Below are 72,089 nucleotides of genomic sequence, written 5' to 3'. Positions count from 1 at the left end.
GACAGGTGTTGACCTGTCATGCAACCGGAAGATCTAGACCTTCTCCGTGTCATTATTCGACTGTGATAAACAGAGCTGGTCATTTCCTGTATTGACCAGGGCAGCTTGATGACAAGAAGAGACTCTGCTGCAATCAGTCTGGCATCTTCGATTGGAAGTTTTATTTCATAATATGTCATTTGAGAATGAATTAAATCTGTAGTTATTTAGTATGCTTAATGAGTCTAAGCATGTGTAATTGACTTTATTATCCTGTGCTGAATTTTGCTTTTGAAAAGTAGTCCTCAAATTTATCTAGAAGATGTAATGAACTTGATGGCTTTTGGTTTAATACTAAAGCAAATATTTCCAGAAATTTCTTGCTTAATAGACTTGAAGAGAAGTTTTAACCTCTGTGTCTGGAGAATTTCAACCCCACTCAACGTGAAGACTGACTCACAGAGATTTATTTCTTCTTTATATTTGTATATTTGTATACAAATTTTTACATCTATACATTTTGTACATTCATATGTTTCCTTTTCAATTGTCAAAAATATGTTTGAATTTTAGATCATAGTTAAAATTTGGGACATCAGTTACTCATTTGGTTAATTGTATGAAGTCACTCTAAGATAGGACCTTCTTAAGTCATCTTTATCAACGCTACTAGTGATGTAGTGTTCCACAACCATTAGGTTTGTTTTAGCCTCCTAATAAAAATGTCTAGTGTGAAAGTATGAAAAATTAAAAACCTTTAAGAGCGGTGTTTAAAGTCACATGTCCTTAATATTATGACTTAATATCATTTATTAAAATAAAGAAACTGTGTGTGTGTGTGTGTGTGTGTGTGTGTGTGTGTGTACATATGTGTATATAAATTCATGGTGAAACTTTGGTGAATTCTGGAATCCATGTTTCCTGCAATAGTCACAATTTATAGGAAGAAGTTCCCTATGCTTAAAAGGGGTGGTATCTTTCATCTGTATACCAAGCTTGTGTCTCACCCCATATGTGAAACATAGTTTTACTATTGTAGGTAATAATCACATTTCTTTGTACCTGCATACTCTGCAACACTGATGTGGCTGGCACAGGGTCCAAGTCAATAAGAATATTTAGAACAAAATTAGATGGATTCAAGTTATGGCAGTGTCTGACACCAAGATCCAAGTTTTCCATATATATATATATATATATATGGAAAGATTATATATATATATATATATATAATCTTTCTCTTTGTGTACCTTACATTTTCAAAGCTGTTTCTTCTTACAATTATTTTTTTGTAGAACTTCCGAAATGTTATTTATTTTCCATGTAAGTTTTAATTTCTCAAATGATTTCTATCTGCCTCTACACACCAACCCCTCTAGTCATTTTAAATTCACATTAAGGGAAGTTGTGCTTCAGCAGATGAATGGATAAAGAAATCATGGCATATATACACAATGGAATATATCTCAGCCTTAAAGAAGAACGAAATGATGGCATTTGTTGGTAAATGGATGGAGTTGGAGAAGATGATGCTCAGGGAAATAAGGCAATCCCCCAAAAGCAAAGACTGAATGTTTTCTTTGATATACGGATGCTTATTCATAATAAGGGGGAGGTAGTGAAGAATAGACTTACTTTAAATTAGATGAGGGGAGTGAAGTGAAGGGAGGGGAGGGGATATAGGGTTAGAAACATTAGCAGAATGAATCAAACATTATTACTCTACGTACATATGTGACTACACAACTGGTGTAATTCTACATCATGCACAACCTGAAGAATGAGAAATTATACTCCATTTATGTGCCATATGTCAAAGGGCATTCCTCTGTCATGTGTAACTAATTAGAACAAATAAAAAAAGAGATGTTATACTTCCTCATGACCTAGAAAATATACAGTTATATAAGATAAATATTTAAAAAGTGGTTGAGTAGAACACCCTTGGACTGAGAGTTCCTATGACCTCCTTTGTCTTTCTTCATTAGAATTCTTTCAAGAGCAACACAGTCCTCTCCAAAACACTGTTTTTTTTTGTTTTGTTTTGTTTTGTTTTGTTTTTTACCAGATTTCACTGCTGTCAGGCATCAACACAAGCAAGTGCATTGATCAAACACAGCACAGAGGCCCTTCTGTTTCCCACAGTCTGAGATGCAGCATGGTACCAGGGCTTTCAGACATGGCTGGGTTTTACTGTGAAGCTCTGTTGGGACCTGGCTAGCTGTTCAGGGTAAAATGTGATTTTTCCTCAGAAGTCTTGATTGATCCTTCTTTAACTCTCCAGCCCCAATGTGTCACTAGTCATGTCATAATTATTTATCTGTTTATTTGTCTTTCTCCCTAGATTCAGAGCTCACAGTGGGGAGGTCAGGGCGACAGAGCTGGAAGTGCCTGATAGAACACTGGGCAGTGATTCAGACCCTCCACCCTGTAGAGGCATGCAAACAAGTAGAGTTCACCCACTTACCATTTCCTCGTCAAAGCTCAGGCACAGCATGGCTCCTGTACCCAGGTCACAGGGACCTTCTGGATCAATCCAGCCTCCTCAGCTACTCTGATACCTGGGCCGTGATGTCGTCATACCTGCCTTCTAAGGGCCCTGGAAGGTCTTCATGAGATCATTCTCACGACAGGGCCTCAAGAAGCTATTCACAGAAACAAAATCCACCATGTTCATAGTCCTTTGCACATTCAAGGGGGGACATGACACCCCAGGGTAAAGAATTTGGGGGCCAATCTAGAATGTCACTACTCCAAGGTGGTTGGGATAATTTTAACCTAAATTTTTAAAAAGTGGGACATATACCAAAAGCAAATACAAATAGTTTTGTAAAATTTAAGAGTATTTCATCAAAATAATTGACCCAAACACTGAAGTATAATTTAAAAGCTAAAAAATGTAGTGAAACCTACAACATTGATCTTCAATTTAACATGTAAAATATAAATTTTAAAGAATAATGGAAATCAATGAATTTGTCTATCAACATATTGACCATTAGAGAGATAACTATCTTAGGCGGATTTACATTTTGATAATTTGTACCTTGGTAAATTGCTCATCTTCTTGTATTTCTCATGGAAATCTGTTCAACATGGCAGTGAGAGAAGTAGCAGCTACAGCACCTGGCTTCCAGAGTATTTGTATATTTAAGGAGGAAAATAATATGCTTCCTTGTAAAATACAATGATTGTAAGGACGTGTAAATATATGTAATTTCACATTTGATTCTTTGATACACTTCAACATATTTCTTTTCAAAACAAACTATATTTTTAGTTGGGATTTCTATCAGATATAAACTTATAATTATCTGCTTATTTATTTATGTTTGTTTCTGAATTGTCATACCCTTGACTATCGTTCATGAATTAACACTGAGAAATTCTTTGGTGAATACCCGGACTATTTGATTTGAGAAGCAGCAAATGATCCTGTTTTTCAGACGTTTTTCTGATGCAACATGCATCAGAATACAGTGTGCGCTACTTTGAAATAGCTCCTAAAGAGGGAGCATTCGGAGTGTGCTGTGTGGAAAGGGCAGTATCCTAGGTTAACCTCTCAAGCCTCCTGTGATCTAGGAATCCCACCCAGAAACTCTGCCACACATCCGCAACCGTGTCGGTCCCGTGTTGCGAGGAACACTCAACAGTCCCTGGAGGTGCCCCCAGGTGTCACATGTTGATCCCAGGCATAGATTGACACCTGACCCCCAAACCACTAACCATCTTGCCAAGTGGTATTAGAAGTTCTGAAAAAAGTGCTAAAAGGTTGATGAAGAAATAGAAGAGTGAGGTCCCACAGGTGGAGGCTTATTGAGGATAGTGGCACGAATCTGAAAGCCTAACTTTTGGGGGGGAGAAATTAGTCAACTTAAAATTTCGAAGAGTCGCACGCACCTCATCCGCTCACTGGTGGCAACATCCCTGTTGCCCAATAGTCTTGCTGCTTTTCAGCTGGGCACGGCTCTCCTCTCCGCGGCTCTGCTTGACTTTTTCTTCTCACTATTGTGATCCACCTAACCTGCAATCTTTGTGATTATTATTTTGCATAGCAGCAGATCAGATGGGTGAGAAAAAACAGACAAAAGTGCCGGAATGGTGAAAAGCGACTATTAGAGTGCACAGCCCTTTGAGGAAAAATAGGAATATCCTACTTAGAGACAGCTATCCTCATTTTTTTTTCCAGCATTCAAATTTTAAGGGAAGGCAATAATTTAAGTAAATATAATTGAACTTTTATTTATTTTGTGGGATTTTTTTGGTTGCTAAGTACAATAGCAACAATACCAACAAAAATGTGTATTTTTGTTTAGTTTCTTCCACTTTCTAATAAATTCATGAATCATAATGGAAAGTTAATGGGCTACAGAGCTGATTTTGGTACTAGACTTAAGGTTTTGGCTTTGGAAATATTAATATCAATATTGCTATTATTTTCCTTGGGAAAGTAGAGATAAGTTGGGGTGACTGAATGAAATAATATCTATAGAATCATTGTCCTGTGCCTGACTTTTAGTAGGAATTCCATGAATGATTATCATCCCTTAAATTGCTTTGTAGGTAATTTTATGGTGTCGTAGTTAGCATTTAACTAATTCAACCCTAGGGTCCCCTAGTTATTACACATTCTAAGCACAAATCTTTATTCTCAATTTGCAGATGAGTTTGTGCAGGAGCTGTATTCTTTTATATATTTTTATTAACAAACTTCTGGAAGATATTGATGACCGACCTTGCAAAGGTGTTAAAAGTACCTCTGGAAATGTCTAATTTATTCCTAAGGAGCGGTGCATTTGCTCAAAGAACCTGCTTGAACAAATGACTTCATTAAATCGCCAAGTGTTTCTAAAACGAATGATATTAAAGAGGCGATGCACAGGATATTAATTACAGCACTTCATTCCAGGCCACGAGAGGGAAAAATAAAATGGAACTGAATGTAGATAATGCTAAGCCTGTTTTAATGCACTACTTACTAGATATTTGAGAAAAATCTTAACTCATAAGAAATATCATCCTTCATGCTCATATGAAGACATGAGGCCATTGAAAAATATATACTTGCTTGTGACATTTTTGGGCAAGTGAAACTTGACCTCGAGACACAGCAATGAAGAAACCTAGCTTAAGAAGTCTATAGCTGGAGAAATAGCCTGTTTTTTTCTGCATTATTTATTGGAGCATTAGAGTTGTATATAATGATGGAGTTTGTTGTTACATAGTCATGCATGCACACATTATAACAGCATAATTTGTGGCATTCTGTACGATGAAATCCAGATAAACATATAGGCATGCTTATATAGACAGTCAAGCCCAGTATGTCATTGTTACATATTTTCAAATTCAAGTAATTTTTTTTGAGATTACCTTTAATTGTCAGAAACAGAAAATCTGGACTATAAATGCATTTGATTTTTTTCACACCATATATTTCTTTAAGAACACAAACTAGATTTTCACAGAAGTTACGTTTTAGTCTTGTTACTTTACCTTTTTTAATTTAACTTTTTACTTTGAGATAATTGCAGATTCACCCACAGTTGTAATAAATAACACATAGAAATTCTGTATACCCTTGACCCATGTTTCCCCAATGGTGATATCTTAGAAAACTAGTGCAGGGTCAGAGCTAGGATCTTGACATTGATAATGTGGAGACACAGGACTCGCAGTTGCTCTGTAATACCAAGCCCCTCCTGCTCCCCTTGTCCTGGCCAGACTCCCCACAGGCAGCCATGAAGCTGTTCTCTATTCTGTAATGTTGTCATCAAAAGAATATTTCAACAGAAATTTTTAGCGGGTGAACTTTGGGGTTGACTATTTCCATTACTAATGATGTGGAGATTCGCGTGGACTTAGGGTGCTGTAGTCTTTAGTGCAGACTAGTATTCCAGGCCTAGGGCACACCAGGCTGTTGAACCATAGACACATGCTGCTTGTCAGACATGCAAGGATTTCATCCCTGAGAGCTTTCTGGGCTCTGCCTAGATGTGGGCTACTGTTTATGAATCTGCTATGAACAGTCATGGTGCAGGTCTCTTACTTTCCTTTTTTTCATTTATTATTATTATTTTATTTTTACAGTGTGATAATATGATACGTTTATATAGCATGTAATGAACAAATCAGGTAGTTAGCAAAATCTATCTCCTTAAATACCTTTATTTATTAATACATAGTAACTGCACATTTATGAGATACAAGGTGGTATTTCGGTACCAGTATGCAGCAGGTACTGACCAAATCATGATAATTCATGTGTCCATCTCCTCATCATTGCTTTGTTTGAAATCTTTGAGCTCCTCTCTTCCAGTTCTTCTTAAAATATATCACAGGTTACAGTTGCCCATCTGTGGTATAGAACACCGAGCTTGTTATGTCCGTTCCTAATTTTGTTTCGGTACCCACTGTTCGAGACCCTTCTTTCCCACACATTTCCTGCCTTTAACAGTCACTGAGGAAAATGGTTTTGTTGTTCACCAGCTCCTTGCACCCAGCTCCAGACCTGGCACAGGGTCATCATGTCTGTGGAGTAAAATCCTGAAGGAGTATGTTGGTTTACGTTGTGGACAAGGTATGTCTAGAAGAGTTCATGCATTTCAGGATGATATATTTCAAACCATTACTGGAAGTCAGAGTGTTTTTAAATGTGATATGATAAATGTTGGAATAACATATGGATGTAATTGAGATGATAAGATATGTGTGTAAATATCTGTATGTGTGTGAAACATTTGTACTTCTTTCCCATTCTTTCCAATCTCTACCCTAAAGTCAGTATTAAGCGCAAACATTAGAAGTGTCGGTGTTGTGGTCATCACCATCAACATCACCAGTTTTGGGCGGAGGACAAAAGTCCTGTTCAGGTAGCCGGATTTTGGAATATTGTAGACAAATTATAGAGACTGACGTACATGGCTCAGGATGCCCTCCCCAGTGAAGTCACTATTTAGTGGTATTTTAATTTACAATTCAGTGTGTTACTTAAAATACCAAATAAGAAAAATGCAGAATAGGTCAATGTGCATTTAGTATATACCTTTACTGATTTGAAGAACTATATTAGGTAAGCGCAGGATGGTGTGAAGCCCAGGTCAAGACAGAGATGTGAGCATAAGAACTGGAATCTGAAGGCCCAGAGCCCCAGTGGGAATGCCTCCGGGCGATGCTTTCCTGACACATATCTTCTCAGGTGGAAATTTAGGCATCACCCAAGAAACACATTTTATTTACCACTGTATAGCGTAAGGTTAGTTATTTGCAACATAAAATGCTCTCTTTGATGAGGTATTCAATAGCTATTTTTAAATCATCACTTATGTATATGTGTGCATGTGTGTGCATCACATATGTGCATATGTACGGGTGTGCATGGTATTTCACTCTCTAAAAGCAAATGTACTCTTTCTTTGTCAAGTTTTGCCAGGCGCAGTGGCACAGGCCTGTAATCCCTGCAACTTGGGACTGAGGAAGCGGAGGGCCCTGAGTTCAACGCCAGCCTCAGCAGATTAGCAAGGCACTTAGCAACTAAGCCCTACCCTGTCTCTAAATAAAATATTAGAGAAAGGGCCAGGGAGGTGGCTCAGAGGTCAGCACCCCTGGGGTTAATCCTTGATACAAAAAAAAAAAAAAAAAAAAAATCTGGAGTCTCTGGCAAGGCCGTTTTTTGTTGAGTTTTATTTAGGTTTCCCTCCCTACATTCAAGAACTAGTAATGCAACAAGATTATATGGAAATACCCTTGTAATAAAATAGGTACTGATGAGGGTCTATATGGGACATTATCTTAAACGGGAAACTCTACCTTTCTCATTGGCTATGACAGAGCCAGGCTGTCAGCCAACTCCCATGGACTTGATCTGGTGCGACTGGCAACCACAGCAATACCCAACACTGGGGCAGCCACAGTGAGTAAGGGTGGACCGTGTGCTGGAGACTTGGCACCACAGTAGATCTTAGGTATGCTCACCACAAAAATAATCACACACATAAAGAGAGCCCAGCTAATTGTGATGATGGGTTAATTAGCTCAAATGTGGCAACCCTTTCAGTGTGTAGTGAAATCATCACCTCATGTGTGCACCTTCAGTATGTGACCTCTTGTCAGTCGTATGTCAATAAAGGTACATAAAAATGAACGCTCATGCTGAGCCTTCCCGAGCTGTTCTGATTAGGACAGAAGCCCCAGCGCATGTGGGGACCCGCCCTGGAGTTCCCTGAAGTAGGAAGTGAGGGGAGCGAGGAGATGAGCTTCTGCAGCTTCCTCAGTCTTCAGTCAGTGTTCTTCAGAGATGGAAAAGAGTTTGCCTGAAGAAAGGCTGGGGTAGGGTAGACGGACTCCACAGGTGGCTGCAGGGTTCAGGAGAGCTGAAGCAGGGCCAGTCTCTCTTTATCTGATAGTAATTTTCAAGTCCTAATCTGACACACATGTGGTGTTTTTATTATGAAACCACTTCATCTTATAATCAAATATCGTGCAATACATAAAAGCTAAAAATAAAAAAGTAAATGGGTAATGAAGGGGTGGGTTGGGGGAGAAGAGAATGGGGAGTGAAGGTTAGGTGGGTTAGGAGAGCAGGAACATGTGAGGGCAGAAGGAAGAAAAGAGGAGGAAGAGAGCAAGGAGGAAGGGAGGAAGAGAGGTAGGTGGCATTTCATTCCCACAGCGGTAGTGACTGTTGTTTTCAGTTGTTCATTTGTTCCCACCCCGACTTACGTTCCTTTGCGATACTGAGCCCTTCCCCACTGTTTCTGCTGATCTGCAAATTCCTGAGTTTCAGCCTTTCCCCAGGTGTTTTCTGTTTGTTTGTAACGAGGACATGTCTTGGTGTAGAAAGATGGAGGTTTTTGGTGGAGGATGTGGAAGAAGAGGCTCAAGTGGAGGTGGGCAACCATGTCATGGGTATCCCCACACATCACTCAGTAACAGGAAGAGACACAGAACCTAGTTACATGATGAGTGTGGGCCCTGGGCATCTGAGCCAGAAAAGAAAAACAGGAGGAAAAGATAAAATCCTGTGCCTGTGCATGGTCTTTTCTGCATTTTTTTAATTCCTCAGTTTCTTCGAGGTAAAACCAGGGTAAGCCGTTCCCTGAAGACTCCCTGGGTAAATTCCGTGACAGCTGTCAGGGAGAAATGTCATTTTGAAAAATCCTGGAACTTCACTTGTGAGCATACTTTGTAATGATTCCAACTTGTACTTGGGGCTATAGAAATTTCAAGGTTCTAGCATAAATATCCAGCACTCATTTCCTCTTCCTTCAGCCGTCAGCTTCCACTCGTCACCCATCTTTAAGGGTTTGCTAACTCAGATTTGTATAGTACTTAACTGATTTCAAGTCGACTTCAGAAATAAAATTTCATTTCATTTCAAACAACCCATCAGATGTCAAAATTAATATCCCAGTTTCAGAGACAAAGGAGCTGAAACTGAGGAGATTAAGTGCTCCTCCCCGGGTTACCTGGACAGCAGCAGGCAGAAATGAGGCTGCAATCAGCTTTTCTGACGCCTCCACTAGTGAAATGGGAGCTAGTTCTGCTTTGGTTTGCTTTTCCTTCTGTAAGATCTGCGTTCACAGGGGGCTCGCGTGCTCTGTCTAGCTTCTTCTCTCCCTGGCTCTGGGTGGACTGCATCTTCCTGGGTTTACGAGTCCTATCATAGTGGACTCTCTGTGCCGTAAGAGACAAGAGGCTTTCTCCACCTTTTCTCTTTCCATACACAAGGTTCAACTTTTAAAGCAGCTTAAGTTGGAAGATGACTTCCATGAACAGAACCTGGTAACCAAGCACTGTGCAGTGTCCTTACCTGAAATCACTTCCAAGTGTCCTGAGAGATTTAGAAAGCCCATGCTCCCTGGAATCAGCACCCATTTGATTAGATATTCGCCTTTGGGGTCATGCACTCATGCATTCATCTGCACATTTACTTGCACAAATGGATTTCTTGAACTGCCACCCCTTGTACAAAGCTCCATTTCTAACCTAGCTAATGCATGCTGTCCTGGCACCCTGGGTTTCAACATTAACCACCAAAGGGCAAGAATTTTTTTCGAGGATAAAATTAAGACTGAAGAATGAAATGTTTAAAAACTCAAAGATAAGAAAAATATTCATTGTGTAACCCTTAACAAGATGTGGACTATGGGAAACTAAGCTTGCAAGGAATGGTGGAATTTATTCCAATTTGTAAGATGTTCCTGCATCATCCCTGTGGTCAGGGCTTTTAAGTGATGAATGAATCTGACTTTTATATGCCTGGATGGTTAGGCTGTTTTTGTTAAATGATTCATTAAACTCTGTAAATCCAGAAAGAGGAGCTGTTAGAGGAGGTGCAGGGTTTCACGAAGCTTGCTCGTTAGGCTCTTTCTTCACATAATGAGCAGAGTTTCAAACTTTTGACTGCACTGCCACCAGCAATCAAATACTTTCCTGAGATAAGCGTGCTGCAGCTTCCTATTTCCAGAATACATCGCTGTGGATGGAGAAAGCTGGCAGGGACCACATCAGCACAGGCTCCGTCATCTCAGATGAATATGCATTGACCAAAAAATATTGTTCCTCACCCTATTTTGGCAGTCTCACTGCTTTCTAAGACTCCTAGAGTTGTTTACAATTCATTCTGAAAAGTGAGTGTCAAAATCTTTGAAAATATGCATGTTTGAGATTATTTAAAAAAAAAAAACCCTAAATGAAGAATGGTTTCTACTCAGAGAAGGAGGAAGTGCCTGCAAACTGAGCATATGTGCCTGATGCATTTCTGCTTCCCATTAATCCGCATTCCTGTGAATTATAGGACTTGGCATAGAAGTTACATTTTGGAAATTTCATTTCTGTATTATCATTCAGCATACATTTACAAAATACTAAGGGCAACATGCAGCAACTAACGAGTCATGCGATTACAAAAGATAATTGGGCTCCACTGGCTCTTGGTAGGTTGGAATTTTATAATGTCTCTACCTCTAATTTAATCTAAAATTCCAGTGATATTATGGAACAGTTGTAAGTCTGAGTTTTCCTATTGACTGAACAGGCAAATTGACCACTAACATATTCTATATTTATTTCCATGGGTAATTTATTTGCTTTAATCAATGTATTATAATCTTTATGACATCTTCAGTAATATTGCTAACTCAAATATGTTGTTAATGTTTGTTACACTGGACCCACACCACCTTTTAGAGATGCATATGATCTTTTACTATGGCCTGTTTAAAATGTTATAGAAAAAACTTTTCTTACTTTGGGAGTTTTTTTGTTGTTGTTAGTTTCATGGTTAGAATCTCTACCTACATCCTATTATGAGAATTTGAGCTTTATGTGTTAGTTCTTAGATATAACCCAAAGCATGTTTCCTCATGTAACCATTTAATTTCTGTGATTTACCTTCTTAATTGAGATGTTCTGTACTGATGCAGGAACTTGTGACTAATGCTAGAAAACTTGATAATATTACCCACTTTTTCTCATATTTTAAATATTAACATTAATGCTGAACTCTCTAACTTTAGCTTCCCATTCATTTTGAAATATCTGAAGAACTAGCCAGATATGGTGGTGCACACCTGTAATCCTAGCAGCTCAGGAGGCTAAGAAAGGAGTATTGTGAGTTCAAAGCCAGCCTCAGCAAAAGTGAGGCACTAAACAATTCAGTGAGACCCTGTCTGTAAATAAAATAAAAAAAAAAATAGGACTGGGGATGGGGCTCAGTGGTTGAGTGCCCCTGAACTCAATCCACGGTATCCCCACAAAAAGAAATATCTGAAGAACTAAAGATGAAAGTCTTTGTTAATTTTCAGAATAGACTCCAATGTAAATAACTTAGTAGTATTTCTGATTTCTTCTATTTTGATAAATTTGGAGGTTTCCTCATTTGCTAAGTATTTTTTATTGATCTCTATCTCTTTACTCCCCAACCCCAGCCTTTTCTATGGGGTTTATGTCTTACCTTAAGTGTTTGGGAAGAAGTTGGGGACCTTCTCCATCTTCTTTACTAATGGTGAGGTGAAGATGTCATATAGTCCTTGCTTGTCACCTCTAAGACTTTTTTCAATGCATGCTGACCCCATAGGCTATTGTGTGATTGCTGACAGCAACCGGTCTGGAACATTAACGAAAGTAATACAGAGGCAGACACTCAGACTTCAAGATCCTTTGGAGAAGTGATGAAGGAAGCTGCATCTTTCTAGTCTAGACTTTGGTTTGAACATCCTGAGTTGGTTAAGAAATTACATTTAGGGAGAGTCACGGAAGCTTTTTGATATATAAGGTACCTTTTACTACTTTCTTATGAAAGGTTTGAGAAAAAAAGCCTCTTCAGAATTAATGAACAATTCCTTTCACTTTCATGAACCTATTTAGTATCACATGACAAGTAACTCCCAGCCAAATAAAGCAATTTAGACATATATTTTCCATTCCTTTTGAAAAATCCTAACTTTTCATGATTGGAAAATATTCATCTCAAGCCAATTAAAATAGCTAAAGAAAAGAGCACAAAATTAGCCACCGCCTATTAGAAAAACACAATTGAAACCCACAATAGATGTCAGTACACAACTATCAAAATTGACAAAATAAAAATAGTGAGAACATTCAATTCTGGAAAGGACAGGGAGAAACTGGATCATTCCTGCATTGCTAGTGGCAATTGAAAGGGTGCAGCTGCTTTGGAATATCTAATAAGTTTCTTATGAAATTAAATGTACACTTATCATATGACCCAGCAATTACATTTGGGAAATTATCCTAAGGACATGAAAATTTATATTCACACAAAAACCTATATACACATGTCTATGTGGCTTTATCATAATAACTAAAAACTGGATATGACCTAGATACCTTTCCATAGACAAGTGTTTTCACAAACTTAGTCTGGTACCTTCAGACTATGGCCTGCTATCCAGCAACACAAAGGAGAGAACACTGATAATCCAACAATGTGGATGAATCTCCAGGGAATTATTCTGAATAATAATAATAATAATAATAATAAAAATCTCCAATGTATAAACTTCATTTATGCAATTGAACATTTAAAAAATTACATTAGAGGATGGAAAATCTACTGGTAGTTGCTAAATATTAGGGGCAAGTCTGAGGTCAATGTCAATGGGAGGGAGGTGGTGTGTGCCTAGAAAAGGAAAATGCCAGGGATTTCCGTGACAATGGAAACATGATGACTGCATAAATTGCAATATCCCATTTGTGAGATTGCATATAGTTTTATGAGATATTTCAATTGGGGGAACATGGGGAAAGTATACATAGGGATCACTCTGTACTAGTTTTTACAAGTACATCTCAATCTACAGATAATTTTTATTAATTAACTTTAAAATATGTGATAAGTAGAACAAGAGAAGCCAGGAATATATTTCTGTGCAAAACACCCTGGTTTAAAGAATATTGCTGATAGATTAAACTTTCAAAAATACTATGGGTCAAACCTGTGTAAGTTGGACTAAACACATATAAAGACTAATTCTGTTCTATTAATTCTCCTCCTTCCAACCACTCACCCTCCAAAACAGAGAGCAGTGATCTCATTTTTAACTATTTTGTCTATAGAGTTGCATATGCACATTAGAAGGCTGAGTCTTTTCAACACTGGGCAACTGTTCCAGTGGATGCACCTGTCTTCTGAATCCTATCACACAACCTTGAATAACTACAAGATGGAGAGAATACTTATAGTTCTCCACTGGACACTGGGCATATTCTATAGGTCTCCTCAGCCCAGATGGTTTTAGTTCCCTAATTTTTGTACCTTCTTTGTGGTCATTTGCCCCTTCTCGTCTTAAAGGCTGTCTTCATCTTTGTTTCACAAGGGATAGTCCATTGGGGCAGCTTTGTCACCATGTTTAGCAATGGATAATTCTTGGAGTAGACTTAGCTCAGAGGGTTACCGACCATGCTGTAAACAAAGCTCCCTTTGCAAAATTAATTTCTAGGGTTGAAAAAAAAAAGTTTAAATCCTTCTGAAACTCTTTGATGTCTTTGTTCCTACAGTGAAAAACAATGAATTCAACAAGTTTCCGGCTGTGATTTTCTCCCTTAGCATTACTGGATATGCCATAGATGCTCATTAAATGTGTGTGTGTGTGTGTCTGTGTGTGTGTGTGTGTGTGTGTGTATGTGTGTGTATGAAGCATAATCTGTCATGTCTCTCTGCACAGTTATATTGTAACTCAATTTCTAAAACAATAGCTTTCCTGCTATGGGTCTTCTCAGGAAATTTGTATCCCATGAATTTCAACAGCATTCCCTTAGTTGCAGAGGAAGTTATAGAGCCCATGTGTAATAAAACATTTCTATTCACTTGTATCTTATTCCTGATCAACTCTAATGCCAATTATTAATAAACCATATTTTGTGATTGAAACCATACTCTAGGTCACTAAAATCCACAATCTTTATCAAAGTTTATTTACTAAACCAGAACCATCATATACATTGTCAGAAGGTAATCCTGTATACGTTGTATTCCCTGTTTGCACCATAGATCTTTTATTATTTTATTCATATGCATGTATTATAGTCAATCTTCCTTTTCAAATCACCCTGAAAAGCATGTCTCTAATTTTCAAGGAAGGATATGCTCACCAGTATTCTCTGTCATATATATTGACCATGTGGCCATGTTCAGACGTTTTTCTTAGAGCCATCATAGGTATAAAGGTGGCCAGCACCACAATCTTTCCATAACATGACAGACCCACCTGTCAACAACAGATACACATGCCTATGTACTTGAGCACATGCACAACACACCTCTGGCCTTCACACTTGACCCAGAGGAATGTGGGGCTTTGGGGAATTGTTATTCAAATGCTGTACAGCTGGGTGGGGGCTTCATAGAGATGAAAACTAATCACAACTCTGGTGCCATCACTCAGACCCTTATCTAGACAAGCCCCTTTTCTTTGCTGAGTCTTCCATTTTCAGAAAATGAGCCTCCATATACCTTTGTAAAGAATCTTCTTTGCTTGTCTTTCTAGGAAAGAAGGTTTTTTAAATACCACCACCAGAGTATGTTCAAAACTTGTGTTAATTATCCCCTCCTGTTGGATAAACTTGTAATGCCCTTTAGAGTTAGCAGAGTGATGTGCTGTGTTAGGTAGAAATGATCAAGCCAGCTTTCAATGTCCTCTGATTCTATGCCAACTGTATTCTTTAAAACTCTTTTGCTTTTGGTAGTTGAGTAGATTCAGATGTGGTGAATCTAATGATGAGAGGTGAGCTCAGCTCAAACCCAGGTGGGCGTACTCTACACCTGGACTGAGATGATAGCAGTCTGACAGGTGATTGCATCATAGACATGATGCTTTTGCCACGAAGCCTGCTCCTTTACATTCCTCTTGATGAGTAGGAAGCATATGGTTACGTGAATAGCTAAGTACCTTAGCTATTCACGTAACCATAAGCGATGTCGGCATTGAGTTCAGAAATCATTTGCTGAGGCTGCAGACTCTCGGGACTGTATGCATCTTTCCCATAAACTCAGGATCTGAAAGTGGTTTTTTGGTCTACTTCTCGGTACACACACTTTCCCTGATGGGGAACTGAACTCGTTTGGATTATAAGTTTTGGTGAGCTAGTGCAAATTTTGCTAAAATGCAAAAATACATATTACTTTTCTTCAGGGACAGTAGAGCATGAATATTCAAGCATCACTGGTTTAGACCCAAAGAGAACAATCTAAGAATATTACTGATTTCTTCAAGTTGCTAGATTCTTGGGAACTAGAAGGAAATGTCATTAGCTTTGAGCACTTGTGTGGGGCCATGGCTAAGTCCAGTAGTTCAGTGGACATTGCATGTGAACCAGGCTTGTGGAAATGTTTCCATCTCTGACTGATAATGTGACATCAGAGGAACATACCTGATATTTTGAAATTGATGTGTGAAATTATGTGTGAAAAAACCACACATTTTGTCTTGATGGCCATTAATGATCTCATTGATTTAAGGAGAAGACAAATCCACTTTAAACTTACTTACAATTAACTGAGACTGATACTGGGTGAGGAAGAGGCTTGAAAAGATCTTTAAGAATATTACATTTATATGATATTCTGAAATAATAAATATCACTAGGATAAAATGATTACTTCTAAAGGTGATTTTTCTGAAATAGAAAAATAATTTCTCATTTCTTTAGAGAAATGGGAATTCATTTTGATCGTCTGTATTATCATAGCTGAAAATATTGTTAAATCTTTGGGAATAGTCAACATTTTACAAACTTGAATGACATGGTCATTTGTACTCTTCATATGCCTGCATCTCCAGTGTTAGAGTTTGGGAAATCATATCTACATTTTACTTGATGTGCATAAAACTCAACCTGAAATGATCCTTATAGTGTAACTATGTTGACATTCTGCACCTTCTTTTGAACATATATGTTCTTCATTAACTTGAGGAAACCTGTTTTGCTTTGCCAATTACATAACAGAGCATTTCACATTTGACTTATCTCTCCTCATTATCACTGGGCACGAAATTAATTATATTCTTTGTAAAAATTTGATATGTAATTGTTATGAGTATATCATGACACTTTTTGATTATGAGTACCTCATTGTCTGAGTCACTTAGAGGAATAGAAGGCATCAGAAGGAAAAGATCACCAGTCTGTGCAAGGTGCGTAGTGGGGCCTCTCACCTGTATCACAGTGAAAATAAGCATGTTTTGCATCTTAAATGTTCTAGATGAGTGAACAACATTTCTGAAATTCTATTTTTGCTGTGTTGAATCTCATATTCAATGAGTTCTGACGTAATAGATGTATCCATTAATTAGAAAATTTCTCAAACACTGATATTTATCTGAAAAGTAGTTTTATGCCTGAAAGGGAAAAACAAAACAAAACAAAATAGTTTTAGTTGTACCTTGCAACAATAAACTTGATAGTTGAGAAAACATAGGAAGCCATTTAGAAGGGAAACTCCTTTTAACTCTGGGTCTGCCAGGGAAGAGTAGGTTGTCTGGTTGGGCTGGCGGGAATTAGACATCTTACTGAGCTCTGCTGCTAAGTGCAAGTGTGCGAGACGTCCCAGCCTCGAGCTCATAGAGGTCCAGACCCACCAACAGACCTCCCCAGTGCCTCCCCAGGGCTCCCCAGCTTGGAGCTTTGGCCTACATTTGACACATATGGGTTTTTAGGTCTGATGTTACTCCACTCACTACCAATCACACTGTTTATAGTTACATTCTGGCTTGATATTTTTCAGGGAGTTATTCCCCTTCAACCCACAGTTGCCCATGTTTAAAGTAATAGACTTACTAAAAGTTATGTTTTTCATCAGCAAAAGCCTGAGAATATATATAATACCTTCTACCATAACACAGAGTAGAAATATCAAGCCAGTCGAGGATATTCAAGGCCAGTGGCAACAAGGATACTTTTCCAGATTGGATAATAGTGAAGAAACGTAGCGTTGTCTTATTTTAACAGAGTTCACAAGTCAGTGTTGACTCTAAGTGTTTGGTTGATGGAGAACTAATTTAGGGGCCTAATTTTTGAGTAAATTAAATATGAAGCAATACACATAAGTCTATACTGTAAAAGGAGCATCTCTGATTCACATAACAGTGGTACATTCCTGCCTGACTTTTCCCAGGTATTGAGTTCCCAAGAAAATAATTTCTAAGACACCCCAGGATTATATTAATAAATGTAATTAACAAAATTAATCATGAGCTCCCTTGTTAGTGTGAGAATCCAGCAATCTTCTCCCCCTGTTACCAAGTTCCTGATTTTGTGTGGTTTGACCCAGTTTACAATTGCTTAGACTGGCGATTCATGCCACTTTCGCTTTCCATTTACCCCTCTAACTTTCACAATGCTCATGCTAAACTCTCCTAGGGACTTCTCACTCATCCCCAGACCATCGTAGGAGGCACTTGAAGTCACATCCTTTTCCATCCTATTTTCCTGAAGTCCTTTCTTTTTGTCCACTGAGGTCTCATCCTGATTCCTTCCATCTAAGTTGAGCTTTCTTCCAGCATTTTATGGGGACATTTTCTATTTATCCTATCCCTGGTGCATCTTCTGGGCTACATCATTAGATTTTCCTTCTCTGCTCTGAGGTGACAGAGGAAAGTGGCAACTTGGCATTAATAAGCATGCCCCATGTCTAGTGATAGCATCATGTGAGGATCCCTGGATGATACTGAAGTTGACAATGAGAAGGCTCTTTGCAACCTAGATGAAGATCTGTGAGGACTCCACATCACTGTCACTGAGAATCAGTTATGGTAGTAGTTTACGTTTAGCACATACGTGTTCTCTGTGTATGTCCATTATGATTCAAGTAGCCATTTTTGCCAACTGTATACATTTCAATCAGAAATGCATCATCAGTAATTCTCCATCCTTTTAATATCTTTGTAATGGACTGTGTAAGCAACCTTGTCACGTCTTGATAAAAGTAAGCCTATAACCGGATGGGCCCAGAAAGCAATTGCAGTAAAGTAGCCATCTGGCTTCTGCACCTGAAATTAAGTTGGCAGACTTTGGCACTGGTTTCTCTATTGCCACATAAAACTTTTTCATCAGGTCTCATTATCCTGCAGGAGATGACACTGTTGACCTTTATTTTTTTTAAAGTCTCTATAAAATTGTGGATTTTGTAAAATCACTGATTCTTCTATGTCACTGCCCATTTCTTTCTCCATGTATCTTATTATTCTGATTCTACTTTAATTTTTTTTATGTTCTACAGGCTTCTCTATTCATGGATCTTTTTTAGATAGTTATGTTTTCAGTTGAAAATGCCTTTTCAAGTAGCCTGAGCCAGTATAGAATTTACTGCTACTGTACAGAGTAGCACAGGAGTGGCTGGACTTCACTGTGGTATTGAAATGTGTCAGCAAGATTCAGTCTTGCCCTCTCCTATTCTCCACCATGTATACGCTTCCTTTTCATAGAAAGTGCTAATGAGAAGCAGAGGCAGAACAAACCTGTGAGTTTCCAAATGCAAAACCAGTTGAAAATTCACTGATCTCTCTCTGAGAAGCCCTAGTGCTACATCTTTAGTAACACTGGCCTCTGATGGTTCAAATTCCTCTCCAGAGCAGCTGTACAATGGGGAATCCATTAACTAGTGTAGATCGGTGTTTGGCAATGAGCATTTGGGGTAGGAAAATTCTTCATGGAGATATGTTTGGGCATTAGATGGAGTTCCATATCCCTTAATAGAGATCAGCAAACACTCTCAGAAAGGAGAACTACTGGTTGAGACAAATAAGGGCCCATATCTCAAGAGGTGGACTCTATCTGACTTATGTCAGGGGACATCAGGCTCAGAGTGCAGGGGGATTTCTCGTAGGGAATTTATGTTTACTATTTAACATGAAAATATGAACAGTGATTGCACTGAATGGATGTGCTTTAGGCTTTTCTGTTTCCTGTAACCTCCTCTTAGGGATTGTCATCCTTAAGATCGTAACACTCCATGGCAGGCTGACAGCGGGGCTCATCTGCTGACAGAGCAGCTAGGGTGTAGAACATGACCTCCTCTGGTACCTCAATCCCTGTGGGGACTAGCCCAAAGCTTACCATTTTTTCTTCCTCCTCACAAATTTGTTCTGCCATTTTATCTTCATTTCCCCAGGCTTTTCCATAGGTACAGCACACTGCGTACTCTGAACATCATTTAGACGCCAGGTCATGTTGCTCGTGTCTCCTCAGTATAGTTACAACCCATCTTTTTTGGCTTACTTATCTATTATTGTAATTCCTTGAGTAATAAAAGCATGGAAATGATTATTTTTAAAAAGATTTGTCTGAATTCTACTGGCATCTCCCTACTCATCCAGGATATAATTGACAAAATATTCTTTTGAGAATCAAATATAATTAATTCAAATGCTTTGATTATTCCTCTTCAGTGAAGGGTTGACAAACTACAGACTGTGGATTAAATCTATCCCACTGTCTATTTTTTTGTGAATGAAGTTTTGTTTGAACACAGATGCACACATTCATTTGCACATTAACTATGACTTCTTTCATGGGTCCAGAGAAGAGTTGAATATGCATGTACCTTTTACAGAGAAAGCATATTGACACTTGCCCTACAGAATAAAATCCGAGTTCGTCAGCCCGCATATGAAGTCCTCTAACATATTGCTTATTACTCTGTCCTCAGCCATACCTACATTGAAAGCTACCTTCCCCTGCTTTTCAATACCAGATGCTGTGAGTTTGCTGCATACAGCATGCTGGCCACAATTTCTTTATGTAGCCCTGCTGTCTCCTCCATTTGATCTGAAGCACATTTCCAATCAGGTGCAACTATAATTGCATTTTATTTCTAAAAGTTCATTTCAGACAGAGCTTCTTTGAGGAAGTTTTCTGTGATCGCAGGTGGATAAAAGTAATAATTTCATTCCTGTTTCACTTCTCTACATTAAACTTTATTCTAAAAATTATAATTTATTAATCCATTTTTTCAAGATTCTGTAACACTTTTAGAACAGGACTATGCATTATTAATGTCATTATTCTAGTCTGCCAAAGCATGCTCATTCACATTGTAGGGTCCCAATAAATATTTCGTGAATAAGTAACTACATCATTTTTAACTCCCAAACATCATCTTACTCAATGATGGTTTTACATAACCTAATTTTGTTTGCATATAACTCATTATACACAGAATGTTCCCTTTGGAGTTCCTTATGGCATATGCTATTAATAAAAATAAATGCAGTTATACTATCCACATTGATTTCCACTTAATATGAAGACATCGGTTTGGTGGGAGGTGGGTAAGGTGTCATTGCTAATGCTGAGGAGTTGCTCTCCCTCATCCTTCCACATTCCACACCCATTCTCCTGGGAAGCTGATGCTATTTCAGATATGTTCAGTTTGAATGTAATTAGAATTCCTGCAGAAGTTTTCTCAGTAACACAAATTCCATGTATTGCACTTGAATAAAATAAGAGATAATTCTCGTGGTTTGTCACTATAATAGTGGCAATAACACTTGCAACCATAGTAAAATATTTTGAAGTACTATAATTTCTATGATTACTTAATTATGAACTGGCAAATTCTACAGTCATCGAGTGACTCTTTTATAGCCCTTTCCTATGACTCCCAGGCTTCTTATCACTCCCTCCAGAGATTCAGAAAGTGCCATTTACTTCACTGAGCCTTTTTTGACAAACTCGAGAATGGCTCTACAACTTCACCTCTGCCACCCTGGTTACTTCACAGTCAGCCTCGTCATCCAGTAACTGGAACCTTGTGCGTGTGGATGGTATCCTTGTGGGGATCAGACATTGGGGGGCCTGGTGTTTCTGCTGCACGTAGCTCAGTGTTACTCTTCCTCCTTCTACTGCGTTGACCCAGTTGGACAAATGGCCTCTGACTTCATTGCTTTCTCAGGTATGTGGTTTGAAGACAAGAAGCTTGCCCTAACTCTCAGCTTGTTTAAAGGTGACCTGTTTAATTTTCTTCATCCTTTGGGCAGGAGCACTCCTAACTGCCAGCTTTTCTCTGGGGTACTGGCTTATATGTGCAGACACCTTTAGAATAGGCCCCATAGCTTTTGAGCATCAACATTAAAACTTCTTAGCACTATGACTTTCCTGCCTTTGGTCTTTCATTTTAAAAGTATTGCTGAGATCATCATTGAGCTTCCAAGGCCAGTTGACATAATGTCATATATAACTTGGGAGCATCCCCCTCTAATTCCACTGGTGTAGACTAATGCATGGCTAAAACTGAGTTTAAAACCTCTCAAACTAGATCACAGTATCTTCTGATCTGAACTCTTTGGAGTGTCTCATAATACTTTTACAGGTAAGCTTGATATTTGTCAAAGAATGTATATGAAGACACTGAAAAGAAATGGAAGAAATTAAAAAGATGGGTAACATCCAGTTTTTACTCAGAAAATATATTCCTCTTAATGGAAAGATAATTAAGGAAATTATTACACATATTATAAAGTAATTATAATTGGGTGCTAAATAGGACTATATGTTAAATACATGATTTTATACAATTATTTATCTCTCACTGGATTTGGAGAATATTTACCATAGCCACTTGTCTTGTAAATATATGTATGAGTATTAATAGAAAATCATGTTCTAAATATGTATTTTATAAGTAGTATATAAATATGAATATGGTATTAAAAATTTGTATTATCAGGACATTTGTATAATGGAGATGGACTAATTTAGTATGTTTTAAGTGTGGAAAATGAATTTAGAGAAATAGAGTCACACTGAAAACATATAGTAATAGATGCTTTGGGTAGAAGGAGGATATATTTTTTTATCTACAGTAAATTTTTATTCCATAGCAGCAAAGTAGGTCAGTAACTCCTTTAACTTTTCTGGCTTGTGAATTTAGCATGGAGTTTAGATTTGTATTATGAACATACTTCCTAGTTCCTAGAAAAATTTGTACTAAAAAAGTTCTGAGAAGAAAAATAAGCTAAGGGAATATTCGAACAAAAATTATCTCTTCTAATTCAAGAAACATTATGTATTTGTGCGTGTTTTAATTTAAAAATATCATTCATATGTGTGTATGTGTTTTTAAAATAAGGCTGAATATTCTGCAGAACGCTGAAACTGGGTGTCTTCTCTAACCAAGTGTGGAAAGTCTTTCTGCTTGTTGCTTTTCCAGCTTTCCCCAAGTGGCACAAATGAACTGTCATTCCTTCCAGGAACAGAACTGTGGCTGCTCTGAGGGGAGCCTGGGTGAGTGGGCATATTGCTATCTGGAAACCCACTACTGGCAAATCTGCTTGGAAGTGTGCTGCCTCCTCAAGTGTTTGCAGGGGAGTGTCAAGCATTTCTCTTTGCAGCTGCTGATTCCCATCTCTGCTGTTTCTTGAGTTCCATGGAAAGGCAAAAACGAAGATAGGATCTCAATGAGGTGGTGGAAGAAGGTGGGGCAGTGGGTCAAGTGAGTTTGCTTTTTTGCAGTGGGGGACTCTGAACTCTACCACAGCCACCTCTGTCAGGCTTGACTCTTGGGGACTTTGTTCCTTCCAAGTGCCACTCTGAAATCTGAGCACACAGTTCTACCTGAGGAGCCAGTTCTATTCTTACACTACCTCTGCACTTACACTTCACTTTTCAAGTACAGCAATACTGCCTTCAGTTTAGTGCACACAGCTATTCATATTGAATCACAGTAACACACAAAAACCAGTTGGTCAAATCCTTCAAATAAACAGACTTCCATTTTCTTTAAGCACTTTTTTAGGAAATAGATGTTTTCATTTGTATTAAAGTCTATAATTGTTTCAGATGTTGTGTGGAGGTTTATAGCCCCGGATAGCCATGTAGTTTGGGTATGCAGTGTGATCCCTTAGGATGCCAGTTATGGCTATGAATTTTATCATTTTTATATTTATAATTAACACTTTAGAAAGGTGCCACGTAGTGTCTCCCTGTGTCCACTGTGTAATCTTTAAATGAGGGTAAGCATAGCTCTCTGTCAAAATCCTTTCTTCTAGCTTTTTTTGAAATACTCAGTAAATTATTATTCTCTATAACTACTTATATTCTAGAAATACCTTTATTCTACATAGGTATGTACCATTCCTATAGATTTTAAATATATCTTTTTATTTCTGGTGGGTTTGTATGTGCTGAAACACACCATGGCCCTTCCATTGGCTGGGTCATCCCTATTGCCAGTGAAAGTGATCAACATTTTCATTGGTGGGCATTGCTCACATAGATACTGAGGGAACAGTGCCTACTGTGCAGAACTTTTGTCTCAATTCTTAGAGTGTTTTAAACAGTCTCCTTATGATCATCCTTCACTCATTGTCTGTAGAAATCTGGAAAGATTTACAATGTTGACGTAAGAATATTATTCTAAGAATGTGGCTACAACAAAGTGAGTGTGAGACCAAATCTTTTAAGGATGGAGTTAACATTACCCTCTCTTCAAACATTTCCACCACTAACAGTTTAGTGTCATCTTTAATTTTCAGTCTTTCTGCAAATTTACTAAGCATTCACCACGCATTAGACACTGCCTACCTAGATTAACAGTGTCTAGATTAATGGTGAAAAGATGCAAACATTCCTTGCCTCAGGCAGAATGTGGAACTGAAACACGGGAGAAAATGCTTGAAGATTGGAGGGAAAGTACATTTTTCCTTATACTCATCAGTCACATCCCCTAAACATTTAAACTGCTGTGTCAAAATATAATGATGCACATCTGACTAGGTAAAGAGCTGGTGTTATTAAAACAGAGACATGGAGGTACCTAATCACAATGAGGGAACACAGTATTATTTAGTGATAGGGGATACTAGCAATGTAAAATTGAATAAACTTATTTCATTCAAATGCAACTTCAAAATTAAAAGCATAGTTTGGAAAATGATCTCAGTTATAAATACTTTTTAGAAAATTTCAACTACAAACTAGCAATTTGGTTTTAAAGCCTGTCTCACTCAACCTAAATAGGAAATATGAATAACCAAGTAAATTCAAATGAGCATTATTAAAGTCCAAAAATCTCTTTAATATAGTGAAGAAAATTAAGTGACACTTTAAGTAGTTGATGCTATTTGAAAAGAATCTGAGGATAAAAGTTCTTCTTCCACTTAGGTAATAATATGGATGCTAGGTAGGCAGTTTAATTCATATAATGACTAATAAGCATATTGCTTTACAAATACATATTTGTATATTTCTTGGGAGCTGGAGGAAGCAGCACTGTGAAAATTGGTCCCTATTGGAATAAGCAGTTTCTATTCTGGATCTTTCATGAAATGGCTATCCTATGGAAAAACAAAAGCTTTGTTGGAATGATTTATCATGTAGAATATAAAGCATTAAAGTTGGAAAGAAAATCAGGGCAGCTAATTTAATTCTAATTTTTTTGCACATGTTGCTATGTAAATTACTTAATATCTTTGGATCCCAGAAGGTTAGAAGGCTGAAATACAGAACAGGATAAGAGAGTTTCATGGGTGGTTTGAGCCATAGTTGGCTATCTATATATAAATCAGAATAACCTCAATAAGAAGTCAGGAGTGAATCCAGGCATGGTGGCATGTGCCTGTAATTCCAGTGACTTGGGAGGCTGAGACAGGAAGATCTCAAGTTCAAAGACAGCCTCAACAACTTGGCAAGGCCCTGTCTCAAAATAAAAAAATAAAAAGGGCTGGGGATGTGGCTCAGTGTTTAAGCGTCCCTGGATTCAATTCCCAGTGGGGAGAAAAAAAAGAGTTTATGAAGTCAGAAGCAGAAGAGCAAAGAACTGATGAAAGAGGTGGATATAGGTCAGCAGTCTTTTAACAGAACTAAAGCAGATGTAAAAGATCAGGCCAAAAGTCAGACAAGGTAGGTGAGGATGTGGGAAGGAAACAAATGAGAAATTGGAACAAGTGCAATGATTAATTGGATGGAACCAAATACTTTGCCTGTGATGATTGTATCTGGCATTATGATCCAAAAAATATCCATCATAGCTTCTATCAAAATAAATCTGTCCCTACATATCATGAAACCTGAAACTTCATCATTTAACATTTCCTGTTTGGTTTCTGATATGTTTAGTCCTTCCAATGTCCCTTAATAAAATAGGAGCAGAAGTACTCCAGGGAGAGCAAGCTCCTGCTGGGAAGAGGTGCGGAGGAAGCAGAAGGAAGCATCTGAGATTCAGGAACAATCAGAGAGTCATAGAGGACGAATTCCTCATCTGTGCTGCCTGGGGCAACATTTAGCACTCTGTGTCCTGTGCCCTTAATAGGACCACCCCTCAGTGGCCTGGGTCTCCTTTCCAAGTTGCTGACCTTACCTGGGTTCTGTGACCCCTCACTTGACCTGCACTCTCCCCTTCCCAACATCTGGGTTCACATTTCCACTTTGTGAGTTCCCTGAAAATCATCATCTTCTCACACAGCGGAAGAAGGAGAGTGCCCCAACCCTCCCACTCCCTCTGGTGAGCCATTGCTGAGCTGTGAACAGGAGGGTCTGTCAATCCTGGTAACTAAAGAAACAAAAAGGCTAATATTCTACGGGTGAAGTGCTGTATAAAACAATGCACTCTGATCACGGTGACGCCAATACAGAATGTGTTACTTTCATTTTACCACTTTTGTTGAATAGTTTTACCATTTCAGGGGAATAAAACGTCTGCCAATCAAAATGTAAGATAATTAATTGGCCATCCCTGGAATTTGTTCAAAGGCATGTCCAGGTTTTGCAAGGCCTGAAGCTTATACAATCTGGGCAATAATCTTTTAAAATGCATATAACATTACTGGAACTAAATTAGGTACAAGTCCCTGGAAGGTGCCCATGCAATTGGAAGGGCCTGCAGCTTAATCTTCATTAGCTTCACAGTAAATCTGCCTCTGCACATAATATAATTGCTTCTCACTTGTTAGCAAGCAAGGAGGGAATGGTAGTATCCTATCACTGTCTGGTCCTGAAGCAGCAAGGAGAGTCTCATGTTGGCTGCTGCTCTGGGTTCTCTGATTGCTTTCACAGACTCTGAGGCTGAGGACATGATCACTAAAATATCATCTAAAGAGCAGAAGAGGTCTAGGGAGCAACAAATTTCAACTCTTTACTGTTAAACTCGACACTCTGCAGTCTCTGCATTGTAGGGTTTTTTCAGTGTTAAAGGTTCACTTCTATTGGCATAAAGCATGGGCTAAATCTGCCTTCCTGCACTTCCAGATAGAATCCTTTTGTGTCGACCTGTGTTCTCATACTAACTATTTCAAACACATTCTATATGTTGCCACATAGTTTTTCCAACTATTAATTATTTAAGGATCTGTTATGGATTGAATGGTGTCTCCCCCAAATATGTTGAAGTCCTAATGACAAGAATCTCAGAATATGAACGTATTTTGAAATAGATTGCTGCAGATATGATTAGTTAAGATGAAGTCATACTTGACAAGTGTGGGTGGGGTCCCTAATCCAAGATGATTGGCAGCCTCTTAGGGAGAGGAGAAAGGTATAGAAACATAGAACACAAGGGGAAGCCTTCGTCTGAGACCAGAAGTAGATACTGGTGCTGGGGCTGTGAGCCAGGGGACAGCAAGAATGGACACCAAGGGTGGCCAACACCCTTGCAGGATGTAGGATGTTGAGGAGGAGGATGCTCTCCTTCAGATTTCAGAGGGAGCATGGCCTTGCCAGCTTATCTTTTAATTCACTCAGATTGTAGTACTCTGTCAGTGGAGAAAAAACTAATAAGACATGTAATTCCAGTCATGGGGCTAAGTGCTGGGTTACAGGGAAGAATGAGATGGTATACGCAATGCCCTCCCACAGGTGATCTCTTAAGGAATGCAGACTCTGAACAGTATCCATATCTATCTAGGTAACAAGTGAAATACAGGTAGGAATCAGTTCTTAAGATCTGAGTTTCTAATACGTGTCTTTCTTTCTTTCTTTCTTTCTTTCTTTTTTTTTTTTTTTTTGCGGTGCTGAGAATGGAACCCAGGGCCTGGAACATCCTAGCATACTAGGCAAGTGCTCTGCCAACCCAGCTAGATCCCCAGGCGCCCAAGTTTCTCTCTAATATCTGAGTACGATATCCAACATGCACATCTTACTCTGGGTATTACAGTTTTGTACATTCGAAACCCTTTTGTAAGCTCAATAGAACACTAAGAAAAGAAATAGCTGGGCGGCAGAGCCGTAGAGGAGAAATGGACAAGCCAGGTGTTCGTGGAGGCAGATGACGGCAGCCAGCCAGTACTCACTGAGAAAAAGAGAAGGAGGGAGGGAGAGAGGGAGGGAAGGAAGAAAGAAAAATAGAGGAAATGTGTTGGAAAGCTGAAGTGGCTCTAACACCCTGTGTGGTGAGTGGGTGGAAAATCCTAGAGCTGTATATGACACACCACAGGACTGCATGGCTGGAGCAAAAGAAGGCCTTTTATATGGCAGGTGTGGAATGTTTGTTTAAACAAACCGCCATAACTTTGGATTCTCTATTTGCATTTGAATTGTCTTATTCACTTGCTGCTGGATTTCAATCGAGTTAATACTGTGAACCTCAGTGCATTATGTTCCAAGCTGAGAAAAAGATGACTCTCTTTGTTTTACATAAACATATGCTTGTGTGTTGTAAATATCATATATATGTAATATATCATACCTTGAGAGTTAAATATATACAAAATATTTATGTGTCCGTCAAGAGACCTACAAGTCCTCGCCATTTAATGTCATTGTGGGATTGTGACATGTGACATGAATGCTTTTTATAACAAATTGTTTCCTAATACTCTTTTCCATTTTTCCTCTTCATTAGAATTCCACAGTCTTAATGAAATTATTCATGTAGATATATGCTCCCCGCTTTATTTTATTATTTCTTTACTACTATACCCCCCATGCCAAGAATGTTACCTGATTATCTCATGTTTTTGAGGGTGGAGAGGGAGGTAATATGTTTAATATTCACTTAAAAGTATTTGTGTGTCTACAGATATGTTAAGTAATATTGAAGAGTTTGCTTTTTACTTACAGATGCTTTATTTTCTTTAATGCCAAGGAAAGAGAGCAAAACAAATAGAAAAATGAAGCCCTTAGAAAGAGAGATGAGGCAGTAAACAGAAGAGAAGTTAAAGAGAATAACTACAATGTGTGAGAAAAAAAAAGAGACTGCATGTGTATCACAGGAACAGATGCTAAGAAAAAAATTAGCAAGCACTGCAGAGATAATCATTGACATGAAAAGTCAAAAAAAATTTAAAAAATTCCAAAAAAATTGAACTACTGAATAACAATGTTGAAAATGTAGTTGGAGTATTATAAATTGATAAGAAATAGTAAATCAAATTACTGAATCAGATGTAGAAGCACTATATTGAATTAATAGAAATTTCAGGAGGGTCATTTAAAGAGTTTCTGAAATGACGGGAAGAAAGGGAGGGAGTGAAGAAAGAGAAAGAGGGAAGAAAGGAAGGGAGGGAGGAAGGCCCAGAACTAATGATACATCCAGGCTAAGTGATGCTCTTGGAGTGCCCAGCAAAATGAACTTCAAGGAACTTGACAACTATTCATCTTTTTGCTCAAGAAAAGTAGCACCCTATATATGTGTGTGTGTGTGTGTGTGTGTGTGTGTGTGTGTGTGCATAAAAGTAGCACCCTATAAATAGCACCCTAATGAGATGTGATGCCTTAATGGGAAGTACTGAATAAAAAGGGGAGATGGGTATTTTTTCATCCCTTCTTGTATTGGTGTCTTATTTGATGGTTACTGTTGCTTTGCCATTGGGGCATAATAATTATAGAGAATAGTGATTCGTTTTAATAATGATACAGAATCAAGTCTGTTTTATTGTTAAACCAGTGGATCAACAGAGGTAGGACTTGCATACACCACAGGGGGACAGGGTATTCCTCACGGAAGGAGCACATGCACATTAGCAGAATCCCTGCCTGTTATGCTCTTGTTTCATCCATATTAATTGGGTTTAATGACACTGAGATATGAGAAGAGAATGCAATTTTAAAGTCTTTAAATTACATAATTATGTACATTAGGTTTTGTTTGTTCACTTATCAGATAATTGGCAAAATAAAAATTCCAGACATCTGCCAATTTAAATTGCAAATATATTATAAGTAGAAATCAACATTTAAATTTTTCTATAGTCTAGGTTTTATATTACTTATAGAAGATGCACATAAATATTAAGTCATTAAATATCATCTAATAATATCTATCAGAAGCTATTATAAATTTATTATAACCAAAACTGAACATTGTAATAAAATAAATTATTAAGATAGCTATCTGGTAAAATATTTTAAAACAAGAATGTGTTTAACCTGACCATGGGCATGCTAAACTATTTCTTTACCACTGGTGATGACTCAGACTAGATGTTCTATTTTTTTAATAAAAAAGACCAGAAATGAGAAGTTTTCCTTCTTGACCTTAACTACAGGAGAATGCGTTTTAAGGCAAGCAGTTTGATTCAGACTCTAAAATGGAGATTTCGCTTAGATATTTAATCAATAAATACTTCATTGTGAAAGATACAATGCTAATTTTAATGTATTGGTTTTCAGTTTTAACAAACTGTGGTGCTTAATTACAAACCTAGCACCATATATACTTCACCTTATCTTCTTATTAGTTAGCCAATAAAATGACTCAATTTAAGAAGGGAACAGCAGGATATAACTCAAGATTGATGTGACAATTAGCCAAATGCATACTTAAGTTAGGTAACTGTATTACTTAATTCACATTTCTGGGTATTGCCAAAAACAGATGGGTCCATTTGTTTGCCTCTGAGCTCATCAATGGAATTCTATTAAATTAAATGACTTTGAAAAGGAGAATCTATAAAGTAACAGCAAATCTTCTGGACACATAATGGAAGGAACTGTAGAAATAATGTTTATATAAGAGCTACTGTAAAATACTTCAATACAGAATCAATTCATTGTAGAAAATAGTTCTGTTGGGATAACTTTGTTTTACTGAAGTCTTAAATGTTTATTAAATAAATTCATTCCTTTTTCTCAAGCATCAAGTGATGTAGTTAATTATCATTAGTCCACTTTGTGAATCAATGAGGATAGTTAGTTTAGAAGACTTTAGTAACCAGGTTAATGTGCTCGCACAGAGGATGCATGACTTAGCATCTCTTTCACACGTGCTTTCCACTTTGCCCTTCTTTCCAAGGTAAGCCCCGATGGGACCACCTGGTCCTCTGGGGTGCAGTGCCCCACCAGAGCTTTCTGTCTACCAAGATGAACACTGAGTTCTCAGAGTGTTTTTTCTAGTTACATTGGCGTAACAAATACTAGACTCAACTTGTTATATTAAACATTTATAAAAATTAAGAAATCATGTGAAATAATTTACAGTTTAAATATGAGACACCAGGCAGTGCTTGGCCAGGATTCCTGAGGAAAGAGAAAACGACGGAGGCTACTTCTGCAAGCACTCTGGATTTCCTCCATGGACATGCCCTCTGGGTTTTGAATCTGAGAGCAGAGTTTACACAACGGCAGTTAGTTTGCTGGGTGGAAATCTAAAGAGACATGAAGTTGTAGACCAGAGTTTTGGAAATGGGACAGCACATAGAAACATATCTTCAGAATATGAAATTTCAGAATTTGAAAGGTTCCATCTGAGTTACAAGTAAAGACAACAGCAGAAAGTTCATACACTGAACAATGAAAAATATACAAATATTAAAATGTATTACAATGCCTACATGCAAAGGCAGGAAAAAATTCCCACTTACAATAGCTTCTGAAAAATGAAACAGGAATAAATTTAACCAAGTAGGTGAAAAATCCATCCACTGAAAACTATAAACATTGATGAGAGAAACTGAGGAGGTCACAAATAAACTGAAAAATATCCCACGTACATGGATTGGAAGAACTAATGTTGTTAAAATGTCTGTACCACCCAGGGCCATCTACAGATTCATGCAATCCCGATTAAATTGCCAATGGCATTCTTCATAGAAATAGGAAAAAAATTCATATGGAATCACAAAATATCTTAAAGATCCCAAGTAATCTTCAGCAAACAGAACAAATACATTGAAATACTACAGTAAAAATAGCATAAAAACAACACACTTACCAATGGATCATGACAGAGAGCTCAATTATAAATTCCCATGTTTATAGTCAACTTATTTTCAACAAAGTTGCCAAGAACATCCAATGAGGAGATGATAGTCTGTTCAATAAATTATGTCTGGAAACTGGATATCTTCATGCAGAAGAAGAAAGTTAAGTGCTTATCTCGCATCCTATATAAAAATCAACTTAAAGTGGATAAAGGCCTTAAATTTAAGAGCTGAAGCTGTGAAACTGCTAGAGCAAAACAGAGATATGCTTCATGATGTTGGAGATGACTTTTTGGATATGAATGGAAACCGCAGGCTACAAAGTAAAAGTGGACCAAGGGGATTACAACCCACTGAAAGGCTTCTGCAGGCCCAAGGGGCAGCCCACAGACAGCTGCAGAATGGGAGAAAATATCTAAAACCATATGTTTGATAAGGAATTAACATACAGGATATACAAGGAATTCAAACAACTCAAGAAGATAACTGAATTTAAGAATGGGCAGATTACCTGAACAGACATTTGTCAAAAAAAGACATAAAATGGTCATAGGTATGTGAAAAATATTCATCATCACTAATTATCACAGAAGTGCACATGAAAACCACAATTTAGAATGTCTATTGACAGAGAGACAGATGAAAACAGGTGTTGGTGAACACTGGAGAGGCGCCCTGTCGTTGGCCTGTGGGTGGGCACCACCATGATGGAAAGCACCAGGGTGTTTCCTAAAAGAGTTAGAAGTAGAATGGCTCTCAGCACTGGGGTGAGTTCTGAGTGTGAGTTTCCATTTAAAATAAATGGAAATATATTAAAATTTATAATTTAAAAGTCAACATTTAGAACTGAAGACCTTAAAATATAAATGAGAGACTGAACACATTTTTACAAAGTCAAAAGAAGTGAGAAAGAGAACCAACTCTCTGTCAATAGAAGCAATTCTGAACATACAGCAGAAATACAGCAAAGGTGTTCTCCGTCTACAAGCTCAGGTCACGTGTGCAGGAAACTGACCTGTGTGTGGGTCACAGATATTTGGGTATCTACGTGTTTATTGTTTGCTTGTTATCATTTTTGCTCATTTGTTTATTTTTATTCCAATAAGTGAGAAGATACGGGGTGAGACATGTTCCTGATGATAATGACTTAGGATGTTTTTAAATGATGATTAAAAAAATGAATCTTCAGATAAAGAAGCATCATGACAATGTAGGCAGAACACTTTAAAAATCCTACCCAGAGAGACATAGTTAAATATATATATTCCAAAGTCAAAGAAAAGCAACAAAAAGAGCAAGAGAGGGGAAAATAAACTACTCACAAAAAAAAAAAAAAAAAAAAAATGATCAGCGGTGCCAGTGGTTTCTAATCAACCATAATGAAATAATTAGATAATATTTTCAAAGCATTTTCTTAAAATATATAACTTGACCTAGGATTCTATAGGCAACAAAATTATTTTTTAAGGTACAGTATTAAAAAAAATTAACATTTTCAGTCAAGCATGTATTAGTTATGTCAGTTTTATATGATTTACGTTGTCACTTAGACAAAATAAATGATTCCTTCCTCAAAACCCTCATATATTACAATTGTTATCTCAACTGTTATCAAAGAAAATCATAGTCTGCTTTCACAGTTTTGTTTAGAAAACTTCACATGAGCTTCTGGAAGTGTTTCCTCCAACAGTACCTTTTGCTTCTATCCTATTTGCATTTCTGTCACTAGAACCAAGATATAGAAGAAGCTCCCTTTATCCCCCACATTCCAACCAAAGCATATTTACCACCTGCTTTCTTTGGATAGTCCCCCAAACCTCAGCAAATAACACTGATTTAAAGTCTTATTGGAAATACATACAGCTACTCAGCATGAAGGCCTAGAACCAAGCAGCATCGGATTGACTGGCAAGAGCCCCAGTTTGCCAGAGCAGAATGTCAAGGAAAGAAGCAAGGGTGCTCTGGAAACCATGCCCAAGCCTCCCCACCTTGAGGAACCTGCAGCCCATACCCGCTGGACATGTAGTCAGTAGGCAATGTTCATTATGCACACAGTTGGCAAGAGCAGTGTATCAGATACTGAGGACACAAACCTAAGAATCTGCTTCAACAGATGGGCAAGGACGAGGGAAGGTCTAAGAGCCTGAAAGTGGTAGGTTTTATCACCTTCCCCTGGAGACTTATGCCATCCTGTCTTAAGTTCTGTCTGGTCAGAGTATGTTGGAAATTCAGGTGCTAAATCCATTGGCTCTCATCTTTGGATCACATCAGAGTTGAAATGTCCTCATATTTTGCATCCAACAGAAACAGCAAATTACAATCAATAGGCAGAGTAAAATAGCTGTCTGTAAAATGTCCAAGTCATGCAAATCATTTGGAAAGAGCAAACACACCCCATGTTTCCTAGCTTCTACCTCCATGAAAGTACCTGTACCCATGGGTAACTCAGCAGTGGTTGGAAATATCTCACTATATTTCTAAGTCTCTGTAACTGGGAAGAAAGCTAATCAGTTACATTCAGACTACAACAATCAAGTCATAATTTGTCATTCATCTTGATGATTGGATTAGAAGTTTGGAATCAAGACAGAATGCTGTTTAATCCAATCTGGGAACAGGGCAAATTTGTTTTTAAAAAAATCCCACTTAAAAATGTACCCATGGAAAATGCTTAGGTGGGATTGTCCTTTTAGAGAAGCATGCATTTATACATGTATGTGTGTGTGCAAGGGTGTAGGTTTTGTACATTAAGTATAATCTCACATTTTTTTTAGTTCTTTTAGAGAAATTTAGTCAGATGTATATCTTTTTTTTAAATACATATTTTTTAATTGTAAATGGACACAATGTATTTATTTATTTTTATGTGCTAATTGAGCATGCTACCACTGAGCCACAATAGTCCCCAGATTGTATCTCTTGAAGAAATGCAGCAGGAGCTAGACAACCAGTTGTACTGGCATATGGTTTGGTGATGTGCAGAACACCTTGATAGGTCCAGGAAGTGGTTTGGCTCCCCTGACACCTTGCAAATGAACATTGCATCCAACAATGCGTTGCGTTTTGGTAATTCTAGTGTTCCTCCTAAAATCCTTAATTATTACATACAACAAACCTGCAAAGTGGGAACACATAGTCCCTAAACAAAAAGCAGACATAAAATAAATCATTCCAGGTGTTAACAATATTTTTGTTTTGCATACTTTTACATCTGTATTTATAATTTGGTGCTGTAATTTGAAATGCTTTCCCCTTCTTAAATTAGATTTAGCACATTTCATATGCATAAAATTGAGAAATAATTGTAATTCTATAATCATATCTGATTATTGCTAAAATGGTAGTTTTCTCATTTTTGTCGATCTGGGGGAGCAAGAGAGATGAATTTGATTTCGCACACAGTTCATGATTCTTATGATCAGATTTATATTTCCTCTTGATTTCACTGTATTTTTCTGTCATTAACACTTACCATAGTAAATGCAAGTGTAGAATTTAAAGTCCATTTTTTTTTTCCCATTTGGTGTGAGTTATAAAATAGGTATGCCTTCAGATCTCAAATCACTGTCACCTCTCTGCCTCAATTATACTTTTGTGGTTGGTACTATGTATATTCCCTCAAATTATGTCTTCCTTTGGGAAAACAAGTTATCAAGAAATTTCTCCTGTATTTTAAAAGTAGAAGGAAAAGGTGCGCTCTAGACTGGCTCATTAACTGCACTGTCATCATTAGTTGTACTTCATCTATATCACAAGTGTGCGCCCATCATGTTGACTGCAACATCCCGCTTTGAAACAACATTAAGCCTACTTATCAAAATAGGGCTTTCACAGCCGTTCTTCCTCTGAAACGTGGAGCTCAACGAAATTCCTCCTGGCAGCCTCGCATGTGGGTGAGGGATCAGCCATCAAGACTAACTGACAAATTGACGGGCGGACATCAAGGCAGAGGAGGATGGCACTTGCTCTTTTAGGGCCACACAGACTCTTCTGTGCTAATATCAGACAAATTTAGTTGTGTCCCAAATCAGCAACTAGGATTTGCAGTAAAAAGCAGTTAGGAGAGAGATGGATATAGAATGCGGCATATTTATGTGGCACCTTCAGGGTACTAAGGACCTGGCAGGTTCACCAGCCCTGTCTCAGCCTGACACTGGCAAGGACAGGCGTCGACATGCCACACGCTTCACAAATTCGGGTCACGGAGGATGCAGCACTGAGCAGCGGTGAACCTTGTGGAATCTGCCTTGTAGCAAGTGATGTTCAGACCGACACCCTGTGCCATCGTGACACTAGTCTGCCAATCCTGCAATCTTGGGGGAATTTACAGGAAAAAAGAAAGAATATTCAAATATTCACTATCAGTTTAGTTTTGTTCAAATTCACCAAACTCCTCTTACCAAAGAAGCACAAGAAGAAGAAAAAGTTCTTCATTTTATATAAGCTGACTTGCTTTTAAAGCTAAGCATTTATTTTCCTAATATATCATAAATGATATTCAAATTTCAGATAAACAACACTGAGAAATAGAGTTTTCATTATGTTGTTTAATTACTTTGATAATTTTATTTTATTAGTTTAATAATTTTCCTTAAATTAAAAAAAAGAAAAAAACCCACTTGGGTTTAGTTAGAATTTGAAACATGTTAAATGGGTAACTAATTAAAGAAACAGTTTCACAAGAATAACAATGGAACCTCCCTTTTGGATATGGTTTGGGTGTGCTCCCAAGGGTTTGTGTGTTGAAAGTTAATCCTCATTGTGAGGTAGGTATAAGATACTGGAAACTTCATTGACTGTCTTGTGGGCAGAGATTTGGATTCAAGCCATCAGAGTGTAGTTTCCTTGATTGAATCTTGGCAGCAGTATAAGGAAAGGAAGAGAGACCAGAGGACATACACCCATGCATGCTCCCTGTCTCTTGCTGCCTGATACCCTATACTGTCTCAGAACTCTGCCAGCAAGACAACCATCACCAGTTTCCACCTCCCAACCTCAGACCTCCAGAATTATGAGGGAAAATAAACTTTATTTTCTTATAATTTTTCCCAGCCTCTGGCATTTAATTATAGTAATGCAAAACAAACTGATGCAAAACCATTATTCACCTACTAATTCTGTAGCTCATTTCAAAAAAATCATGTTATAAATGATGATTGTGTGTGTGTGTGTGTGTGTGTGTGTGTGTGTATGAATGTAGGTTTTAATTGCACCAAACATGTAAATAAATATGAACTATAAAATTTAGTTCAAATGTGAAATAGCATCTAACAACTTAATTTAGTCATTATAATTTTTGCCTTAAATTTAGAGAAAGCATTTAAACCAATTAATAAATATTTAAACTAATTAATATTTTAACCAATTAAATAAGTTAAAATAAAAGCTGACTTATTTCTAAACATACACACTTATTTTTCAGAAAAGCTTACATAAAAACAGAAAGTAAGAACAATTTGTAATCTATCCACATAAAGATTAACAAGGCTGATTTACAACATATATTGATAGAGATAATGAAGTAGCTAGCTATGTACATTGGCTTCTATTTTTAACTAAAAATGTATCATGTTGTATATGCTATTAGTAACCAGGTATTTATTATAATATTTTGAATATTTAATAGAACATTTGATAATTATACATTCTCCTAAATGTTTCATTCCTTAATATTAGCTGGATCAATGAGACACTTTGTTACAACTAATATTTTACAAATAGTAAAAATGTCAAAGGAATATATATATATATATATATATATATATATATATATATATATTTGTGAAAAATAACAGATATCAGGTATCAGTTGCCAAAACAAAACAAATAAGGTTTAAAATGTGCATTTTCATGCTCAGCACTCAGAGGCCTTCTAAATTCCAATTTTATCTGAAATATATAGGGGTTCCGTGTTTGGGATTGGGGTCCCTGAAGACTTCATGGCTGTGGCATGCTTGGTACCTGGGTCAGTTTCTGTGCAAAGGCCTAGGATGCCCGGTTGCTATGGCAATGCCTTCCATGCTAGAGTCTTATCAGCTTCCACCTTAATCTTAGGCACATAACTCCTGGCAATAAAGGAACTTGCTTGCTTGAAAGCTACAATGTTTCACCAAGCTCCAGTGCTCCTGGAGCTGCCCACCTAACAGTAACTTCAGACAGTGGACTTTCTTGAGAGCTTCACAAAGCTCCTGATATTGCATATTGTAACTGTGAAATGAAACTGCAGAACAAGCAACCTTCCTGATACTCTAAACAATAGTGTGGTTATGGTACTAATGACCTAATGTAACCTATTGGTATAAATAAACGTGGCTGCTTGGACAAAGAGCCACTCTGCTACCTCCCCTGCCTCTGTACCTTGTCTCTGTCTCCTCTTTATTATTATTATTCCTTACAACTGGTGACCAACATTGGGGCACAAGAAGAGTTCTCACCCCAAAAGGCCTCCCAGTCCAGAGAGAGAGTTTGGAACAACAAAATCTGCCTTAATAGAGACCCTTCCGTTCGTTGACAGGTAACAGGAGAAGGGAGTAGCTTACTTATGCCTGGAACAGGCTTTTGATGTGTATCTCTTTCATTGGCTAACCAGTAGGCTATGGGTAATTCTCTATCACTGGCGCTCAATGACGTCATCAGGCAGAGCTTTCGCTCCTACTTAGCAAGGCTGGACATACTGTAAATAATGTTGTTCTTGCTGCCCTGCTGACAGAGATAAGCTCTTGTTGTCCTTTTAATCCAGAAATTTAAAAGACTGAGAAAAAAACGGGTGAAACACTACAGGATAAGCCATGAACTTCTATTCCTGTGCTTCAAACTTGGTTTCTTTGTAAAGATGCAATTGAGAAAACCTGTATTTACCAACCTGCATGCTCTTCTCCTTATGTGCCTGGCTATGTGGCTCTTTAAATCCCCCACCACCCCCTGCAGCAGCAGCACAGCCCTGGAACAACACTCTGCCAGGAGCTGTCCCGGAGCCTCCCACACGTGACTCCTCTAACTAATTCACTGCCATTGCCTCAGTGGCCAGATATGGCAGCTGCCCTACCCCCAGCTAGATCCCAGTTCACTGAGTGTTTGGGACAAGCTGTGGAGGAAGGGGACTCTCATGGCTTACTTGTCTGTCCCATTGAGATAAAGTCTGCTAACCAACCGAAATATGAACAGTCGCCTTTTCCACCTCCCCTGTCTCTACACCCCTCTGTCTCATTATTGTTATCTCTTACATATATGGAGCTCACTCCCAATGAGCACCACGTACCAATGCAAAACTGACATGGTGAAGAAAGACTTTATACCAATTCATTTTTTAAATTGGTATCATTATTGTTCTATTTAGAAAATCAGTAATTATCTCTGATTATTAGTTCAATATTTATAAATCCTTTTCACCATTTGGAATTATATGTCATACCTGCATTTTACTATGTTGCATGCCTTATTGATCATTTTCTCTAAATAGAGTTCTCATTTAGGGAAAAGTAAAGATCCTTTTTGACGACCTTATTACAAAAATTCTGGAATTTATTACTAACAAATATTTCCACATATAAACAAGGGAAAGTTTAGAACTCAATGTTAGGCAAATTACTAGCATAATATGAAAATATTAGTACTGGCTATGGATTTTCCAAAGCCAAAAAAGAACACGATTCCTGATAATGGCATTACTCTCCATGTGGGGCAAACAATCAATGAAGCACACCCACACCTACTTATATTTATGGAAGATGACAAACAGATAGCTTTTATGATTAATGGAGTTAATACGGAGACAACTGACAAAGAGGTGACAGGCAGCATCAGACTTGAGCACATCAACTTAGGGTAAGATATAACTTTAAAATGCTGGTTAGTTAAAATACAACCTCACCTCTGATGATAACAGGTGGCTAATACATAGGGAAGTGTTTATGAGCACTGGACAGGCAGGGTGGTTCCAGTCAGCATATAACTCACCTACAGTCTACAGAAGGCTTTAAGTCACGGCCATGCAAGGGAAGTCACTGTCGATAGAAGCCTACACCATCTATGCTGAAATCCATGAGGGAGAGAAAAATGTAAGATTTTTCAAAGACGTAAGACTGAAAATATTTCATATTCATGAACCATCATGGAAAGATGTACTAAAGCATGTGCTTCTAGAATACAGAGAATTGAAAACAAACAAGAGTAGACTGACAAAGGTTAAAATAGACTGGTAATTTAGCTACACTTACTAAAGGTAATAAATATTGCCTAATTTAAATTCAATGGTAAAAAACACAACATCTGAGAAACCATGATGAATAAGACAGGGTAATAGTCCAATGGGTACTTAAAGTATTCTTAGGTATTTTTTCATTTGAGGAAAACAGAGAGATATGAAAAACTTCAGACTTAGAAAAGCATTTTAACAGTTAAATAGGAAGAAAGAAGGTTATAAAATTGGGCTTCCATGTATTTATTAATCTGTAAAAACATGTGAGTATACACGCACACCTATGAGGGAATTAATGAGTTCTTCCAATCTGGGTGGTGGGCACATGTTTTCATTTAATCAATTTTTGTATTTTTTCTGTTAACTTAATAAAATGTTGTCAAACATTTTTAGAATAAATAAAAGGAAGTATCAAAAACAGTGAAAATACATTGCCAGTGTTCTGTCTTTTATAGTACTTGTTTTTCCTTATTTCGGTTTGCATTGTTTTTCAAGAAAAGGTAATGCAGGGAATCATAACTCAAGAATGGGGAACAGTGGAGTTAGAAGAGGTGGTGGATTTGCATACCAGATAAGGTGGTCCTTAGCCACAACAGGAGGTTCCTTAGCAAAGGGAATATTCAGAAGGCTGTTGATGAAGGTTGGTAGCCGCTTTTTCATTGCTGTTCAATGAATCCAAATTTCACCATTGGAAATAATAATCTGTAGAGAGATTCCATGATAGAGACTTAAAAGTCATCTTCAAAGAATTGGGAACTGAGAAACCTATAATTAGACTAGATTTTAATTGAAATGTAACCTACATGGTAAAATATAGTTTATTATTTTTATGTGTATTCATGCCTACCTGGCATTAGTTATTCATATTTTAACTGTCACAACCTCCTGTCCATAAAATTTTTAATAATTTTCTTATTTGCATATTGTCAGAGAATAGGAGATCTATAAATGCAGAGTGTGGAAAGTATTAAAACCATATCAGGGAAATAAATGTGAAACCATAAGTATAATTATTTGGCTTTATGTTTATGTGCTATTCTAAGTTTTATGTATTATACTAAATATATATGTATATGTGAATATATTCAGTCATTTGAAAAGGTCATTTCTGAGTGGGTCATGGGCAGGTGCCTTCATTATTGCAAAACCTGTGGGTTTAGTCATCATTAAGGCAGCAGCTGCATTGGGGACATGATGGGCAGGACATGACAGCACTTGTTTTCCGAATTCTTTGTCTCAGGAGAATGTTGTGAAAAGTGCATGGAATGAGCTATATGCTGGTTGGAACCACCCTGCCTGTCCAGTGCTCATAAACACTTCCCTACGTATTAGCCACCTGTTATCGTACAGAGGTGATATTGTATTTTAAAGTTATATCTTCACCTAAGTAAATGAGCTCATTGGCATTTGGGGTAAAGCTCTACTCCTATCAGCTTTTTCATTTTATATTGATAATAATCACATAATTTATCAATACTGCAAAGTAAATTTTAAGGCAAAAGATAACAGTGCCTTTAAACTTATTCCTTTGATTTAGAAAGTGTGCCTCTGACCCTGCTGCAGATTTGGCTGAGGTACTGGAGAGTGTCAGCAAACACACCGACCTGTCCACGGAAGCCTTACAGTCAGGCAGGTCCTCCATGTCTCTCCATGTTGCCCACGAGGGGCTGTGGTAACTCTGGAGCATGTTTACATGCTGGGTAAAGCAGTGAAAAGGCCAGTACTGTTGGGTAGACTCTTTGTCTCTCCCCAGGATCTTGTTAAAATGCCATCCAGATGATCACCGCTTTCTGGCCAGTCCCCCTCACATGTGTTTATCAGAAAACACCTCCATCTAGGAAATCCAGGGTAAACTGAGATCCGGGGTCCTTTGGCCAGAAAAGAAAACTTGATCATTGTTTGGATTCAGACTTATTAAAGTTCTAATATGCTTGTAGTAAGCACTGGATGGAATCAGTCAAGGACAAGTCCAGTAAGGCTTCAGGCTCAGGAGCGTCAGCTCTGCACCCTCGCCTTGCAGACCTGTGGAGGGCATTCAGCAAGGATGCTGAGCTTGGCTTCTTAGGAGGGCTGCACATTGGGTGCCTCTCAGTGCTGTCTTGGCAAGACAGCATTGGATTTCTCATGAAAATTCCCTGCCAGAGAAGCAGCTTTTAATTAAGAATATAAATAATGACAGCCCTCAGGAGGCTGTGGAAATAATCTCCAGTGTCAGAATATTAATGTTTTACTGTTTGTTTCTCTCCCCAACTGCCCCCTTACATCTTAATTCCTATGTTGTAAGCTAAACTAATGAAACTTCCCTTGCCTTCAAGATCTGATGTTCCAAATTAAACCAAATGTTTATTTCAAGAAATTTTCATGACCTGAGACTCCATATTAAAGCCTAGAGAACATTTTAGCTTCCCTACGACCATGTCTAGTCTTAATCCATAATGGAAAGCACCCCTGCATTGTTCTCAGGACGGAGTCAGCAGGGCAACCTGGGAAGGGGCTTCAGATGCTGCTGCTGGTACGGATTCTCTGCATCTGCGCCCTGATGTAGAGGTACCCAAGAAGAGACGGCTGGGTGAGACCAGACTCCCAGCTTCGAGGACTATGGCTAGGGTTATGGATGATTGACAGGACCTCAAGCGAGGTAGGGGATACAGTTTTCCAGGGTCACCACAACCAGACAGCCTGAGCACAACCCAGTTTCATCTTCTTGGAATTCGAGGGCTGTAAGTCTGAGATCAAACCATCAGTAGGGCTGGTTTCTTCTGAGGCCTCCCTCATGGGTTTGTACCAGACCATCTTCTTGGACTTCTCATGGTGTCCTTGCTGTGACCTTGTCCTAAGTTCCTACTCTTATAAGGGACACCAGTTATATTGAACATCCTTTAATTAATTTTCTCTCCAAATATAGTCATGCTTTGAGGTACTTGGGGATTAAGATGTCAGAAGCTAAATTTTCTGGGGCCACAGCAGTATGATGAGTGAAGTTTACTCTAGATTAGCTTTGTTGACCAGGCCAGGTCTGGAAAGATCTCTGAATCTGTTTTGTTACCTAACTATCCATCCTACATGAGTTAAAAGGCAAACATCTTCTGCACTTTAAGGAGCAAGCTGCCATGTTGTGAATGGCGTGGGAAGGGGCCACACGCAGTGGGTGGCTGTGAGGAGGTGACTGTCCACACTAGCAGTCAGCAGGTGTCATGTGTCCTCTGGAGAGGAGTTCTGCCCACACCCAGTGCATTAGGAAGTGGACCTCAGGAAGAGCCTGTAGCCTGGCCAACATGCAGATGGCAGCCTGTGGACATCACCGGGCCACCTGTTGCTGTGCCAGGCTCCCACCTAAGTGTGAGGTGACAGATGTGTCTTGTTGGGAGCTGCTAAATTTTGTAGTAATCTGTCACACAGAAACAGGAAACTAACGTATTAAAAAAATGTAGAAACACAGAAGGTATCCCAGAGCACAGAAAGTCCAAAGTTGGTGTGTTTTATTTGCTTTTGTACGAGCCCCTTGTTGTTCTAGAAAACACTGGGGTCTTCTAGCCAGGAGTTAATCAGAATTCAAAAAATTGGTACAAATTGAATTACCAATTGAGAATCTTTAGTGTGCCCCTTTTGTCGACATATTTTATCAATTTTGTGTTGATTTCATTATCTTCAAAGCATCCAACCTTGGTAAATTATAAAAGCAGACTCATTCTCCTATTTCTCCCCTCTCTGTCCTCCCCTTCTCCTCTCTCTGTCTCTGTCTTTTACACGTGTACATACACATACATATACAAATACACACATTATCTAGCCCCCAAGGTAGGCAGAACCTTATATGAAAGCAATAGAATGAAATGCTTATTCACACTAAAATACATAATGTCCTGAAAGCCCTATTAAATGGTGATCTAGATTTGGTGCCTAACTACTTCAATCAAAGGAGCAATCAAGCCATTAGTTGACTAGCTTATTTCCAAATTATTTTTCTTCTGTAAGATCACAGGACAAATAATAACTATTGATAAGAATAAATTTAAATGTAACAAGTAACCAATGAATTAATTAACATATTGCTAGTCCATGTGTTTATGAACCGAAGTTCTGATATGTATTTTTTGCAAGTAAAATAACAACCTTATGAGTATATATTTGTAAATGCTTGTGTATGTGTGTGCATTTCTGTATTATATACTATTATTTGTGCTTTGCTTTTTTTCATTCACTTGAGTAGACATTTACTCAAGTAAATAAATTTTGGTTTATAAAAATGTAGGATGGTCTCCTAGTCGGAACTGAACAGACAGTGGTCCTGTGTGAACTAGGAATGGCAGGCTGCCTGTCAGCTCTGAGCAAGGTGATGAAATGGGGTGATCCATCTGGAGAAGGTGCTCAGTTTCACAGTCTTGGAATCCATGATTTATGGCAGACTGGTGACTGTGGGAGATGTTTTGTTTAAAACAGGATGAAGGGAGGCAAACCATCCCAACATTCCTGAAGCAAGCAAGCAACTGACATTGCCACAAAATATGAGTACAAGAACATTTGTGAGGAAGATGAGCCATGATATTGTGAAACAACAAAAATGGCTACAAACCAGGTTTTTGAAATATGCAGAGCAGACTTTCCTAATCACAACACTTAGCTGTCCTGTTTTAATTCATATAGACACAAAATACATAGAATGTGTATAATCTCTATCACTTAGTAACACAACATCTTATGTCTAAAGCCACTCCTGAGGTATAAGGAAGATATATTTCATGAAAAATATACTTAAAATTCTGTACCAATAACATCCATTAAGAGTTGACAAATAGAATCTATATGCAAAAAGTCTCTATGTAATTTGTCATAAATATTTCAAAAATATTTTATATAATCAAAAGCCTGTTCTCTACATGCAAAAATTATTATTTTTAAACAACTTAAAATTAATGAAACAATTGTAAAGACATTACCACAGTCTGGCTGAGCACAAATAACCGAGCCACCACAAAGCCTTGTAGATTCAAACAGCAATCTTTATTCCCGAACTCTCACCAGCACTCTCCACACACGCTCCCTGGGGACCTCTCAAATGCCACGCGGCTCCTCCAGGAACCACCAACCGGAAAATCCCACTACCGGAACTTCACCAACCAACTCTTCAGGAATCCCAGGGAGAGCTCAACCCGGAACTCAACAGGAACTCTGCCAGAACTCAAAAGTCATCATCTTAATGGCTCGCTGGTGTCACCTCTCAACCACTACTTCTGGCAAAAATGCCATGCGTCATCAGGACTCGGCTGTGGCCCTCAACAAGACATTACATAGGTTTCCCATACTATCATCTCCACCTTCTCTCTATATTATTTCCTTAACCATGGTGCACATACCAAAGAAATTAATACTGGCACAACATTGTTAAATGAATCACAGACTTTGTTTGTGTCCCACTAGGATTTTTCATGAATGTTTGTCCAAACCAGTGTTGGCCACAAAAGTTTGAATTTTGCATCATGTCTTTTTAAACATTTCTCATGTGCTTTGATTTCTTGGTCTTCAATTATGTTTTGTGATCTTGATACTTTTGAGGAATACTGATTTAGTATATTACAGAATGTCCTTCAACATGGATTTGTCTGATGATTTCTTGTAGTTAACCTAGTGTTTTAAATTTTGGGGGAAAATAATACAGGTATGAATGTTCTTTATGTAACATTCTCTCAGGAAATGCAAAATAAGTTTAACTGCTACCAGTGTGTTAATCATGATCACTGGTTGAGGTGATATCTGTTAGGTTCCTCCTCTATAAAGTTATTACTTTTCCTTTCCCATAACTTATTTATTTAAGCAAGGGAAATTAAGAATTACCTTTGGAAAAGGTATGAATTGGGCCAGTAATTAGTATTTTTTGTAAGTGGTATACCTTCGGGGTATGTAGATTGGCTCATTTTCATTAAAGTTTTACCTACTAATTTAAAGTTTTGTCTACTAATCCATGGAAATTGCCTGCAGCAATTATTACTGCAATATTCTAATGATTATTTTCTATTTCTCTTATTCCTTTTTCATTTATTATTTAGAAATCTACTGTAGGGAATCTTCACCTCTTTACCCATTTATTTATTAATGAGTTATTTATTTCAGTATTCAATATAGACTCATGGACATTTACTTTATTTTTAAAGTTATAACTCTGTTCTATCATTTTTTACTGTGTTACTTATTTTTTTTTCAAATTTAGTTACTGAGAATTCTTTTATTCTTACCCCTGGAAGAGAAAGACTTCTTATTTTTTAAAAAAATTATGATAGAATATGAAGTTGATATAGGGGATGAAGTAGACCTGGAATCAATGGATACAATAAATGTGTTTAGCTTTCTAATGCTAAATAATATTTGTACCACTTAAATTATCACAAAGCTCCAAACGTGGGTGCTAATATTAAAATTTAACAGAAAAAAGTGTAATTTTGTTCAAGTGAAGCTTGATTTATTTTACAAAACAAAACAACAACAATGTATTCTTAGTTCATCTTAGTTATATTAATGAAGTGTCTCAGGGAAGAACAAAACATCTCTGCCAAAGAGAAAATCAGAGTCTCAACTTCTAAATTTCTGAAATAGCCATGGTGTTCCACACAGCCTAGTACTCATGATTATTGTGGCAGCAATAATAAAAGAGTTATTAACTAAGGCAAAGAAGGAGAAACAGGTGTACTTGCTCAGCTGTCTACTGATAGGACAGCACAATCAGCGAATTTCTTTTGTATTCATACAACGTACCTACTTCAGAAAACTGCATAAAAATATTCATTCTAGGTAATATATTTATTACTGATACTTTATCTAGCATTATTCAGTGTTGAACTCTATAAACCTTGTGCTTAAAAAAGCCAAAATAGCTTTGTGGATCAGTGATTCAATGCAGAATATGTTGACCCTTTTTTAAAAACAACCAAAGAAACTCACAGGTGATTTTTTCAGGTTGACATTCAGGTGATTGTGCAAGGTACCTGCCAGCCATTCAGACACTCAGAAGCTGTTTATCTTACCATATATTTTCTCATTCTTACAATTTTATAGCACATACCAGTCCTTAGACTCTAACTTAGCCTTTAAAGTCTCACTTAACACCAAAAATAAGGACTTATTACTTGGTTATAGTGTGTGTGTGTGTGTGTGTGTGTGTGTGTGTATACACATTATATAGATATATAGTTTATATATGTGATATATATATATATATATATATAATTGCTTCTTTCAATAAAGCAAGTTTAATGTTAATTTAAACTTGTCCAGTTAATTATTTAAAAGATTTGACCAATAGCATCCTTTAAGAGTTTACAAGTACAAACTATATGAAAAGGTACAGATTTTTTGATTGAATAAATATGGTTTCAGAAAGATAATTATACATTTTAAAACTAAAGAAAGGTAAAAGTAATTATATCAAGCTATGATTATAAAGGGCCTATCAGAATCCACGAGATCATTTGATGTGTTCAAGGACTCTTGAGCATATTTTGGGTAGCCTGTACTTTTGTTTTAGGACCAGTGTTTATAACACTGAATTTTAGTTAAGGCACATGTGGTGCTTCAGCCACAAATTAGGAAAGGATTATGACAGATTATGTGGGAAAACAGGCAAGAATTCGTTTTTCTCTATTTTTTTTCTAGAAATTTTTGTACAAATGTGATCTTGGTGACCATGAACAAGCCTGATATTAATTATCAGGCATAATACTGGAGGTATAAAAGGCATAAACTGTTTTTTTAATGTCCCCAGTACATTCTAAGTGTCTGATATAAAGTAACTGTGTGTTGAATAAGTAGATGGATAAATGAATGTTTGAAAAAAAATGAATCATAAAGTAATGATTACTACATGAATTTTTAATAAATCTGGCTACTTTATTTTCACATGAAAATAAAATAATTCTTGAAAATTATGAATTACATGAATATCAGTCACAATATAAAGTACACTGAATTTTATTGTTGGAGACATTTTATTGTATTAGACTTTCCACCAATACTCTTGAACTTTCTGGTAGTTTAAGTCCTTAATATTCATTCTTGGTCTGTTTGATGAGTTCGTACTCCCCTTAACACTTTTCGTTGAAAATGAGAACATTTTAAATAATTTAAAAAGATTTGAAAAGGAGTTAGCAGACCAACAAACTATCATTGAACTCTAGTCCTGTGCCTTCTTAGTTAGGTTGATGGGGGACACAAGACTGGAGAATTTGCAGTGAAAACTCTGGCCTGCGAGACTCACCTCTAGTCCCACAGTTTGTTGGCCAGAACTAAGGGCACCCGTCTTGTCACCCAGGAAGAGACTGTCACCCTTCTGTAGTTCAGAGAGGTTGAGATGCACTCACTCTAGGCTGGATACATAGTGAGACAAAATGATCAAGAGATGAGATTTTATCAAAAGATTCTTTGTGATAAATGCCTAACATTAATTAAAATACTTCAGAGAAACCAATTAGAATGGACAGGCCAGATTTCTAAATTTTCTTCTGTCCTTTATGAAGGACAAAAAGTTTCTTTTGTCATTGTGCCTTTATTGCTAAAAATGAGCTTTTTTTGCATTGATTAGAAATGATCATCAAAGTTATGATTATGAAGAATTTTCAAACGTATTTGCAAATTCAGAACAATCATAAATGCATGTGATATTAAAAATAAATATTTGAAAAATAAATATATATTTGAAGAAAACCACATATTTTAGATGTGTACTAGGAGAAGCCTTCCACTCCTGATTGCAAAGAAACACTAATAATAATCAGAAGGAGTCTTTCAAAGTGAGTATATTAGGAAGTAATATTATGAACTGTAGATAAAGATTCTCCTTAATATTGTACAAAAAAAATTCACACCATAAGATAATGATCAATTTCAGAAAATTTTGTTCTTTTTTATTCTATTTGGCCTACAGGGCAATTTCAAACTTTTTTTTTCATGTTCACTAAAATATAATATTTATTTGCAACAAAATTATTTCATGTGAAGTGCATCATTTCCTGAGTTGTGATGTGTTCACACACTGTGGCCATCACCTCAGTGACAATGTGGATTCCACCCATGAGCACTTTGTGTTTTCAATTCTAAGTTTAGTCCATGATCTAGGATAAATACTTTCTCACAAATGTGCACTGCTGGTAGAGAATTTGTGGGGAAAAAAGTAGAGTGTATTAAACAAACAGAAACAAAACACAAATATTTTAAATGAATATGCAAAATTAAAAGTTCTTTCTCAGGTGAGAACATGTTTACATATAAGCCTATAAGCAAAAATAAAATAGCAAGCTCAGGCAGTTAAAAACCAGCTGTGCTAATAAGTTTGAGCTAGTTTATATTATGAGAAAAAAACAATTCCAAGATATCAGGAACATAAGATAATTTTTTAAATGCCTTTACACCCCGTATTTAATGTGGAGCCTCCTGCTGACTCTGGTCATCCATGATCCTGAGACACCTAAGCTGGTGAATTCCCACTGTTAAACAGTGCTGTAATCTCAAAGGAGGGCACAAGGATTTGCTATCACAGGGGAAAAAAACAGGTGGGACAGTACCCTGGTCTTAGATGCTCCCATCTGGAAGTGGTACCTGGCAGCTTCCGTCAAGTTTTATTAGTAGAGGCAAGTCATAGGACCACCATACCTTCAAAGGTACGAAACACACATTTCTAATGAGTAGCACAAAGGAAGGAGAACAAGGATGTTCTATGAGCAAGACTGCTTTCTAACACAGTGACCCCAATACGATGCTAAATATTTCATCTAGTGCAGCTCTTGGTGGATGCAAATAGTAGTGCAGAAATTCAAAAACATCTTTTCCTTGCTTCCCATTAGATGGGACATCTACAACAACACAGCAAGGTGTAAGTGGTTAATACAACACCAAGAGACTTCAAGTTCCTGATTCGTAAAATCCAAGAAGGCTGAGGTTATGTGTTTGGGAAGTATTTAATTGGTATCTAAGTAACTTATCAAAACCCTCAGGACATATGGTAGGATTTATAAATAAAGACATTTGTATTTGATTTTCTTGAAATATAAAATAAATGACAGCTTTTTAAATAATCTTGGAAACTTCTCTTGTTTAAATGCTGGAAGAATACACTATTTGGACAGAACAAGTAATGCATTTTGGGAAAAGGGTTTGTACATTTTTACTTCTGGAAAAGTAGAGTAAAATGTTTTGTTTTGTTTTTCCTGTCTATTAAATAAGATATATTCTCCTCATAAGGAAAAAAATATCCCTTAACAGATTCAATTTTATGAGATTTAAATAATTAATTCTAAGGAAATAAGTAAATTCTGTTCAAATTCCTTTTTCATAGCACAAATATAAAGCTCAAAGTACCTACATTATTTACATGAGATTAAATATTTCAAAATTCAGAAGCTATTTCTCCCAAAAAATTCCCTGCATGTTTTGGTACTCCTTTCTCTTACCTTGTTATGTTGAGAAATTTTAATCTAGTCCCTGAAGGAAGGAAACACATTTTCAGAGTAAAATACCAATATGATTCATATTACTTGGCACTTTCAAGTTCTGGGACCAACTATATCCCGAGCCCCCTGTGATGCTGACGGCAGAGCCTTGCAGTTGCAGATGAATGAGTCACGTGTTTGGCAATCAAGGAGCCTGCACATGGTGTAGTCGGTGTGCTGGGAGAAAGAGATAAACTAACACATGGTACCAATTTACTTTGGTAAGCACTGAGTTATCCCGAAAGATAGTAAGTAGATCCCTATCTTTCACGATTAACAACAAAAAATAAATAAATAAATATGGATTAAAGATTTAAATATAAGATTTGAACCTATGAAACTACTGGAAGAAAACATATGGAAAACAGTTCAGGACATTGGAATGGTCAAGAATATTTTAGACAAGACCCCAAAGCATAGGAAACCAAAGGAAGGGAACAAAGCAATTTATAGCGATATAAAAAGATCCTGCACAGCAAAGAAATAATAACCCAATGAAGAGACAACTTGCACAATGGAAAAATTTTTGCAATTTATACATCTGATAAGAGATTAATATCTAGAACACACAAAGAAGTCCAAAAACTCAATAGCCAGAAAAGCAAATAACCTTCTTTAAAAATGGGTAATAGACCTAAATGGTTATTTCCCCTAAAAATATACAAGAGTGAGCAAGAGGTATAACACAAAAAGTTCAGTCACTGATCCTCCGGCAATGCATGTTAGAGCAATAATGAAATATCACTTTGTTCTGGAGACTGTGGCTATTGACAAAAAGATAGCAGCCAGTACTGGTTTGGCTGTGGAGAAAGGGACATTGGCACGCGGTGGCTGGGCACGTCAGTGAGCACCGCTTACTAGGAAATGGGGTGGAGGGGCCTACCCCGTTGAAAGTAGAAACTGGGTCAATGACAGTGCTCCAGAAGAATCCTACAAAACATAATTTGCTACTACTTTTAAGAAAGCTGCCTTTACTCCCTCTCAACCTTTCTGGCTTCTTGAAGGGATGCATAGTTTCCAGAGGAAGACTAAAGTAGGTTTGGGGATAACTGTGACGTGCCCGTTGAGACAGGGACTCAGGCCATGAGACATCATATTGTATTGCCCTGAAGATAATCTGGAGCCAAAAGAACCATTTCCCCTATCTGAATGTTTGAATAACTGGAGACACAGGTACCAGCCAACAACTTAATTATGGATTTTAAAAATTGGCATTAATCTTTTCCCTTTCCTGTATAGATTCTCTTCTAATGCCACAAGTCACAGAAAATTGCTCATTAAACTTCAAGCAATGCTATGTAGTGCTTGCTACCATTTATAGGCAATGCTCTCCAAAGTACAATTAGAGGGAGTATTATGACACAGAACAATGGAGACAATTATTTCTGAAGTTTATTAATGCTAATTAGCATATGGCATCTAAGACAGCTGCTGATACTTCATTGCGAAATACTGAGGGACTAATTAGTGCTCCATGTTAATTAGCTGCTTCTGCATGTGCATTGTCCTTAGATGCATATGCACTGTCACCATTGGGCTATTAAAAGCCTGGCCCTGCTCTCTGCAAGAACATGATGCAGCATTCAGGGGCTCCAGTAGTGCACACATTGTTCTCCAGTGCACAGCCCCTTAACTGATTCCACAGGAACTTCTATGATCCACTCCACTCAGGTGAACGGATAAACTGTAAATGTCCACCTGCAAAAGAGATGACCACCATTTGGTCTAACCTACAGCTTTTCAGGTCTTCTCAGAGAGGAGTGACTTCAAATGCTAAAGAACACTGGTCTCAAGAATATTTTGCTTTTAATCTACTTAATAATGAAACTGATTTTGCTTTTGCCACTCAGTTTAGACTTTATCATTAACTTGGATTAAAATTCATTCTTAAGTCAGATATGTTCACTTTCCTAATAATTAATTCATGGAATCTTTTGTTCTGTTTATTTTCTTCCTTTACCTGTAATAAATAATTTTTTTTTCCTTTAAAATGTAGAAAAGAATTTACAAAATTCACTTTTGAAAGCCATCAAAATGAATCGGTAATGCACAAAGAATGTTCATTGTCAGTCTTAATGACTTTTCAGGGACACTGTTCCCATGCTTTTCTGCTTGTTTGGGGTGAAGATGAACATTAGTGATGAGGTCATCCAACATTGTGACATTCGGCCAACTTGAACACATATGCACTTCTCTCAGGCCCAAATGTATGGCCACATCATGGCTTCAAAGTCTAAAGACAGAAACTAGTTTTAGTTACACACAGAAATTAACTAATTTTTGATGTTTTATACATTCATTTTGAATAGTTAATAAGAATATTTACAGTTACCAATTGTGTTAATATGTTTGCCTATTACTTTACATCTTTCAAATATTTTAGTGATTATATAACTGGAGTGAAAATATATGGTACATACCATTAAAAATAAAGGAAATAAAGCTATCCACAGTGGAGATTGTAGAATCACTTGCCAAAGTTACAAATTGCAATGTACTTAACATCTAATAGGCCAGGAAATATGAAAAAGAGGGATCAAAAGGAAGAACAAATAACAAGCCAAAAATATGTGAAGTGTAAATCAAAATCTTACTTAAATGTTTTCCAAAGTTTACATCAATATTTTAGTCAGCTTTTTCGTTGCTGTGACTAAAGGATCGGACTAGCACAATTATAGAGGAGGAAGAGTTTATTTGAGGGTTAACAGTTTAGAGGTCTTGGTCCACAGACAGCTGGCTCCATTACTCGGGGCCCAAGGTGAGGCAGAGCATCATGGTGGAGGAGTGAGGCGAAGGTAAGCAGCTCACATCATGCATGATCAGGAAGCAGAGAGCCGTCTCCCCTCTCCAGATACAAGTATGTACATCAAATCCACACCCTAATTCCCACCTCCTCCAGCCACTATCACTTCAGTTACCACTCAGTTAATCCCTAACAGGGGATTAATTCACTGATTGGGTCAGGACTCTCGCAACCCCATCATTTATACTCTGAACCTCCTTGCACTGTGCTTTTGGGGTCACCTCACATAATAATCAAGAAAATCTCATTTGATGGTACAGAGCAGGGGTTTCCTCGGAGAGCTTGACTCACTGTTCAGAAGAGTGGATGCCTTTTGATTTTTCATTAAAATATCTAGGTTTAGGAAACAGGATAATGCCCATGAAAAGTTGTCTTTTGTTCTCTTTCTCTGTTTCCTCTTCTTCATCACCATCTTTATTCTGTCTGCATTCCTTCTCACAGGGCAAAGGAAGATGGCCACAGCAAGCTAGATGTCAGGAGGTGAAAGGGGAGAAACAGATGACTTAGGAATCTAGTGCTGGCCAGGAGTTACAGCTACTGAAACACCAAATGAGACATGGAAACAACTTAGTACCTTTTAATGGAATGGACACCAAACTTGACTCCTAGCCTGTTCATGGCTTTGGCCTTTAAAATCTCCAATTCCTTTATCTGTAAAATGAGGGTTTTTCTGCTCAAAGGAGAGGATTTAAGACCGTGTTCTCCATTGTACTTCAAAGGACTATAGTTTCAAGGAGCTAAGTAGCTTTGGGGAATTATGTACTAGCTCCCTGTCTCAGCTTTTCCATCTGTAAAATGTATTTTAATTTGCTTGTCTTTCTTGCATCAGGGACTGTAGGAAACCGTGCAAATACTCTGCTTGTTACATACAACAGCAAATACTCATAATTCTGGCTAATACTTCCTTAACGAGGAGGCTCTGTTCTTTCTCCTTTGTCATTTTGGTAAATCAATCACTTCAAAGTTGAATTTTAGAAAGGGCACAATGTCCACAGGCTCATGTCTGAGTCTACAGCTGTGGCAGACTTGGGGCCCTTAGTCACATTAGTCTTTACCTTCTTACCGTGTATCATTTGTAATGGGGAAATAGCAAATGTTAGCATATCATGCCTGTAGGAAACAATACTCTAGTTCCACTATAGTTCATATCACATGTGAATAGTGGTAGGAAATAACTATACCTGGCCCAATGGGGTAAATTTGGAAGACTTGGTACCTAAGTCCCTTCACTTTAGAAAACATTCAATTTTTAGTTCTCTGTACCCTTGAGACATCATCATCTCTCAGCCTCTTGTTAGTTTACAAACCACAAATGCCTTTTTGGAGCCTGTCCTCTTGTCCCCTTCTCTGTGGGAAGGGAGGGGTGGAACTCTCCTGCTCCCACCACTGCCACGCCCTGGCCGGGCTGACCTCCACCTGTCAGTCTCTGCAGGGTCCTCACTGGCTCAACCCAGCGCTCACTGCTCCCCTGCCCTTTGTCTGGTGGAGCTGACTTCCCTCTCTCCTCTGTTACAGTCACCTCCGTGGAAACCGTCCTGGCCTATTTAACACTGTCCAGGGCAGCTAAAACCTTAGCTAGGAAAAAATAAAGTACTCACATATTTTTTTAGAGAATAATTTGACCTTTGCCTGGATACAAGTAAACTTAGGATATCAGTGAAGCAACCTGGTCAGGATTGGTGCCAATAAAACCCACAGTGAGTAAGGGCCTGCAGGATATTAATTCATGTCCCTTAGGCAGAGGGAGTGACCTGCTCTTTTGAATGACCACAGTGGGTGTTGCTCTCCTTCACTCTGTTACTACTTAGGCTTTTACTTTGTGTCTTTTCTCCACATGGAAATATATATTTATGGCTGTATAGTAAGGGCAGATAAAATATTCTCATGAATTTGGAGAGGATGTCACTGATACATTTGTGAGGACTTCTCAGGCTGTTTAAATAACTGCCCAGGGGTGAGTGGTTTCATCTGGCATGGGCCATCACTGAGTGCTAATTCTCAACTAGCTCAGTTTTACAACCATTATATCATATTTAAGCATAGTCATTGTAACTGCGTAAGTAGACCCAGTTCTAGAAAAACTACAAATAAAACAAGAAGAGGCAAGAGAAGGTGGATACAAATAGATCTACTGACATATATATATTTACCCAAGGTGATCTGACACTCATATAGTATTCCTACATGAAATAGATAATATTCCAAATAATTCAACCTCAAAGTGAAATGATTCACTATCACTATCTTTTTGAACTTTGAACATATTTTGCAGCATCAAAATGATTAACCTTGGTACAAAATTATGTTGCTGATTTACATAACCTTTGGTGACTTTTGAAAAGATCCTTAATTATGAGAGCTTTTAATCAATATATTTAAGCAAAAGGAACAAAGATTCCCTGCATGTCTCTATCAACATTTGTCCTTAGAGTCTGAATGTGTGTGACATGTGGTCTACCCACAGTAAATATTTGTTAAATACATGAATTAACCAAGTACTCAAGAGATTTTAATTATTATAATAAAAAGAAATATTATTCAATAGATGAATATATTCAAATACATATGTGTACCTATCCTGATATACAATTTTGTATTCATGCATCTATGACATAAATATAGGCATATATAATATTAAATTTTATAATGTCATAATTGAACTGGTTGATTTTGTTAAATTAATTAAATGATAATTGTCATAAAGTATGTTTTTCCATTCAATGATATCTTAGAAGTAGCCTAGCTCATAATAAAAAATATTTTGGTATTCAAGTAATCCTGATGTATTATCTAGCTTCATAATTTAAATAGTTTATTGTTCAATATTAACCTCTACCATATTTTCTATTTTTCAAAAACTAAGAAATTTGAAGTTTTATTTAGTTTTAATAGATTTATTGTATTATGGAAGTAGCTATGCCAGAACACAGTGACTCTTTCATACCTCTTACTGGTCATACCATTAATAATTTATTCTATGAATAATATGAGTGCATAGGAAAGAAAGGACATTTAGAAGAATTAATAAGAGAGATCATTTGGATATTTCAGATTCGCACATGATCATTATGGACAAGATTAAAGCAATTATTTTAATGATGTTATTATAAAGAAGAAAAACCACATAAGATGTGATAGAAATAACATACATCCTTACATGAATGATTAATATATGGAATTATTTTGAAGAATAGCTAAGGATATTTTATTCAATAAATTTAGAGTCACATTATAGAGAGTGAATAAGCAGACTATACATTTAAAAGGTTAGAAAAGGAAAGGTTTTGAGCATATCATATTACACGGATATGTTTCTAATATTAATAATATTCTATTGTATATTTTCATGAAGTTCTTAGTCCAGTGAACATCTCAGCCTCAGAATTCTGACTTCCTGGGCCTTGATTGAGCCTCTTCCTGCTTGGGCACCTTATTTTAATACACTTACATGTCTTGTACTTTGCTGTACTCAGCTGCCCTTCTATTTATCCATCATCCGTCTTTCTATGTCTACATATCTATTTCTCTGTCATGTATATCTATCAGCCTATTACCTTTTTCTCCTCTCTCTACAGCACATTATATCTTAATTTACATCCTATTTGTACTTTGTTTGAATCTGAGGAAGAAAAGATCCCATTCAAGCATCCTGGGCAATTATCTGGAGACTAGAGAGTATGCAAATATTTCTTAACTGTTGTTCTCACAGTAGAATTTTATGGCTAGCTTTTATTTATTTGATTATTTTTTATCAGTGTGGACATCAGTTTTCAAATCAGCGCACACTCATAAGAATATGTAAAAATGGGTCTTGTGGAAATAGTACTTTAGATCCCTAGATTCCCACTTTAAAGTGGGTTTTAATAGCTTGTGGCACACTTCAAATTTCCCTTAGTACTATTTGGAAATTGAGATGCAAGAAAAAGAAAACCCATTCAAGGCACCAGAGTTGAGTGACTAATGAAGAGTAGGGTGGTAAAACTCGGCAGAGAGGATGTTACTGGAGTTGGCCGATGACCTGTGGCTATTCAGATCCCCAGAGTGTTTACTATGGTTGAGCTGGACCAAGAAGTCAGGCTTAGGCAGAGGACCACTTTGAGGAAGACAAGAAATCTTGGTGTTCTCTAAAGATTGTATTAAATATATATGTGCAAAATGAATGCTAAGTTATAGACCTGATCAGGAAAAGTAAAATAAGAAGCTTTTTGGTACAAGGTTTAAGATTTATTTTCATGGTTCAGATGGATGTAGGAAATGAATTCTTAGGTAGGATAAAGAATAATGCCACAATAGTAGATATGTGGCATTCTCTTATTAAAGTAAAAATTTTTATGAATTACAAGTCATTATTAATAGAATGTAAAGAAAACCACTATCCAGAAGACAGCTGCAATGTATTTGCTGAACTTGAATCTAGAACATGTGAATAATCCCTAAAAGCAAAAAGAAAGAGCTTGTGATCATTTGTACAAACACCATTTACCAAAAAATGATGTCCAAGCATTTAGTAATGATGGAAGTAGTTGCCCCACATCCTTCAGCTCAAGGATATGCAAACTAAAGCTACCTATTTGCTTAAAGGACTCAGCAAATATTGTGAGCCTGGAGCCAGTGGAGCTCTGACATGTCCTGAAGGGAATGCAGGTAAGTTTAGCCACTGCAGATGGCCCTGGGAAGTGTCTGTTTTCGTTGATACTATGCAGGCTCTACTCCTCAGCACTTTAACTTCCATATGTGTGCCCAGTGGAAAGGCCCACGGATCATCAGATTTCACTAGAATGTTTACAGCAGGATTCTTTGTGAGAGCACAACATTAAAAACCCTAAACATACATTAGCTATAGAAGGGCAGTACAATGCTTCTAGAATTGTGCATTGGGTGCTGCCTGGCCAGGCAACAACATGAATGGCTCTCACAATAAAGCACAGAGTGAAGGATGAAGGACTGCCAAGGTAGGACAGTCCTTGCTCTTTGCGTCCAGTTCAGTCAGGTTGAAACAGCAGACGGACCTCCTCTGTGGTGGTGGCAGTTCAGAGCGTGTCCTCTCTGTGCAGGAATGACTGGGGAGGGTGGAAAGGGAAGCAGTGTGCTGACAGTTAGCCTGACCTTGACCTGAGATCAAGGGCTCCTTGGGTACAAGATGTTCCTTCTGTGGCAACAGTTGAATCTACAAATTGAGATTTGTGCTCAGTCCTTTATATATGTGAATTCAAAATGAATGATCAGTGAAAACCACAAATAAAAATGTCAAGTAAAAACAATAAGGGGATCCTAGTGAGTAGACAGAAAACTGGACTTGTAGGTCACACACAGGTATTTTACTGCTCTAGAATATGGCAGCTAGAGTTAAAGCCTAGATTAAGACAAGGCATCCTGGCATCGCTAAACATTTGACACAAAAATAATTAGACTCTAGGATGCTGGGTTCTTGAGAAACACACAGCAGGGAAATAGGAGGTTTAGTTAGTACAGTCAAGTAATGGATAAAATTATGAACAGTTTTGAGAATGCATATGAAAAGAATTCTCCCAGTCGCATTTCCTTTTGATGTACCATTAATTGACTATTTCCTCCTTACTGCATGACACAGAGTACTCTTAAATTTCTTAACTGATCTGAAATTATGTACACATGTACAGATAGCTTAATATACCTTTTATTAAAATTATTTACAAGTAAATATTTATATAATAAACTATACTGTTAGCACACTAAATCATGCCAAGTAAATATATTCTAAATAAAAATTTGATAAAAATATGTGGTGATGTCTCAAATGAAAAATAATTATCATAGGTGTAGCTTAAATGAATCCTGTAGACACATAGTGAGGTTGAAACTTGGGTGAGCAAATGCTACTTCATAATTCAGTAGCAATATATGCAAATAATCTCAGCCATAAAGGAGAATACTTCATTTAATATAACTCTTTAAAATATTCCATATGATGGTGTGTGTGTGCTTTTAAGAATAAAATGTAATTCAGTGAGGTCCTCAAAAGATGTGTTGAACATTGAGATTGTTCTAAAGAAAGCATTATAAATGATGCTCTGAAATACAAAGAGGCTCACAAGTCCTCTGCCCTCTCCTGACAATTCTTGATTCTGAGTTCTGCCAGAAAGATTAGATTTCTTTCTCCATTAAACCCATGAACCTACATCTGACACTTCTGGGGTCATACAGCAGCATGGATTTCATATCAGCAAAGTCACAAAGATATTCTCATGGAATCAAGACAAAATGTTCTATCTTGTATATGGGATGAAGAATTTGCCCATTAACCTAGATTCTCATCCCACTTTATTCAGAGTTACCTGATTATTCTTGTTTTGTGTTAGTATTCTTCCCCAGACTTTATAAAAGATCCTGATTAAAAAAAAAAAAAACATTAATCCTCTAAATCTACTAAGGTATGCATTTGTTTTAATGCATGTTTATTAATGCATAATTTCCACACAGCACAATCCACCCAGTTTTGATTCTGGTTTATGTGTGCTGATACATGCAACCACTGATGTCATCACAGCCACAATCCAAGCCATGTTGCCACCTCCCATCCTTCTGTGAGAGTCTTGCCCTGGCTCTGTCCTCTTACTCCATGGACTACTGAGCAGTATTTCATTTTACTCACATACAGTGCTTGTTCATTCACTAATTATTCATATGTTATAGTTTTCATCTTTAGGTTTTGTTCAATAGTGTTATGTAAATATTCACCTAAGGTCTTAGTATTTTGTCTTAGAACACAAAAGTTGTTTGATATACATTTTTTTCTTGAATCATGTAGCAGGCTTTTGATATAGTTTTATATTCAAATCCTATTACAGCATGAAAGTTGGGCATAAAGAGAAACTTCTGACATTTATTTTCAACCCTAGAGATAATTTAACTGTTGAAGAAAGGTCTGTATTTTATTTCTATATATGACAGGAACCACACAATATGTTATTACTTTTGCTTTGACAATCAATAGTGTATGTGTGTGTGTGTGTGTGTGTGTGTGTGTGAGAGAGAGAGAGAGAGAGAGAGAGAGAGATACCAACCAATGTCCTGATAACATTTAGAGGCATACGGCATAAAATGGCAATGTGTGTGGCACACATGTGTGTGCGCACACACACACTTTCATGAACTAGGTATGTTTTCTTTTTTTGCTCATTATTCTCCTGAATTTTATTCACGAAACAGTGTGAAAAGGAGGAGAAGAGGCTATTGTAAATATTCCTTACCTGAGGGAAAATCATCCTTCCTCCTTGGAAACATCAGCGCAATTGAGATGGTTCTGGCTTGACTGCAGTCAACGCTACTTTTAGTAGGTCTGATCAGGACTTTGTGGAACTTAGGTCATGAGTGCCTGCGAAACCCCAGTGCTTACTCTGTATTATAGCCAGCTTATTAATCAGATTTCAGGGGATAGAGAACACATATTACTATAATTTATATATATGTATTATTATATATTATATAATCAATAATTATACATTATATATTTAATATAATTAATTATTATATATGGCACTATATATATGTATATATATATACATATATACACACACACACACACACACACACACACATACACGCACAAACACTATAAATATATGTGATGGGACTTATTATGGGAATTGGCTCACATGGAGACCAAAACATCCCACAACATGCCTTTTGTAAGCTGAAGATCTGAGAAGGCCAGTGATATAATTTAAAGTTCCTAGAACCAGGAGCTCTGATGTGAGAGAGAAAAATTAGATGCCCCAGCTCAGAGAGCTTCCTCTCGGAAGCAGAACCTTCTGTCCAGTGCCTTTTGCTCTATTCAGGACCTTGATGGATTGGATGATGCCCACCCTCAGGGGTGTGGGTGCCTTTTTGCTCTTCCTTACTCCGTTTGTCGATTTAAATGCTACTCTCTTTGGAGAAGAGCATCACTAATACACCCAGCGGGGAAAACTGCGTTGCCAGCTATCTGGGCTTCCCTTAGAGCAGTCAAGGTGACACAGAAAATTAACTGACACATGCAACCCTCCGTCTTTGGAGTCAAGTATCAGTTTCTGCTCTCCACCCTTCCCTGGTTCTGAAAACTAGGAGATCCCTCTCTCTGCCTGTCCCTCTCCCAGTCTTGTGAGGCCTGGGCCTCGCACACAGGAAATTTCCCTGGGCCTGAAACACGGGGAAAAACACACTTTGGAGCTTTGCCCCCTTTGTTGAAGCCCCAAGGCAAAACCTGTGGATCTTGTAGACACAGCCTTTGATTGGACTCCTCAGGATTTGAATCTCTAAAGGTAGATTATACCTAGCCCATCATTTATTAAAATGTAGCTAGCTTGGGCTTGCCCTGTCTTTTGAGGTTCCTCTTCTATTCCTATGATTTCAGCTAAAGAATGGGGTGAGGGGCTTTTCTCTCCTGGCAAAGAGTTGGCCCTTCCTGGGATTTACTCCATCATGCTTCCTTGAATCCTCAACTCTATGATGAGCAGGAAAAAAGTGTGATTGTATAGCTTATCCATCTTTGTCCTGTTTAATGGTGACCATTTGTGATTCTCCCATCATAATTGAAAACAAAGGGTTACAATTTTTTTCTGAAATAAAAAATTTGAGAGATGTGGGGTTTAACAATATCATGCAATTTTATACCATGTCCCACAATTTTAATTAAACACACAATGTGGGACTGTTAAGACGTTTCCCTTTTGTCTTTCTTTTGTCATTCTTAAATATCTCTGTGATATTGAGCAACACTTATTTACTCTTATCTCACACAAGACTCAATCTCTTGTGATCCAGAGTCTGGATCACTATTTTTTTTTTTTATTTTTACACTATAGTTTATCACCTAGGCCTTCCAGAATATTCCTGAAATTATAAAATAGTGGCCTTTGTGATCTGGAGGTTTCTAGATAGTTGCAGGTATTAGCCAGAGTTCTATAAGTCTTCATTTGAAACTACAACGGTCAGTATTCTCTTCTTTTAAGTTCCCATTTATGTGCTCATGAACCACTATAGGTTAAAAAGATAAAAAAAGTGTGATCATTTAAATGATTCAAATTTAACCTGATCTTTCGTTGAAACACTCACTGTTTTTCAATGAAGACCCAGCATATTGAAAACAATTAGACAGATTCTAGGTATTCTATGGCCTTAGAAGAGCTTTTCTTTTTCTGTTGTGTTTTTACGAAACTCTCCACTAGAACTCCTCTGACAGCTTATCCACTGATTCATTTCCACATGACTGTTTAAAGAGTGGTTACTGCAATTAGTGTCCTCTTGGTACAGTTTGCAATTTGTGGGTAAGTCTGTTTGCCTCACAGAATGTGGTAGTTTTGAGTGTTATCCAAACAAATCTCAACACATTTATATTTTAAGTTTTTTTTTTTTTGGTTGGCCTTTGGAAAAGCCAACTTATTCAAATAATAACTTCCATTAATATGGAACTTTTCACAGTTTATCCTTTCATTATTTGACCTTGGTAATCTTAAGCATTATAAGTCCACCTCCATATCCTTATAAGTTAATTTTAACTGTGGACTATCTCAAATTTCAGCAGACAACTAAATACCTAGGAGCTAAATTCCAAAATACTTTCAATCAGGGGAATCCAAATGGAATGAGCTATTTTTGCCTACTCAAAACTCATCTCATATTAGATCTGCATGAACAAACTGTTTAAATACTTATAGGCAACAGTACTCAATGTTCATTTCTGTAACAATAACAACAATCTCAGCGATAGAGTACAAACACGGCTTACGTATTACTCACAGCCAAAGTAGGGAGGGTATGAGTCCCTCCTCTAAGTAGCGCCTCAGGAAAGAGGCTGCTTCCTCTCATACGCTTTTCAGTCAATATCGTCTGGAATAAAGAAAAATGGCCTTAAGTACTCTTGGCCCCCTCTGTAGAGGATAGCTAAAGTGCTGTCCCTCTTGTTCTACTGAAGACATCTAGGTGAGTTAGAAATTTAGAATAAAGAGAGAGAGATACTGAATCTTAAAGAAAGCTCCACAAGCCATTGAGATGTAGAAAGCACAGATGCAAACCTTGGTCCATGCTCACGGCCCATGTCCTTGTAAAATGAGGGACATGCCCAAGTGCATGGAAAACTGGCCTGACATTGTGTGGCTCCTCCATGGCTCTGCCTCCACTCCAGCCCCTGGGACAGCCCTTCTATAACTATTACACCCACAGGCCAAGGTGGTCTTCTCAAGCTTAAGATGGCCTGCATTCTCCCTTCCTAAATAAACCTCTGCCTGTACCTTTGGCTGGTGCTCAAATTCTTCTTCATCACATGTGCCAAGAACTCTGCTGGCTGCTCTGAGCTGAGCTCTCCTCTCCTCTGGGAACTCCTTGGACACTACTCCAGAGACATCTCTTCCCCTGTGACATAGGTACTCAGTAATGCTACTTGCAAAGGGAGCTTGTGAGCTGAAGAGGAGAACAGAGATGTTAAGGAGTTGTTATAATATCAGACACAGACAGGTGGCCAAGGCCAAAGTGGAGGTCAGGCATCCCAGACTGTGGGGACCATGGAGCGCCTCACCTTGCCCCTGTACAGCGAGGATGCACTCAAGGGCAGCTAGTGCATGGTAAAATGTTTAAGTGTGACTATGTGTTTACTTATTTACTTGCTTGCTTACTTATTTATTTACTTGCATTTATTGTGGTGCTGGGAATCAAACCCCGGGTTCCAGACATGCCAGGCTAACACTCCACCAGTGAGCTACACTTCCAACCACTTTTTAAAAAAACATGCAGACTGGGAAATTCAATGCATGATATGAAAAGTAGTTTCTAAGCTAAGCAAAACTACTAGACCATATAGATGAACTCACTATTTTAAAACTAGTTTATATGCTCTTCCAAAGATTTCACATGCATTTAAGCAGTGGTCATAGCACAGTCTTGTCAGATAACTCCATATTTTTTTCCTTTCATCATTATAATTCTTTAAAAAAACTTGGCAAAAGGTTTACACAAGGAATCTTGTACCTACAATATAAAATAAAATCTCAATCTCACATATGTTGACTTTCAGCATACACTTGCATGATGGAGATCCATTGCCATGATTCATTCTGTTTTAAAATTACTGATGGATGAGCAAAAAGTCGTACAGGGCAGGAAATAATTTCAAAATTGATGTGAACTTTAGTTTAAATTGGATATTTTCCTGCATTCTAGAATACCAAACAGGGAACAATAGCATTTATTAAAATATTTTATTAACAATATAAATATGTGCAAATATTAGAAAAGGTGAGAAACAGAAAATCATCTTTCTTTCCTTGATGTATCTAATATTGTCCATACATGTATTAAGAATATTGTGTTTTTTGTTGTCAATATTCTTATTTGCTTTATAATTATATTAGAATTAAGTCAGTCACTATAATTGAAAGATGGAAATTATATTTCATTTATAGTTATTTTAGTTAGATCATAAAAATAGAAATAAAGAAAACCATTTTCCATGTCAGTTTATATTAGTAGAGATGTCATTGAGAGAGTTATGATATTTGTATTTTCTATTAGACATTCATCAGTGCCTGATTTCCCTAATTTATTATTGTGGGAGTATATTCTTTTGAATCAATGCATATATACAAGATTTATAATAATAATTTGTAACAAAACATTATGTGATAGTCCCTTTAGGAGGTAATAAAAAAATAAAAGAGGATTGCACTATGTAGGTATCCACTGTAACATAAAATGATAAATGCTGTAGAAAATGTTGGAATTTGTGGAAGTCAAAATACTTGTCAAACTTAATTGAAGGCATCAGAAACACATGAAGCAAATAAAATCTGAAAAGAAGGCATAGGTCAATGGTGAGGAGGGTTTTGTGAGTTCTGGATAAAAGGAAAACTTTCTAGCAAAAGCATTTAATATTCAGTCAACAGCATTGAAACCAGCTTGGAACTGAATCCGGTCTGGAGCACTGTTGTAGGACAGGAGTGGTGGGTCGGTCTAGAGTTAAGTCGGGGAGGTCTGGAAATAAACCATTTTCTCCAATAGTCACTGAGTGCCCTGCATTCTGAGAGGCATGGGGTGGGGAGCGCAGCCATCGGACAACAGAGGCAAGTTTCATGAGGCTCCTGTGCTAAGTGAACAGCTGGGAGAAGACGGACTGAATGTCACTAAATCGGAGGTGAGAAGCTGTGATAGCCACATGTTGGGAATGGGAACGAGGACTTTCAGAGTAGTGGTGGAAGGTGGTCAGAGCCTGAACTGGTGAGTTCAAAGGCCTTGACGTGGCTGCATGCCCGGCAGGTCAAGCTACCAGGAAACCCAGGCGGCTGAGGCAGAGGAGGAGGAGAGTTGAGGAGACTCTGGAGGATGCTGGTGGGAAGCTCACGCTTTACTCCACCTGCTACTGAAGACCATTTTTTAAAGAACAATGTGACCAACTTTACATTTTAAATCCTCTCTGGCTGCTGGGAGGGGAGCCAGGGAGTGTTCCATAGAAGGAAGGGGGCCATATAGGATGTGAAGAAAATGAGCCACCTGAGAAAGGTCCATTGTGTGGAGATGGTGCTGAGCTGACCACGGAGGAGGCAGAACCCGGAGGAATCAGATGTGGGTGTGACAGACACAGGGTTCTAAAGAGCCTCCTCGGGATTCTCAGGGAAGCGCTCAGAAAACTGGAGTCACCTTGATTAAGTTGGAAGAAAATGAAACCCAGAAGGAAACAAAAAGCAAATAGAAAAGTAAACACACACACACAAAATAAGCAGAACAGATGGAGAATCATTTGGTGAATTTCAAATACCCATAAGATATCCAAAAGGTGCTAGTGAAGAGAGGGTAAGTACAGAATGTGGAGTTCAGGTAGGTCCAGGTCGGACCAGTACATGTGAGCTCCTGTGTGAGACAATCCAAGAGGGTTTAGGGGAGGAATGATTGGGTTATGAGGACCGTAAACCAGTCAGTGAATTAGTCCCCTGATATGGATTAACGGGTTGGTAACTGTGGGCAGGTAGGGTATGGCTGAAGGAGGTGGGTCACTAGGTTATACCTTATATCTGGCGAGTGGAGTCTCTCTCTGCTTCCTCATCACATGTGCTGAGTTGCTTTCCTCTATCACATGATTCTCCCATGAGGTTCTGTCTCATTTCAGGTCCTGAGGAATGGAGTTGGTCTTCTATGGACTGAACCTCTGAAGCTGTGAGACCCAAAATAAACTTTTCCTCCTCTTATTGGTCTTTTGGTCAGAACAGAAAAACAACAACAACAATAACAACAAAAACTGACTAAAACAATTTGGAAGTATTTACCTTCTATAGGCTCAAGGTAATGGGTGAGCCCACCAAGGTGTGAATTTATGAGAATAAAAAATGTACATGGACTGATTGGTTATCTAACTTTATATTCTGCAGAGATGGGGTAAGAATAGCAAAGGAAGATGAGAGAAAGAACAGAAATCACCAGAATTTGAGGATAAAATATGAGAAATGCATTATTAATTAGTTCAAATTCTGCTACAGATGGAAAGAAATGAGTTCTAGAATTGAGTGCTATATTTAGCAATTTAGGTAACAGGTGACCTTAAGGAGCCCAATTCCAATGGAACAATGAGGAAGAAACCTGGTAGAACTTGTACTGTATAAGATTTGGAGATTCTTTTGATGGTGAGATTCAACACACTAGTGGATAAAAGGCAGAAGTCTCTTTCATTACTGATGACTCCAGTAGACAGAAGCTTCCAGGCAGGGCCATGCCAGGGGCTGTACCCAGGGGCACGATAGCAAGTTGGGGCAGTGGCAGCAGTGGCAGGAAGGGAGGGTGGGCTGGCGGGGGTGGGATGAAGTGTTATATATGGCCAGCAGGGCGAGGTTAGCGAGGTTCCCAGGACCCCTGTGGACTGGCTACTCTGAGGAACTTCACTGTCCCTAGGTATCTGACACCTGATCCAGGGGTGACTTCGGTCTGATGCAGAGTGGAGTTGGAAAGAGATCCCAGTAGAGACGTGGATGGGAGGAAGTGATCCGCCTTAGCCAGGGCCTCAACAATGGGTGAAGACACATTTGAAAAGAGGGAATCAGATGCAAAAAGGAGTAATTGTTGATCAAAGGGTTAAAGACACTTTCATCTTCAACTTGAATAATGACATAGGCAAAACGGATTTTGATACAAAAATTACACCGCATTATGTATGTGATTTTTATATAATCATACGTTTTCATTTAGGTAAGAAGCTGTGAAGCAACTTATGATTTGGCAAGTTTTTCTCAAAATCCATTTTCCCCCTTTAAATGACATGGCACATTATGGGGAGTAGATTTAAATGCCATGTTCTCTCCCGAGGTTTCAGATTAAACACTGAAGTGTTCCAGCTATAAATTTAAATATCCTTTCAAAGACTATTTCTTTCCAAATTCTCACACATCAAATTTTGAAGGTGCAACCCAACATGAGGGATGACGCCTGGCATGTTTCAACGCCAATCAAATGCTATCAGCCACCATCATGAGTCACTTTTTGTGCTAAGTAAGTGTCAAAACTGACGTGTCTTTGGCTTATGCTGAAAGGTTCCTAACATATAATAGTTGTGAATTATAATATATCAAAAATCATGCTTACAAGCTAAAATGTTCAAAGACTATTTCCTTTCAAATACAGTGTCTAACAGGTGTTGTTCAAAGTGACACTTGAGTACCACTTTTCGCAAGACTCCGTGGATTGTGGCATCTGGCAATATATTATTCTTAATTTCAATCTCTCAGTGGCAAACTCAGAAAGTACCTGATTGACTGGCTTTAGATGAACATGGCCCTTGTGTCAAAATAAAAGTTCAGGCTGTAGAAAATTACAAAATTATGAAGCTCTCTATACAAAACTCTGATCTGTCTGGTTTTTTGCAATGCAAATAAAGAAAGCAATTTTGGTGTAATTCATCAGTGTTTGAAATCCCCTAGCACACCAGGAAAAAGTGTTCTTTAATTGACTGGTAAATCATTCTATGATCAGTTTAGCAAATTGTTTTTCTCTTCTTTTTCTGGGCTGACCCTGGGGAACATGGGCTGTTTGGATGTTAACTATTGTTTGTCTTCTTTGTAACTGATCTGTAACCTGTGCATCAGGTAAACAAGTCCAGCAGGGAAAACAGTCTGTCAAAGTGTGGGAATTCAGATGCTGTTGGAATTAAGTGTATGTAGCATCCTACCCAAGTATTATTGACTTTGAGGCTTCTTGTTAGCAACTGAAAGTTTTAAAGTTAGTCAAAGCTTACTTCCCTCCAGAGAGAGTTTAAAACAGAATGTTTACAAATAACTAGACCAAGGTACCCTCAAAACCGACCGGAGGCTACACTATCCCACAGAAAGAGTGAATCCAGTTAATTGGGTAAAATATGAGTTACAGTGTACTGATAAAACAGAGTTCAAAGAGCATATATTTCAGAGTTTTCAAGACGGCACTGTGTCATCTGGGAGCTGTGATTATAGCTGATGTCATTCTCAAGATCTCACTCCAGGTATGGCGTGAAGTTTACCTTCCACTCTCCTGCTTCCATGTCCATCTCCTGTGTCCATGCTTCTGGCAATCGTTCACCGAAGCTGTTCCTGAGGTGCCTTTCTAGAATAACTGCTTTCAGCCCATTACACGTTAGTTCTGCTCCTTGGGTCCTCCACTACATGCAGCCTGTTTGAAGCCTGTGGAAACTGCCAAGCCTTCCAGTCTCGAAGGATTTCCTCGTAGGGTTCAGTCTTTGGGGATTTCAGTTTGGGCACGAAAGCTCTCAACTTGTTTAACCAAGCAACTTCCATTTGGCCTACCTGAGTGCAGTTCAGGTCTGTTTGTGTTACTTTCTTCTCTTTCCTCAGGTTCAGTAGTGTTACCATGCACTTAGCCATTTCCATATCATTGAAAATTAATTTGTAAAGCAGCAGTTGATACACTAGTACTGTGATTTAGAAAGAGGAACCAGGTCCAGTTTACCTTACTGTGTGAGAGTCCCAACCCTCTGCGCACATGTAATCTGTGTTTGCAGTCACTCTTTTTTATGAATTTTATACTCACCACTTGAAGAACTGCTCTGCTGTGAGAGCTATTGGTATGAATGGAGAATTATAAAATTTTATTGTATTTTATTATTGCATTAACTTTCATGCCAATAAACATATTGAAAGGAAGCTCTCAGTGTTCAACATGTAACAAATTCCTGGCATAATGTTATTTGAAGCCTTCATTTAATGCATGACTAAACCTTGTTTCATAGACACAGTTGGTTTGAATGAGAACCAGCTCAGCTTTACTTATGATAACAAAAATTCTGTAATAAAAGAGAGATGTTCAATTTACTCTTTGTACTCCTATCTGTCATTGAGGTGGAAATAATAGGTTCATGTACAAAAACAGAAGAGGAAAAATCTAACAGGGCTGTAGAAATTTTAGTGACATCAAAATGTATACTATTTTGATATTTTCAATCGATCATGCTAAATTGTTTTTATTTTTTTTTTCTGCTTGACACAATTCACTAAAATGGGAGGGAGAGACTTCATGTGGTTCAGAGGCAGAGCTTTATTATGCAATATTTTCAATTGCTCTGAGATCACTGATCTCAGATCACTTTGATGGCTGGTCTTCTGTGGTGGTAATGAATGCAGTGCAATCAATGATTCATGTCCTAGATTTGAAAATCTTTACATTTCATAGGATTTAAAATTGATAGAAGCATAGAGATTTAATCATGCTGAACTGAATAATACTAGTGAAAAAAAGAAAGTTGGATTCAAAGTGATATAGCCAATGATTCTGCATTAAAGTTGACCAAATGAATATCCATTCAATTTTTATAAAATGTGTTCTTGGTAACTCCTCGTTTCAATACTCCATTAGAAACCATGTATTATTTTTAATCTGGAAGCACAGCAATTAAAGAAACACTGTGGTGCATTCTGGGAGGTAGTTATAACTCTGAGGATTGTTTTGTTTTAGCAGAGAGGGAAAGTGATTACACTCTATATTTCCTCGATTTTCTCCTGTGTTAATTTGATCAGGCAATTTTCTGGAAGATAGGATTTTCCAAGAGATATGAATAATAATCAAATGTCCCAGATTTTCACTTTCTGAGGAACACACATGATTTTCAAAATGACATCTTCATTCTTAGTGAGCAATGTGGTACAATGTGCTTTACCCTTCTTCAGAATATCGAAATTTTGTAAAGAGACAAAATAGACATTCCAAAAATCTAACCTCAACTCGGAAGAGATCACAGGAGCACTTCAAAGAGAAAAGGATTCTTTGCATTCATGACTTTTCAGTCTCTGTAAATACTTAGCTACTAATAAGTGTGGATATTTAAGAGGACAAATAACATCCTTTCCTCTTTTCTTCCCATCTGAATTCTTAGCAATTGGTATAGTGATGAGTCAGATGAGAGTCAAACTTAAGATTTTAGCTCTGTTAAAGCTAAAAGTGCAGGATGTGGCTTGAATTTGATGAGGTCACTCAGACATTCTGATAATTCTTCCACTGAATTAAACTCATTCACCTAGTCACAGGATAGTGGCTGTAGGGAGTTGCCTGTCCCCCCCATGAGACAGCTGAAAGTCTTCATGAGTTCATCTTGGCACCAAGAGTGAGGCTCATCCATATGGCTCTATCCATTCTCTACCCTCACCTACCAGAGAACTGACGGTCCTGCTGTAAGCGAGGGGCGCTCCAAATGTGCAATGGGGTGGTAGAGGGTGCTGCAATGGAACGCTCACTTAGCTTCTCCCCAAGGCACAAGGCCAGCGGTCAGAAGCTCTCCAGACCAGGCCTTCCTAGGCCCTCATCAGGAGCATGTTGCCATACTCCCTGGGACCAGCCAACTATCAGCCCCTTCTCCCTGCTTCAAAGCCACCCTTCTCTCTGGCTTTGGGATCCAGAATTCTGCTTTGTCAGTTGAAGCAGGCTCTGCCCAGGGTTTGGCAGGGTGAGACCGTGGAAGGAAGAGGACAGGGAATTGTTTCTGGCTATTTTTTATTGCTGGGTTCTTCTTCCTGTAAGAATCACTAAGTGGTGCTTCTCCATTGCAGCAGCAGAGGTCCAGGGTAGAAGCACTTAAACCCATTGAGTGTTTTTTCCAACACCAGAGGAGCTAACAAAGCTAGAGCCCCAGATGAATGGACACTGGCCTTTCCCCCTCAGGTCTGCGTCGCACACCTGTAGCACCTGCTCCTTTTCAGATCCACCCACCTGGGCTGCACTGCACCCTTTGGAGGTCAGATGGTAGGTTTCCTGCTGCTGCCATCTTCCCAGCCACACATTTCTCTAGGAGTGACCGCTGATGTCCATCTTACTCTCATCATGTTGCTTTATATTCTCTTTTCTCCTTTCCAATCGCCTCGTAGACAGCTCTAAATAGGCTAGTGATGGCGCATGAAGTTGAATTTTCTCATTGAAGTGGAGTATTTAGTATCATTAGTGATAACTTCTTGGTTACCGTCTGTTACTTTTGCCTTGTTGAAAATATTTTTGAACATTGAGGAGCGCTATCATTACCTCAGAGTTTTCTTTCCTCTTGGATTCATGTCTTGGGTGAGCATATTGAAAATTCTGGACAGCTTCCTTCTTACTTATTTATATTTTCCTTTATATGAAACATCCAGAATGGCAGACATCGTCCAGGTTGGAAGAACCTTGTGGAGAAGTTTTGAAATGTCTCAACCATTCTGTGAAACATACAGAATACTGCCCTACCTGAGGATTCATGGGAGCAGACACTGACTGTAGTTCAGTATGAGCCTTTGGTATCAATACCTGTACAGAGAAAGGGTAGGCAGTGGAAGAAGATGAGATGTGGTATGAATCCTATGATGCCTTGTTCAACACATCATGAGCCTTAAAGATAAAATGGCACATGAAAATTGCCCTAAAATGGGCCTCTGTTTGCTTCAGACTTGGGATATTCTATGAGGGGTGTGGTCTTGTTCAAGTCCTATCTTTGTGCTTCAGACAATGCTGGAAGGGGCTGATAGCTGAAGGTAACTTTAGGTCAATTGAAGGAAGGGTGAGTGGACCAGGAGGTAGAAGTACCCAGAACAGGAAGTGGCACATGT

This window comes from Callospermophilus lateralis, chromosome 17 (genome assembly GCF_048772815.1).
Source record: "Callospermophilus lateralis isolate mCalLat2 chromosome 17, mCalLat2.hap1, whole genome shotgun sequence".
Lineage (NCBI taxonomy): Eukaryota > Metazoa > Chordata > Mammalia > Rodentia > Sciuridae > Callospermophilus > Callospermophilus lateralis.
This window is presented reverse-complemented; position numbering follows the sequence as displayed.